The 72089-nt window shown below is 39.5% G+C and overlaps 2 protein-coding genes across 2 annotated transcripts; one reads left to right on the top strand and one right to left on the bottom strand.

The window, feature by feature from the left end:
- The first annotated feature begins 42979 nt into the window (after positions 1 to 42979).
- Positions 42980 to 51427, top strand: LOC103024678 (tripartite motif-containing protein 16-like). The gene is made up of 6 exons (XM_049470184.1): positions 42980 to 43359; positions 44919 to 45014; positions 46259 to 46492; positions 46650 to 46809; positions 47734 to 47787; positions 50469 to 51427. The coding sequence occupies exons 1-6, from the start codon at positions 43024 to 43026 to the stop codon at positions 51053 to 51055; spliced, it is 1467 nt and encodes a 488-aa protein (XP_049326141.1). The 5' UTR covers positions 42980 to 43023; the 3' UTR covers positions 51056 to 51427.
- A 12187-nt stretch (positions 51428 to 63614) lies between these two features.
- Positions 63615 to 66314, bottom strand: LOC111193561 (E3 ubiquitin/ISG15 ligase TRIM25-like). The gene is made up of 2 exons (XM_022674925.2): positions 66008 to 66314; positions 63615 to 64381 (listed from the first exon to the last, which is right to left on the bottom strand). Exons 1-2 carry the CDS (start codon positions 66258 to 66260, stop codon positions 64098 to 64100), a joined length of 537 nt encoding a protein of 178 aa, XP_022530646.2. The 5' UTR covers positions 66261 to 66314; the 3' UTR covers positions 63615 to 64097.
- Between the last annotated feature and the right edge of the window lie 5775 nt (positions 66315 to 72089).

Raw genomic sequence — 72089 nt, 5'->3', positions numbered from 1 at the left:
TGCATCAAAGTCTGGAGCTGTAACTGGAATAGGGGATGCTGCTACATGCACCCAGCGACCCTGTGATGGAAAAAAAAAACATTAATAAACCATTGCTAAAATGCCGTAAAGTGATCAAGGGCCTGATAAAGTGATTTTTCTTGTGATAAATTATGATTTTGTGCTCTCTTAATCAAAAAATTGTGATATGTCTTAATAATTGCCCATCTGTGAGTGCTTTAATGGCCTTTCCAACACTTTTGCCCCTCCTAAACTGACTGACGGCAGAAGAGCAGAGCTTCACATGAAGTTTTGGTTTCGTTTTCGTTAGGATGGCTGCTGGGAGCTCCTAGCATGCTGCTGTATACTCAGCGCTGCAACAGTATAGCTGTGAAAAGAGTTACTGTACCAAAATGTGTATCGTGTCAGCAAATGCGTATCTACTACTTTACTCCACACATACCACTTTGTGCCCCTGTTACTACCCTATACTCCCTACAATATCTAAAACACCAATACTACCACATACAATACTGTACCCACTATACTAACCAATACTTACATTACTTCCTTATAATCAAATACTACAGTACACAACCCAAAACCCCCTACAGTACCCTATACTCCCAATATTACCTTATACAACCCTGTACTTCCTATACCACCCTATACTTCCAAAATTACACTATACAACCCTATACCTCATATACTACCCTATACTACCCTATACCTCCTATACTACCCTATACCTCCTATACTACACTGTACAACCCTATACCTCATATACTTCCCTCTACAATCCTATACTACCCTATACCTCCTATACAACCCTATACCTCATATACTTCCCTCTACAATCCTATACTACCCTATACCTCCTATACTCCCCTATACAATCCTATACTACCCTATACATCTTACACAACCCTATAGGATCCTATACTACCCTATATAACCCTATACCTCATACACTACCCTATACAATCCTATATTACCCTATACCTCATATACTACCCTATACGATCCTATACTACCCTATACCATCCTATACTACCCTATACAATCCTATACTACCCTATACCTCATATACTACCAATACAACCCTATACCTCATATACTACCCTATACCTTATATACTACCCTATACCCTATATACTACCTATACTACCATATACCTCATATACTACCTATACAACCCTATACCTCCTATACTACCCTATACAATCCTATACTACCCCATACCTCATATACTACCAATACAACCCTATACCTTATATACTACCCTATACCTTATATACTACCTATACTACCATATACCTCATATACTACCTATACAACCCTATACCTCATATACTTCCCTCTACAATCCTATACTACCCTATACAACCCTATACCTCATATACTACCCTATACTACCATATACCTCCTATACTACCCTATACAATCCTATACAACCCTATATCTCATATACTACCCTATACAACCCTATATTACCCTATACAATCCTATACTACCCTATACCTCATATACTACCCTATACAATCCTATACTACCCTATACCTCCTATACCTCCCTATACCTCATATACTTCCCTCTACAATCCTATACTACCATATACCTCCTATACTACCCTATACAATCCTACACAACCCTATATCTCATATACTACCCTATACAACCCTATACTACCCTATACCTCCTATACTACCCTATATGCCCCTGTACATTCTAAACTAGCCTATAATCTGAATACTACCCTATACTCCCAACACTACCCTATATTTCCTATACTCTTAATACTACCCTATACTTCCTTTACTACTCTATACTGCAACACTACCACATGCCACCCAATACCTCCTACACTACCCTATACTCCCCAAACTACCCTTTACAATCCTATACCTCCTAAACTACCCTATACTCCCAATATTACCCTATACACCTATACCTCCTATAGTACCCTATACTTCTAATTTTACCATACACAACCTTATACCCCAATACTACCATATACAAACCTGTACCTCCCAATACTACCCTATACTACACAATGCTCCTCTATACTCCCCATACTATCCAATACTACCCTATACTTCCAATACTACCCTATACAACCCTATACGTCCTATACAACTCTACATTCCCTATATTTCCAATACTACTATTTACTGTTCGATTCCCCTAAACTGCCCCGCACCCCACTGCTCGTGTGCTGATCACTCCTGTGGTGTAATTTCTCGGTGGGATTGATCTCCAGTCGTGTCCCGCTGTGTTTCAGCAGGTGGTGAACAGAGCAGGTGTTCAGGTGGAGGATATTAGCTGTTATTAGCACGCTAACGTAGCTGATTAGCTTGATCATGCAGGTCTGCTGTGTGTGAGGCTGGAAGAGACTCAGCTTTTATCTGGATTTCTGAGCAGATTAAATATCAGAGAGTGATCGAGTGCCAGAGCTGTAAACGTCTCCTGATGCCAGTAAATTAGCATTTAGCGTTGGGGCTAATATTGAATCGTTGAACAGCAGAGCTGGTGGACCAGAGGACTTAGTAACATCGCTGCAGAACAACGACCCACAATGCACTGCTTGGGGTATTTTAGTGATTGTGGTGATGTTTGTGATTATGTTGATGTGATGGTGGTTGTGGTGATGTTTGTGATAGTAAAGTGGCGATGATGGTGATTGGTCGAGGTAAATCAGTAGAGAAGTGCTGATGCTGTAACTCGTGTGTGGTGATGTTTATTGGTAATTATGGTGATTTGGGTGATGTAATAGTGATTGTGATAGTAAGGTGGTAGCGATGGTGATTGGTAAGTGATGTAAGTGATGTTTGTGGTGATGTTTATTGGTAATTCTGGTAATTGTGGTGATGTTTGGTGATTGTGGTGATGCTTGTGATTATGTTGATGGTGACTGTGGCAATGTTTGTGATAGTAATGTAATGATGGTAATTGGAGTGATGTAATAGTAATGTGACTGCGATAGTAAAGTGGTGATAATGGTGATGGGTGGAGGTAACTGTAAGTGTTGTTTGTGGTGATGTTTATTGGTAATTCTGGGGATTGTGGTGATGTTTGGTGATTGTGGTGATGTTTGTGATTATGTTAATGATGATTGGGGTAATGTGATGGTGATAGTAAAGTGGTGGATGATGGTGATTTGTGGAAATGAATCAGTAGTGATGTGCTGATGCTGTAACTGATGTTTGGGTGATGTTTATTGGTAATTTTGGTGATTGGAGTGATGTAATAGTAATAGTGATAGTAAAGTGGTGATGATGGTGATTGGTGGATGTAACTGTAAGTGATGTTTGAAATGATGTTTATTGGTAATTATGGTGATTGGAGTGATGTAATAGTGATAGTGATAGTAAAGTGGTGATGATGATGATTAATTATGGTGATTGGGGTGATGTAATCGTGATAGTAAAGTGGTGATGATGGTGATTGGTGGATGTAACTGTAAGTGATGTTTGAAATTATGTTTATTGGTAATTATGGTGATTGGAGTGATGTAATAGTGATAGTAAAGTGGTGATGGTGGTGATTGTTGGAGGTAACCGTAACTGATGTTTGAGGTGATGTTTATTGGTAATTATGGTGATTGGGGTAATGTAATGGTGATAGTAAAGTGGTGATGATGGTGATTGGTGGAGGTAAATCAGTAGTGATGTGCTGATGCTGTAAGTGATGTTTGAGGGGATGTTTATTGGTAATCGTGGTGATTGGAGTGATGGAATAGTGATAGTAAAGTGGTGATGATTGTGATTGGTGGAGGTAACTGTAAGTGATGTTTATTGGTAATTATAGTGATTGGAGTGATGGAATAGTGATAGTAAAGTGGTGATCATGGTGATTGGTGGAGGTAACTGTAAGTGATGTTTGAGGTGATATTTATTGGTAATTTTGGTGATTGGGGTGAAGTAATAGTGATAGTGACAGTGAAGTGGTGATGTTGGTGATTGGTGGAGGTAACTGTAAGTGATGTTTGATGTGATGTTTATTGGTAATTATAGTGATTGGAGTGATGTAATAGTGATAGTAAAGTGGTGATGATGGTGATTGGTGGATGTAACTGTAAGTGATGTTTGAGGGGATGTTTATTGGTAATTATAGTGATTGGAGTGATGTAATAGTGATAGTAAAGTGGTGATGATGGTGATTGGTGGAGGTAACTGTAAGTGATGTTTGAGGGGATGTTTATTGGTAATTATAGTGATTGGAGTGATGTAATAGTGATAGTGAAGTGGTGATGATTGTGATTGGTGGAGGTAACTGTAAGTGATGCTTGGATTGGTTTGTGTTTTGTTACAGAAGCGTTGGAATGATGATCTCAGAAATTGTAACTCACCCAAACTAAACACCCCCGAGCTTCTCCACACGCCAGCTTCCATTAGCGTTAGCGTGAGCGTCTGGAGGCCGTGAGTAAACATGCGTGAGGAGCTCCAGAGAGAGCTGAACCCTCAGATTCTGGGCTTCCTGTCTCCAACGCTGCAGTGGATGCTGGGATAGACGTTTCTGTTTGTTTATATTTGGGACGGGGTCACGTGACCTTCAGCGGAGTGAAGACGCTGAGTCATGATTTAATCTGACTGGACTTTTCCTTCAGGAGCTTCAGAGAGAAAAGTAGAAGAGCTTTAATATCACTAAAAGATCAAACGTATAAAACTGTAAATAACAACAACAGATAATTACACTTCATTAGTATGCAGGAAGAGAACCGCCTACAAACGCCTCTCCACCAATCAGAGGAGCCTTTAAACCATTTAATAGTGAATCATTTACTTTCACTTAAGAGTTCAGCTGCATTTAATAGACAATTAATTAATTAATAGACATTAATAGACAATTAATTCAAATACAGTTGTGCATCCATCCAAGTAAAGTAAAACCAAATATTAATTTCTATTTAGCATTTTGCAAAGTGGTTGCTAAGGTATTGTGTGGTTGTTGTTGCGGTGTTGACATGGTACAGGTATTGGTGGATGAGGTGTTGATAAGATGTTGCTAGGCTATAAGAGTCATTACTAAGGCATTGCTAGGTCATTGCCACAGTGTTGCTAGGTGGTTGCTAAGGTGTTGCTATTATATTGGAGTCAGTTACTAAGGTGTTTTTAGCTTGATGCTAGGGTGTTGCCAAGTGGTTGCTATGATGTAGCTATGGTAGAGATGGCAGAGGAGTCCGTTGCTAAGGTACTGTGTGGTTATTGTTAAGGTGTTGTTATGGTATAGCTATCGGTTGTCGAGGTGTTGCAAATATGTTGCTATGATATATGAGTCATTACTAAGGGATTGCTAGGTCATTGGTGTTAGTTACAGTGTTACTAAGCTGCTGCAATTGTATTGTAGTTAGAAACTAAGATATTTTTGTTTTTTTGAATTTGCTAAGAGGTTGATAAGGTATTGCTATGGAAGAGATGGCAGATGAGAAGGTTGCTAACGTGTTGCGAGGTTGTTATTATGGTACAGGTATTGGGGATTAGATGTTGCTATGACATATGAGTCATTACTAAGCCATTGCTAGGTGATTGCCACGGTGTTGCTAGGTAGTTGCTATAGTTTAAGTGTTGGTTGCTAAGGTGTTGCTATGGTAGAGATGGCAGAGGAGTCAGTTGCTACGGTGTTTTGAGGTTGTGGATAAGGTGTTGTTATAATATTTTGGTCAGTACTAGGGCATTGCTAAGTCCTTGCCACAGCATTACTAAGTGGTTGCTAAGGTGTTGCTAAAGTTTAATAATTGGTTGCTCAGGTTTTGCTGTGGTAGAGATAGCAGAGGAATAAGTTGCTAACGTGTTGCCAGGTTGTTGTTATGGTACAGGTATTGGTGGGTGAGATATTGGTTGCTATGATATAACAGTCTTTACTAAGACATTTCTAGGTCATTGGTACAGTGCTGCTAAGTCGTTGCTAAGGTGTTGCTATGGTATTGGCGTCTGTTACTAAGGTGTTTTTAGGTTGCTGCTATGGTGTTGCTAAGTGGTTGCTAAGGTGTAGCTATGGTGGAAATGGCAGGGGAATCAGTTGCTAAAGTGTTGCCAGGTTGTTGTCATGATACAGGCATATAAGATATGCAAGTCATTGCTAAGCCGTTGCTAGGTCATTGCCATGGTGTTGCTAGGTGGTTGCTGAGGTGTTGCTATGGCATTGGAGTTTGATGTGTAAGTGTGAACACCCAGCTAATCAGACCTGAATCACAGCATCTGCTCATCTTCTCTTTTACGCTGCTCATCCTCGCTTTGATCCAGAGATAAGGAGATAGTAACTACAGATAAGATCTGAGTTAAAAACACACAGTCGGTTAAAAGTGAAACCGCTGGTGAAACCGTGCGAGCGCTGAGAAGCTGAGCTGCTGAAGCTCTCAGATCTTCTTATTCATCTTTAATAGATTTAAGAGTCTCTCCGGCTTCTGCTGGGTTTCTTAAATCCGGCCCGAGGCGCCGCGACTACACACCGCCGCCACCACAGCAGCCACCGCCGCTATGCTACGCTCTCCAGCATGGAGGAGCCTCCAGAGGGAAGAGTGTGTGAGGCTTAGCTAAAGCTAATTTGCTGAGTAAAGCTGCAGCGCCGGGCCAGCCGGGTTCTCCGGTTCTAATCAGGTTCTGTTGGTAAATAATCAGGTTTATTCCGGACGCTAATCGTGTGACGTGTTTCTGCTCAGGAAACTCAGCAGCTGCTGGTTGAGGAGAAGCTCTAAACAGGCTTTGATCCCCTGTAGACCTGCTGCATTCGCTACGCTAGCTGTGTGTTTCTGAGCTCTCAGGTCTTAGCGCTTAGCTTAGCTTAGCTTCACACAGGACCAGGTGCAGTGATGTTTTACTTTTTACTGCTCATATTTTTAAAGATGTGAAAACCTGATCTGGATCAATCGTAAAACCAAGAGTAGAGTTTTACAGTTTTCCCTATGGGAACAAATGACAGCTGTCTAAGGTGTTTTTATGTTGGTGCTAGGGTTTTGCTAAGTGGTTGCTAAGGTTGCCATGGCATTGGAGTTTGACGTACCAGTGTAAACCCCCTTTATGAACTGATTCAATTTTCTGTAAAATGATCATACGTTTAGTCCCCCATGGGAAAAAATGGCAGCTTACTTAGGTGTTTTTATGTGTGCTAGGGTTTTGTAAGTGGTTGCTAAGGTTGCTATGGTAGAGGTGGCAGAGGAGTAAGTTGCTAAGGTGTTGCGAGGTTGCTGTTATGCTAACAGTACTAGTGAGTTAGATGTTGCTATGATATATGAGTCATTACTAAGCCATTGCCAGGTCATTGCCACAGTGTTGCTAAGTGGTTGCTAAGGTGTTGCTATGGCATTGGAGTTTGATGTGTCAGTGTAAAAACCCTTTATGAACTGATATACTTTTCGGTTAAATCATGGTACGTTTAATTTTGCAATAGAAGCAAATGGCAGCTTCTATGGCATAGCAGTCATTAGTAAGGCAAGGTGTTGCTAAGGTACAGACTGTCGAGGAGTCAGTTGCTAAGGTTGATATGGTGCAGATATTGGTGGGTGAAGTGTTTCTAGGATATAAGAGTCATTTCTAAAGCATTGCTAGGTGTTGCATTTTCACAGTGTTGCTAAGTGGTTGCTACAGTGTTTCTGTTGAGTATTTGTTGGTTGCTAAGATGTTGCTATGGCAGGGATGGCAGAGGAGTTGCGAGGTTGATGTTAAGATTTTGCTAAGATATACAAATCATTACTAAGGCATTTCCAGGTAATTTCCTTGCTGTTGCTAAGTGATTGCTAAGTAGTAGCTATGGTATTGGAGTCCATTGCTAAGCTATTGATAGGTCATTGTCATGGTGTTGCTAGATGGTTGCTAAGATTTTGCTATAGTATAGGAGTGGTTGTTAAGGTGTTGCTATATTAGAGATGGCAGAAATGTCAGTTGCTATTGTGTTGCGAGGTTGTTGTTGAGGTGTTGATATAGTATATGTACTGGTTGGTGAGGTGTTTCTAAGATGCTGCCATGATATCATTGAAGTCATTGCCACGGTGTTACTAAGTGCTGAACTGTTGCTGTGGTGTTGGAGTCAGTTGTGAAGTTGTGGATAGGTCATTGCCATGGCAATGAGGCAAAGTGTTGGTTGCTAAGGTGTTGCTAATGATATAAGTCATTACTAAGGCACTGCTAGGTCATTGCCATGGCGTTGCTAAGGTGGAGCCATTATATTGGAGTCAGTTGCAAGGTTGTTTTTAAGGTGGTGTTATGTTATAAGTATTGGTTGGTGAGGTGTTGCTAAGATGTTGCTAATGATATAATGCAGGTAATTACTAAGGCACTGCTAGATCATTGCCATGGTGTTGCTATGATATTCAGTTACAGAGTCAGTTACTAAGGTTTATATTGGTTGCTGCTAGGGTTTTGCTAAGTGGTTGCAAGGGCATTGCTGTAGTTTGAGTGTTGGTTAATTGGTCATTGCCAAGGTGTTGCTGTGGTATTAGAGTCAGTTGATAAGGTGTTGTGAGGACGTTTGTTGATTGGTTTGTTGATGGACGTTGTTACATCAGTTCTAGTTGAGTTTCTGTTTTGGTTTATTGTTTTGTTTTTCATTTTTCTGTTCGTAAGGAAACAGGGAACACCTGGGGAAAGGTAACAAGGGGGCGGAGCTACAGATGAAACACAGGTATAGGCACTAGACAGGGGCGGAGACATGGACAAACACAAAGCAGAGCACATGGAAGAGATAAACAAGTAGGAGGGCAGTAAAAACAAACAAAGACAGAACAGAACAGACACAGAACAGGACCAGGAAGTAACACATCGGTTTGTATTTTGGATCTGGACCTTTATAAATGTGAATTAATAAAAATAAAGTTAGTAAAATATATGTTATTCAGCATTGTGTGTTCAGGATTGAGGGATTTGATCTGTAACTGGTCTCAGAGCTCCAGACTGTGTTTAACAGAAGATATAGAGTCATATATTTAAACACACTTAGCATTCTGCCCCTTCCCTCTTCTAATGGGAGATATATCATGGTAAGTGTGTGTGTGTATATAAATCTGTATGTGTGTGTGTGTGTGTGTGTAAACACATGCTAAACAGGGTTTTTATGGTCTATCCGTCTCCAGGCTGGTAATAAAATAAACACACAGCACTTTTACAGGCTGTGAGATGTGAGAGTGCTCCTCAGCTCCGGCTGAAGAGTTCCAGAACATCCGTCACTCTGACCTTTTACAACACACTTTACCCCCCACCCCCTCCACTAACACCACCACAACCCCCTGGTTGCTAAGGTGTTGCTATGGTAGAGATGGCAGGGGAGATAGTTAGTGTTGATGGGGTTTAGTTATCAGTTGTTGAGCTGTTGCTAAGATGTTGCTATGACATACTGTATAAGTCCTTACTAAGGCATTGCAAGCTCATTGCCACAGTGTTGCTAAGGTGTTGCTGTAGTGTAGGAATTGATTGCTAAGGTGTTGCTATGGTAGAGGTACCGGTTGTTGAGGTGTTGCTAAGATGTTGCTATGACATACTGTATGAGTCCTTACTAAGGCATTGCAAGGTCATTGCCACAGTGTTGCTAAGGTGTTGCTGTAGTGTAGGAATTGATTGCTACGGTGTTGCTATGGTAGAGGTATCGGTTGTTGGGATGTTGCTAAGATGCTGCTATGATATACTGTATGAGTCCTTACTAAGGCATTGCAAGGTCATTGCCACGGTGTTGCTAAGGTGTTGCTGTAGTGTAGGAATTGATTGCTAAGGTGTTGCTATGGTAAAGGTATCGGTTGTTGAGCTGTTGCTAAGATGTTGCTATGATATACTGTATAAGTCCTTACTAAGGCATTGCTAGGTCATTGGCACAGTGTTTTAAGTGGTTTCTATGGTGTTGCTATGGTATTGGAATCAGTTCCTAAAGTGTTTCTACGTTGGGTTAGACTAGGGTGTTGCCAAGATGTTGCTATGATATATGAGTCTTAACTAAGGCATTGCAAGCTCATTGCTACAGTGTTGCTAAGTAGTTCCTAGGGTATTGCATGGGTATTGGAGTCATTTACTCAGGTGCTATGGATTTACAAAGTGGTTGTGAATGTATTGCATTGTATGTAGGAATTGGTTGCTAAGGTGATGGCACTGTACAGATGGTTGCTAAGGTGTTGCAAGGTTGATCTTAGAGTGTTGTTATGGTAAAGTTATTAGTTAGTGAAGTGAAATGTTGCTAAGATGTTGCTATGACATACTGTATGAGTCCTTACTAAGGCATTGCAAGGTCATTGCCACGGTGTTGCTAAGGTGTTGCTGTAGTGTAGGAATTGATTGCTAAGGTGCTGCTATGGTAGAGGTATCGGTTGTTGAGCTGTTGCTAAGATGTTGCTATGATATACTGTATGAGTCCTTACTAAGGCATTGCAAGGTCATTGCCACGGTGTTGCTAAGGTGTTGCTGTAGTGTAGGAATTGATTGCTAAGGTGTTGCTATGGTAGAGGTATCGGTTGTTGAGCTGTTGCTAAGATGTTGCTATGATATACTGTATGAGTCCTTACTAAGGCAATGCTAGGTCATTTCCACAGTGTTTTAAGTGGTTTCTATGGTGTTGCTATGGTATTGGAATCAGTTACTAAGGTGTTTCTAGGTTGGGTTAGACTAGGGTGTTGCTAAGATGTTGCTGACATATATGAGTCTTCATCAAGGCATTGCAAGGTCATTGCTACAGTGTTGCTAAGTGGTTGCTAGAGTATTGCATGAGTATTGAAGTCATTTACTAAGGTGCTATGGTTTTACAAAGTGGTTGTGCAGGTATTGCAATTGTGTAGGAATTGGTTGCTAAGGTGATGGCACTGTACAGATGGTTGCTAAGGTGTTGCAAGGTTGTTCTTACAGTTCTTACAGTGTTATTGTTATGGTAAAGTTATTAGTTAGTGAATTGTTGCTAAGATGTTGCTATGATATAAGAGTATTTGCTAAGACTAAGGCATTGCTAGGTCATTGCCACAGTGGCTAATGTTTTGCTAAGTGGTTGCAAAGGTTGCTATGGTGTTGCTATGGTAGGGATGGCAGATCCCAGAAAGATTTTAACAGATTTTAAAATGTGTGCAGCATCACATTCCATCAGTTATAGACTTAAGGACCTATCTTACACCATGTGCAAGATGTGCATCGTGAAGCTCATTACTATCTCACTCCCCACCAACAGTCTATTTTTACACATTCTACCTGCATATAAACTATGTGGGCAGTTTGTGTAGCGGTCGAATCGATTGAAGGAGAGATGTTCATGTTCATTCACGTCTATAGTGGCCGTATGAATGGGTCTCGCTCTGAAAGGTTTTGAGTCGTCTTTAAGTGTACAGTATTTCTATGAAGAGAAAATGTCTTTATATACTGCTGTATAAATCTGTGGAGAAGTTCCTCATCTCCAGGAGAAAGAAGCGAGGCGTGGAATGGGTTTACCGCAGAGCTGCTGTCTGCTGTCGTCATGCCAAAGCCAGTCTGAGAAACAGCCGTTCAGAAAAAAAGAAGAATCGGCTTCTATACTTCTGTTTTTGTGACGAAAGACAAGATACAGAACAATGGAGATCTTCTCCAGCGCTTCGGAGAGCCAGACGGGAAACATGGACAAGAAACAATGGACAACGAGAAAACGGGAAGACTCAACACACTGGTAACAATGAAAAACACAACGACAAAATACAAAAGAACATCAGAATTATATTACAGAACAATAGATGAATTAAACTGTTAATTATATATATATATAATATACCATATCATTCTCCACTCATGATCTTCTACAGTAGAGGTGGGCGATACTGGGAAATTTTGGTATTGATCCAATAACAAGTAAATGCAGGGCCAGTATTGCCTATACCAATACTTTTAAATATTTAAGCTTCATAGATCCAAAGTTTCCAAAAGACCTAGGATAGAATTTCGCCAAATATTGTTCGTGACAACAAAATACTTTATCACAATCAAAATGTTTGTTTAGAAACAACATTAGGAAATTGCCTTAACATTAGGAAAATTAATATTTTCTAAGGGAGAAAAGCAGAAACCGTAATTCAAAAATAAAATAAAAATTCTCCCCTCACTAGAATTTTTTTCTAGTTCTTTCTTTCATTGATTCTTTTTTTCAAATAGAATTGTTATTAGGAAAAACTATAAAACAATAAGGAATTTTCTTTCTTTCAGTCCAATGCTGTTTTTTCTTAAATAAACAGAGTGTAAAAAGTATTGAGTATCGTATATTTTTTACACGAGTATAGCTCAATACCAATACCAGCGTTGGTATCGATATTATCGATATTTGGATCGCTCGGCCCACCTCTACTCTACAGCCTATCTAAGAGCTGTACAGAGTATTTAAATACACTGTAATCACATGCTGCTGTACTGATTGAATCATAATAGCGGGTAATGCTAACAAATTATCAATAGTTAACTATAATTACAGCTCAAAAGGCCACTTAAAAATTATGATTATCTTTTAATTTTACCAAATTAAAAACCTCTGGAATATAATCAAGAGGAAGATGGATGATCACAAGCCATCAAACCAAACTGAACTACTTGAATTTTTGCACCAGGAGTAAAGCAGCAAAAAGTTATCCAAAAGCAGTGTGTAAGACTGGTGGAGGAGAACATGATGCCAAGATGAATAAAAAACAGGGTTATTGCATCAAATATTGATTTCTGAACTCTTAAAACTACTTTATGAATAAAACAACAATGTTCATTTTACTCAAACATAAACCTACAAATAGCAAAATCAGAGAAACTGATTCAGAAACTGAAGAGCTTTCTTCATTTTTTACAGAGCTGTATAATGAGAAAAGTGCTGTAATGTAGTTCCCTCTGGTTGCTATGGTGTTGCTATGTGGTTGCTATTGTCTTGGTAGGTGGTTTCTATGTTATCCTTATCGGTTGCTATGGCATTGCTAAGTGGTTGCTATGTAGCTGGATCAAGTATGGCTATGGTGTTGCTAGTTGGTTGTTATGGTATCCAAGGTGGTTGATATAATGTTACCAATTGATGTTGCGGAAAAGTTTCTAGGTGACATTTACCCCACCCACTCACCGGAGCTCCCCCATCTCTAATAATACCCTTGACACTAGGATGGCTTCCTCCGATACATTTGAAGTCAGACTCTGCCTCTTTTTCAAATGCTACTTTCTCAGACTCCGGCTGCTGAAGGAGAAACAGCATGACCTACTGTACTCTCTCTCTCTCTCTCTCTCTCTCTCTCAGACTCCGGCTGCTGAAGGAGAAACAGCATGACCTACTGTACTCTCTCTCTCTCTCTCTCTCTCTCTCTCTCTCTCTCAGACTCCGGCTGCTGAAGGAGAAACAGCATGACCTACTGTATTCTCTCTCTCTCTCTCTCTCTCAGACTCTGGCTGCTGATGAAGAAACAGCATGACCTACTGTACTCTCTCTTTCTCAGACTCTAGCTGTTCAGGTGCAGTTTAATGGGATTTATTACCCAGGTAATAAAAACTACAATTTTTAACCAATACAAGTCTGTTTCCTTGTGTGAAACCAAACCAAGGGGGCAAACACTCCAAATTAACTAATTCTTTAACAGATTCAGACCAGAAAAAAACAAACACAGGTGTGAAAACAACTTAAACGAGGGTGAATGGTGACAACTAAGATGAATAACTGGAGACCCTGATGGTCAAGCTTCCATCGCCCTGAAGAACGAAGAAGGTGAGCATTCAGTAAAGTAGAAAATGAATAAACTAAACACTTATCTCTCAGGCAGACTCTACTCTATACTGTTCTGGGAGGAATATAAATAAAAATTTCATTTCTGCCGAGAAGCTTCTGAGAAACCTTCCCTCTTTCATCTGCGAGGAGATCAGCACCTCGTGAATAGATCTGCATGAGATGTGTGTTTCTGTCAGATATGCTTCAAAGGTGGTCTTTCTTTCCAGGAGGAGATAAAGGAGAGAATACCCCGTATCAAACAGATTTATGGAGGAGCATCAGCGGGAGGAGCACTTCCTCTCCAGGCAGGAAGTCCAGCGGCTCTGCTCCAGGCTCATTTATACTCCTTTATGTAGGAAAATGAATAAATCCGCCGCCTTTTTGTTGTGTCTGTGTGGAAATGATTAGATCTCGCCTTAACTAATGGAGTACAGCGCCCCCCACCATTTCCAGTGGTACTGCACTGTTCTGTCCATACCGTCCGTAAGCCTTCAGAGAAACAAGGTTCCAAATAAAATGGTCCCCCAGAACCAGCACTCTCATCACCTCTGGACCACAGCAACCCTGGACCTCACCATCCACCACACCATCTGAAATCATAAACTTAAACTGTGCCTCATCAGCAGTTTAGCTCAATTAAAAATCAGTGAACACAGCACAGACCATGCTCTTATAGTGTAAACAGCATGGAGCAGCAGAAACAGTGTTTGTTCATAGCAATGTATTATCTGGTTAATATATCAGATATCAGATTAAACTGCAACTTATCAGCAGTTTAGCTCATCTAAAAAGAAGTGAACAGTGAAGCAGTGAACACAGCACAGACCACGCTCTAAGAGTGTAAACAGCATTGAGCAGCAGAGACAGCATTTGTTCATAGCTGTAGTAATTAGCGTTATCTGGCTAATATATCAGATTAAACTGCACCTTATCAGCAGTTTAGCTCAATTAAACTGAGTTATACTTGATAGCTGAGTCGGATTAAGACAAGAAAAAAGCACTCCAGAAAAAATGAAAAAAAAAAAAAAATAATAATAATAATACACGATTCCAAATTAATCGTATGCGTTAACGCTTTAACGTTGACAGCCCAAATTTTATGTACTTAAGTTGTGAATCGAATAGATTTTAATTTATGGATATTTAGTTTATTGCATTTGTTATTTTGAATTTTTTTCACAAGAAATTGAAAAATATATAACAAAAAAAATATTAAAATGAAATAAAATGTTAAACCACTGCATTACAGACAATCTGTATATCTATATAAGTTATAGTTAAATAAACATAAAATTGTGTATTCTGGGATAACAGGAAGTAATAATTGCTCAGCATAAGCCAAAAAAAAAATCCCATAGTTTGTTAATGTTTTTGGTGGAGACTTCCATTTAAGCAGAATGAGAATGAACAATGGTAAAAATTCATATATTTGAATTACGCCATGCAAAATTTCAACTTAATTTGATTTAAATAAAAAAAAATGCAGATTAAAAAACCTTATGCCAGTATGTGTTAAACTCTGTATACAGTTAAACTGTAGACCTCATCATCTCCTGATCTGGACTCCATCGTCCTCCACCGGAGAGGACACCACAGCGACCGCAGCTCAGTCCCTCATTAACCATCCTGTCTGGCTCCGCCCAGGAGAAATGATGAACGTCCCTCCATCAGACCCCTGATATATAATCTCACTCAGAGACCCCCAACTAGAGGATCCAGCGTTATATAATCCCGCAGACTCAACTGATAATGACGCTATACCTCCACTATTCACTCTACTATTAGAGACAGAGGTTCTCATCGTATCTTCCTTTCCCTACATCAGTGTAAAAAGAATTATGAAGTGATCTAGACTATGAATAAATGATGTAATAACTAGGGCTTGGTTTACGATCAAACTTTGGTCCAAATATTTCAAACATTTAAAAACTAATCTCCTAATACCAGATTCACCATCGTCTGTTCAAACCAGCAGCAGAAATCAAATTAAAATTTAATCTACCGTTTTTTTCAGACTTTAAGCTGCACTTAAAATCCTTTAAATTTACCAAAAATCATCAGTGCTCCTTATGTATGAATTCTATCAGTCAGGTATTAAGGAGCAGTAAAGCCACTCCACTGAAGTACAGAGTATAAGGGAGTTAACGCTGCTAACTGTGGCTAGCGCTTACTCTTGGACAAAAAACTGGAAATCTAAGCTTACTTAAAATAAACGGAAGCGCTCACCAAAATAAACAGTTCTCTGAAAAGAAATCTGTGTAGATTAACGTCCAGTACTCGTTTGACTTTACAAGAATTACAGTTTTGTTTACTTAGGCACTTCCACCATGGCAACACCCATGCTTACTTCAATGTAGTCATCCTTAATAGCGTCGCTTAACATGCCTTATAATCCAGTCTGCCTTATGTATAAAAAAAGGCCAGAAAATAGACATTTATTGATAGTGCGCCTAATAATTCTGTGCTCCTTATAGTCTGAAAACTACGGTAACCAGTTTGTGAATCTTCTACACTTTTCTCCACAGTTTTCCTCCAGATCCAGCAGGTGAATCTCTCGGCCGAGTCGTCCTTCAGAGAAAGAGGAGAATAAAGACAGACTCAGGTGAAGAGAAAAAGAAAAGCTTTGGCTCGGCCCGATTCTCTCCTCAGCTCCTCTTTAACAGCCTGTAAAACCGACCGCCTCGCTCTGACTGGCCAAAACACAGCCAACGCATGGCTGCCCAGATAAGAGCCGTCCCTCCACTGTGTTCATATTCAAACCAAACCAGCCGAGAAACAGAGAGAAGAGAGAGAAAGGAGGAGAGAAAGAGCCACGTCTCGCTTTTCTCTCTCTATCTGCTTCTGTTTCCAGCAGAAAACTGAAAACCAGTGAATGAAGGCGTTTCTGTCAAAACCTCAAACAGATCCAGCAGATTCTTCACTCCAAACCCACTGCAGCAGAACCTCGAGAACCTGCAGATAAAACCATTAAATCCAGTGACCTGCAGCTCCACCACCGACCTGCAGAACCAACACCGACCTACAGCTCCAACACTGACCTGCATTAACTACTCTAACATACTGATACCCAACGATACCGACTTACTACAACCCAGAGAAACGAACACGATACCGAACTTCTACAACTCTACTCATGTTCTACTCTGAGATGTAGAAGTTCAGTATCGTGTTCCTTTCTCTGAGTTGTAGAAGTTTGGTATTGTGTTTGTTTCTTTGAGTTGTAGAAGTTCAGTATTGTTTCTCTGAGTTGTAGAAGTTCGGTATCATGTTCGTTTCTTTAAATTGGAGAAGTTCGGTATCGTATTCGTTTCTATGAGTTGTAGAAGTTTGGTATCATGTTCGTTTCTCTGAGTTGTAGAAGTTCAGTATTGTTTCTTTGAGTTGCAGAAGTTCAGTATTGTTTCTCTGAGTTGTAGAAGTTCGGTATCATGTTTGTTTCTTTAAATTGTAGAAGTTCGGTATCGTGTTCGTTTCTATGAGTTGTAGAAGTTTGGTATCATCTTCGTTTCTCTGAGTTGTAGAAGTTCGGTATCATGTTCGTTTCTCTGAGGTTCTACACTACAGGTACAGACAAAATAGTTATTCTACAGCTCAGAGTAATGGGGAGTGTCACTGATCTACAAGACAAAGAAGAAAAAATTATATTTCTAAACCCTGATCATAAAAGTTAAAATCCTGCCTAGGGGGATAGAATTTACCTCAGGAGCCTGTACACCTGTACTCCTGCACTCCTGTACTCCTGAACTACCGCACTCTTGAGCTGGTAAAAGCTGGTACAATACCTTTTAGAAGGTTTCTCCCTTTAGGTAACATGGAATTCCCATCTCCTTTCAACCCCTGATCTGCGTGATCTCTGCCCTCTAAATCTAAATCACACAAAAGTGCATCTCCTGAAAGCTTTCTAAAGTCTGCGATGGGCTGGACTCCCTACAATCCCCACAAAAACACCACCTGAGGCTCATCGAAGCCCAGAACCAGAGGAGCTCCCGCACTGCGGAGTCTCATCTCCACCCAACAAACAAAAAATAGCTTTAGTGTCTTTTATAGACGGACAGATTTCTCCTCAGTGGCCTTTCTTCTTTCAGACGTGACCAGGAAAGGTCATCTGGAAAAAGCGAGATGGACAGAATGAGCCGTTCCTCCTGAGGACGCTTCTTAAGAAATCCAGACGCCTGCGGACTCTTTATTGTGGAAATGTGAGTCTGAGGCCGGTCTGGGATCAGTCTTTACCCAGGAGCTCCGTTATTAACCTGAATAGCGATACAAACTATAATAAACGATACGAGGTTTGGACGTCGCGGTTATTCCGCCTCGGCGAGGGCAGAGATAATGTTGGGTGATCAGAGCCGGGACGCTGCTGATGTTGTGATAACAGTACTGGGGGAATGTGATCCCGCCTTTATGAGTGTTTATGTTCATGTTTCCAATTTATATGTAGATGAAGCAATATGGCCGCCTGTGTTAAATGTTAATGTGGGACTCGTTTTATCCTCCGGCGAGAAACTGGAGGTCAAATCACGCTAAAACAGAGAAACCAGACAGAGAATAACGACTTCCTAAAGTTCTCTTCTTCTGTTCTTCAGAGAAAGAGAAGTTGTACGATATACAGCAGATCAAAGCTTTAAATAAATACTTTTATATTTATATAAATCTTACGGTACCACTTTAAACTAAGACTAACTTTATAAAGGGGTTAGGAATGGTTCATAAAGGAGATTTTTTTATTGGTTATTAAGTAGGCTGCAAATACTTTAAACGATGTGGGTTTGAGCTCTGCAGTAGAACCTCCAGAAGAACCTGCAGGAGAACATTCAGTAGAACATTCAGTAGAACATTCAGAAGAACCTGCAGTAGAACCTTCAGTAGAACCTTCAGTAGAACCTTCATTAGAACCTGCAGTAGAACCTGCAGCAGAACCTTCAGAAGAACCTGCAGTAGAATCTTTAGTAGAACCTGCAGAAGAACCTTCAGAAGAACCTTCATTAGAACCTGCAGTAGAACCTTCAGAAGAACCTGCATTAGAACCTTCAGAAGAACCTGCAGTAGAACCTTTAGTAGTACCTTCAGAAAAACCTGCAGTAGAATCTGCAGAAGGACCTTCAGTAGAACCTGCAGTATAACCTTCAGAAAAACCTTCACAAGAACATGCAGGAAAACCTTCAGATGAACCTGGATTAGAACTTTCAGTAGAACCTACAGTAGAACCTTCAGTAGAACTTTCAGTAGAACCTGCAGTAGAACCTCCCGTAGAATTTTTAGCAGAACTTTCAGTAAAACCTGCAGTAAAACATTCAGTAGAACCTTTAGTAGAACCTGCAGTAGAACCTTCAGCAGAACCTGCAGTAGAACCTAAAGCTAACTGAAGTCTGAACCTCTCCAGGATAAAACAGTATCAATATGATATTAATAATGAACAGAATAATTCTCTTTTTTCCTTTCTTTCTTTCTTTCGTCTTTGGGTTTTGTATTTAAATGTTTTTCTGTGTTGTAAATTTAAAATTTCTCAAAATCAATAAAGATGATGTTGGAGCAGAAAATAAATAAATAAGTAAAGATTGATTTGTGTGTTTGGTAGGCATTAGAAGGTTAGTGTGTATTAATGACTCTAACAGTCGTAGCTGGCGTTGGTGTTAGCATTAGCGCTGGAGGTGGTGAAGCTGGTGAGTGACAGGCTACTGGGAGGGGAACTGGTCTCCCTGGACTCTGGGAATTAGCCTTTAGCAAACAGCCATTAGCCTGATTTTGGGCGGATTGATTTTTTATCCATTCAGAATTTCAGCGGCGGTCTCTCCTCGGAGCGTCCGGATCGATAGCGCTGCTGAATGAGCTACAAGGTGTGTTTTTGTCTGCAGCTGAAGAGCAGAGCGCTGTAATTGGCCTCCAGCAACCGCTAATGGATCCGTCCAGCTAGCAGCTCTGAAGCTAACAGAGCTCAAAAGCCTCCAAACAATGGAATAAAGTCACAATGTTTATGGATGAACAGTGAAACAGAAACCGCTGCTTCTTTCCTTCCCTCGCTTTTCTATGTTTGGATTGATTGAGAGTCGTTTTGGGTCACTTTGAAGCCCTGCTAATGTGCTAATCGCTAATTAGCCCGTGTGGAAAGCTTAACAGGTGTTTCTTTGTTTCCTTCAGTATCGTGTTTGTTTCTCTGAGCTGTAGAAGTTTAGAATCATGTTAATTAAATAAAATAAAGCTCATATACATCATATATTTATTTCTTTATTTATATCTATATAAACACATTAGCGTGGCCACTGTTTAGCTTTGTCAGAGATGCTAATGAAGCTACATCCCTGTCTTTTTCCAGAGCTCATTAACATTCATAAGTAAATAAAGGGTCAGATTAGGACTTTAAGTTTTTAAAACACTGTTCTCCTCTAAAATCTGAAACTGGCGACAGTGTGATCCTGTTTTAGCAGATTGGATGGTAAGGGAGGTTAGCTAATGTGCAGCACAGCGGGTGCTGATTATCCTTTTCTGAATAAAGTTAGTTTGAGTGTGTTCTAATTACACTCTGATGGCGTTTACTGGAATTAGCCCATTATCTAAATGGAGAACAGGTCAGAACTGGGATTGAATGCCTGTAGGCCGGCCGACGGAGCTGTTAGCGGAAGCTAGCATTGTTTTTTTCTTCTCTAATTACTGATCTGATGTGTTGTTTTACAGTAGCTTTATATATATATATATATATATATATATATATATATATATATATATATATATATATATGATCCTGGATGAAGCTGTTAATAACCTGCTGTTGTAGAACTCCTGTCTGTGCTCCTCGTAACATTTACTACAGGCTAATTTAGCAATGCTAAACCTTTAATGCTAATTCAAAGCCTCTGTTTCACCATTATACTCAAAAATGCTAACATGGCTAACAACAATGAGTGAAATCCTGCAGTTAGCATGCTAGCACAATAGCAAAATCTCATCAGCCCTCAGCAACTCCAGCTAATTCATTTATATTCATGACTCGTGATGTTAGCATTGATGTTAGCATTGAAGTTAGATTTTTTACATTAGCGTCCGATTTGAGCTAAATTAGCCCAAACGATGCTCCGCAAGGTGTAGCTGAAGCCCCCAGCAGCTCCGCCTCTTTCAATCTAATTTCACAGCAAGTTTTACAAGAGCTTCTGCTCAGAATGAAGCTTTTAACCTTTTCCTCGTCTTTTCCTGTTAAAAGCTGGATTTCCTGCTGTTTCACTTCCTTTGATCCCAAATTCAATCAGAGGAGTTGAGGAAGAGCCTCAGTCTGATTACAGCTTTATTATGGTTATGGATTTAAAAGCAATTCACACCTTAAATTCTCTGTTTTTCCATGATTTGAAAAAGTCCTGTATTGATCAATACTAAACTCATTCAAACTATAAAATTATTTAATAAACAAAACAGTGTTAAATAAATCAGAATACCTTTATGTTTTAGATTCTTCAAAGTAGCTCCTCTTGTTTAGATGATCAGTTTTGAACATCTCTGCTGGATTTTCTCAGTCAGCTTTATGATGTAGAGTCACTTGGAATTCAGGCTTTCAGTTAACAGCTGTGCTGAACTCATCAAGAGTTAATTACTTGAATTTCTTGTCTCTTAATGTAAAGTTTGAGAACATCAGTTGTAAAATAGTGAAGAGGTAGAGTTACAGGTATACAGTGAATAGTGAATATTTGAGTAATGTTCTAATCCCGATTGGATAGCATAGCATCCCACTATCATGCAATTAGCAACATCTAAGCAACGCCCTAGGATACCACATCAACCAACTTGATTACATGGCCACCACCTATTTCCACCTTATAACTTCATACCAACCACTACGGATACTACACTCTAAAAAACAGAGGTACGATATGAGTACTTTTTTGTACTCGAAGGTACACTCTTTATAATTGTACCCTCAAAGGTACAATATTGGTCTTTACGGGGTCAGATTTGTTCCCTCTGAAGTACAAAGTCATTTCTAACAGCAATAAGTACAGATTTGTACCATTTAACCAGCCAAAGGGTACATTCAGTATTCTGCATCACTGCACTAATAAACAATATATATTTAAATTGCACATTTTTTATTTGAAAGCCAGACAATTTTGTATCATCAAGTTTTTGAGCCATATTTAGTTGATGATAATGTTTATAATCTTTATGATCTTTACTGCCACAAAAACCATGGGTACAAAAAAGGACTTTCACTGAAAGGTACTTTTTTGTGCCTCAATATAAGGTACAGCCCCAGCGACAAGCTTTGTACTCTTTTAAGTACAAATCTGTACTTATATTTCTTAGAGTGTATATGCACGCCTTGTCAGCAACAGAGCAACCATACGAGATACTTAGCAACTGCCTGGCAGCAACCTTACAACCACTTAACAACACCTGTGCAACCACCTGGAATACTACAACAACCAGTTACTTATAAAAGCTGCAAACAATCTGGATACCATAGCAACGTATGAAAGCAGCAAACAATTTAGACACCATAGCATCCCCCTCACATCTAATTAACATCACATAAATCATTTGCAAAACCACAGCAACCACCTGGAATATGACTCAGTGGTAATATGATTCATCTAGCAACAGCAGCAACCAGAAAAAAAACAACAACACAGCAGCCACTTAGCAACACTACACCAACCATAACCAATAACACTGACTTAGCTATACCATTGCATCTACCTTTAACCATTTTTACCATAGCAACCATCCAGCAAGAAAACAGGAACCACATCTTTTTTTCAGCAACACCGTAGGAACCACCTGAGAAGCCATAGAAACCATCTAGCAACAGAACAGAAACCATCTTCCAGACATAATAATAGCAATGTCATAGCATCTACCTTTAACATTTTTTAGCAACACCGTAGGAACCACCTGTGAAACCATAGCAACCATCCAGCAACAAAACAGGAACCACATCTTGCAGCCATAACAGTAGGAATACCATAGCACCTACCTTTTAACCACATAGCAACATCGTAGGAACCACCTGAGAAACCATAGCAACCATCCAGCAACAAAACAGGCACCACCTTGCCACCATAACAATAGCAATACTATATCTTATATACTATATTAACCACTCAGTGTCAGTATTGCCGGACATGATACCACCCACACCTAGAGCCTGCGGCTAACAGCTCTAAGCTAGTCTGTCTGTTTATTTATATACAGGTCAAAGGTCATCGACCTCCCGCCCACTGAACTCTCTCGGCTCTGAATGAAATATATTCACCCTGCAGTGTTTATATTACATCAATATAAAACACAAAAGGGCTTAACAAGGGCTCTGAAGATCTCATCTCAGTACCGTAGAGCATCCAGAATACTGCTGGATATCACAACAAAGTTCAACTGACTTTATTTTACATTCTAATAATTAATTCTTTACCATAAATAGACACAAAACAAAACAATGACAAAACAAAAGTTTCCATAAAAATAAAAATCATCAGTAAAACATCTGGTTCAGAAGGTGCTTCTATTCCTCCGGCACCTCTCCGGACTACATTTCCCAGAATGCACCACACACGAGGGATGGCACTTATTCACTCCCGCATAAGATGAAATGACTGATCACATGACATCTTCCAGACCACAATCACCTGAGTATTAATTTCACCTGTTAAAACACTATGTATCATCGCTGTTCAATGAAAAACACTTCTCTAAAACAGCAACTTTACAGGAGCATACCTGTCAAGTCTCCCGTTTTGGCCGGGAAGCTACCGTATTTTACTCCTCTTTCCCGCCGTCCTCCCGTATTAGTATTTTCCCGTAAATTTCCCGTATTCTATTAAAATAAAAAAATATATATTATTGACTGAGACAGGGCACTGACCGCTCTGTGTCTCTTAACCAATCGTGCAGCCGGTTCAAGGAGAAAGTCCCGCCTTTCAGGAGAAACAGCCAATCAGCCCCCCCCCTCCCCCCACCCCCGTTGCTGTGAGTTCAGGCAGCTAGTCGGAGCTGCTGATGTTAAAACATATCTGGATATTCAGCGATTTTTCTAAAAGAAAGGTAACGGTAGGCTAATCATGTAAACTGTGATGATATTTTTCTGATAGCTGCTTAAAAATACTCGTCTCCAAAATAAAACACACAGATTAAACCTTTTAAAATAAAAAAATACAGCTTGTGACTCAGTTTAAGCAGAAATGTGGAGAGGACCGAAATTAACTGAACTAATCAGGGGTGGAGTGATCAAAAGGAAGAAGTATTAATTAAAATTTATTGTGCAGGCCCCTTAGGACTAATTTTTACTGATGAAACATATCTGGTCCATGTCCTTTTAGTAAAAGCTCATAATACCATTTTTAGGTCACCAACAGTAATTTTGCAGAATTTGTGCACTCTTTGTTCAATTTTAAATCCATTAAATAAATAAAAAATATATCATATAAAAGAGTGCATTTATTACAAAAAAGACATGAAATCTTAATTTTTAAAAAAATATATAGAAAAGGGTTTTTAATTTGGCTGTATTAAAAGAATGACATATGTAGGAATGTCCACTACATTTCAGATTCTGATAATCTAATTGTAGTGTGTAAGTGGTTCACTTGTGGTTATTTTAGATTTTTTGTAAACCTGTCTTAAAATGTAAGGGATACTGAACCTTCGTTGGGCTGGTGGGACGGCTTTAAGCGTACAGAGGAAAATATCCCTTATTTTTAAATCTAAAACTTGACAGGTATGCAGGAGAGAGAAAAAAACTTGTAAACTTTCAATAGAAGTCAATGTAAAAAGAGTTTGTTTCAGTTCATTTTGAAGTATTTCTATTGGTCCGTTCATCAAGAAATTTTGGCACAGTGCAAGGGACATTTTGTCTGTTCAAACTATGTAGTAAACTAAAAATTGACAAAAATAAAGATAAGTATTTTTCATAGGAGAGCAACGATATATACCCCTGCACTTCACTCAGTCACTGCCGAGTATTAGATATGGTTCGGTTCATCACTTACAAAGTGTTTCTCTCACCCCATGTTTTACGACTGTCTCACCTTTCTTGATTTGCTTACTGCCTTTCGTTTTTGCCTTTTGATATAGTGATATACTGTAATACCGTTATACCACCAACCCTAAAAGTGTCTCTCACTGCTTGTTAAACACTTAATAATTATTATAAGTAATATTTCATATCTCCTTGAGTTTATGGATCATGGTTTATGCAGGTTATGCAGAATTTGAGGGGTTTTATTTCTGTAGATCTGCAGCAGATCCGTACGATCCGTTAGGAAAGTTTGTACGATGCTGTTCTCAGGTCATGAATACAGTAAAAGGAGGTGAAGTGATAAAAGCTGCTGTATAATTCACGCCCACACTGCCGCCGCCCACCCCGACCCTCCACCAACCCAACCAGAGACCTGCATGGAGCCCGGAGTCTTCCTCCCTTCCAGATGAAGAAAAGCCCTCCGGCTTCCTGATTCTGATTCAGATTCGGTCCACATTTCCATCTCAAACCTTTCCTTCTGCAGCCTCGTTATTCCACACCTAAAAATACCCCGGTGTTCGACAGCAGGAACCGCCTCACATCTACAGATAATGGGACCAGACTGGAAAGGCCTGCAGACTCGGCTCAAACCATCTCTGACTGGAGAGTAAACTCTGTCTGGTCTGTTAAAGTCTGGTGTTTAGACTGATAAGGCATGGTACTTAATGTGGGAATATTTAGTGTTTAGTCTGGTAAGGCCTGGTGTTAAAAAATGTAAAATCATTGTGTTTGGCTAATTAAAGCCTTGCATTTGATTTGGTATGGTCTGTTGTTTGGCCTTGGAAAGTTGAGTGTTTTGTCTGGTAAAGTTTAGTGTTTGGGCTGGGAGAGTTTAATGTTTGGGCTGGGGCGGTTTGGTGTTTGGTCTGGAAGAGTTTAGTGTTTGGGCTTGATAGTTTGGTATTTGGGCTGGTAAAGTTGAGTGTTTAGGTTGTGAAAGTTTAGTGTTTAGTCTGTTAAAGTTTAGTGTTTGGGCTGGGAGAGTTTAGTGTTTTGTCTAGTAAAGTTAAGTGTTTTGTCTGGTAAAGCTGAGTGTTTAGGTTGTAAAAGTTTAGTGTTTGGTCTGTTAAAGTTTAGTGTTTGGGCTGGGAGAGTTTAGTGTTTGGGCTGGGAGAGTTAAGTGTTTGGGCTGGGAGAGTTAAGTGTTTGGGCTGGAAGAGTTTAGTGTTTGGGCTGGGAAAGTTGAATGTTTGGGCTGGTAAAGTTGAGTGTTTTGTTTGGTAAAGTTTAATGTTTTGTCTGGGAAAGGTTGAGTGTTTTGTCTGGTAAAGTTTAGTGTTTGGGCTGGTAAAGCTTGACTGTGTTTGTTCCAATAAGGCCCAGCGTTTTGTTCGTGTACCAGAATGAGAATGTTGTTTTCGAGCTCCAGCAGCAGAGAGTGCAGAGATTAAACCTTACTGTTTATAGACTGTTTATAGAAAGAGAGAGAGAGAGAGGAAGAGAGAGAGAGATGTAGAAAGAGAGGAATAGATGGATGTAGAGACAGAGGGGAGACAGAGGGATAAGATTTATATATATATATATATATATATATATATATATATATATATATATAGGGAGGAATAGAGGGATATAAAAGAGAGAGAGAGAGAGAGAGAGAGAGCGAGATGGAGGGGTGTAGAGAGAGAGGGTTAAGTGAGGTTGGTGTTTAATAAAACTGAACAGATAAATCCTCTAAATGAAAAATGGCCTGAGGGGTAAAATTCTGATTAGTGAACAGAGTCTGATAGACCTTCAGTTCAGACCAGAGTTACGGCTTCAATCAAACACACATTAATCTTTTTATTATTACTAATATTTTATCATGTTACTTTAATAATAAGTATTGCTATATTCTATATACAGTAAGGGCTGGTGCACAGGAAATTTGGCAGTGTTAAATCAACATTGTTAGTGTTAAATCAACATTGTTAGTGTTAAATTAACACTGAGAGTGTAAAGTTTAACACTAATAAGTGTTGATTTAACACTGCCAAATTTCTTGTGTGGAGTTATCTAATCACTGCTGCTCTGTCTCGGGCAGTTGTGTTAACGATTACAGGCGTGTTCTGATTAGACACTGGGTCTCACCACCTCAAGAGAGCATAATAGTGCTGGGCAGTGTACCTCCTGGTGAGAGACTGTCGACTGCTAGACGTGCCTCTACAGTGTGCTGGAACTGAGTTTGGACAGTTGGCAGATTTAACAGGAGACGCATAATTTTTATATATGGATCAAATTGGTGGTTATATATGGTTAAATGATCGTGTAAACCCGCGCTAATGGTTTCATATGGTAAAATGGTAAATCTGGTGGATAAGTAGAAAGGGGTTTGACTTCGATGAAGGGTCCGGCTCGTTGTGGAAGATCTTGATTGTTGTGGAGGGTCTGGTTCCTGACAGCTGGTTAATAAGTCGTGAATAATTTGATTTATCAGGTCCTGTGGTGATGATGGGCTCCTCATCTGCAGGAGTAATTGCTTGTGAATTCTGTGTTAAATTAAAAGTTAATTTAAAGGTGATAAAAAAGCATGAATAAACTGGTTTTATATGGTTAAATGGTAAATCTGGTGTTCACTAGTGGGTAAGGGTATAAAGGTTTAAATTCGTTGGAGGGACGGGTTTTTTGTGGAGGATCTGGCTCTTTGTGGAGGTTTTGGCACTTTCTGGAGGTTCTGGTTCTTTGTGGAGGTTTTTATTATTTGTGCAGGGTGTGGCTCTTTGTGGAGGTTTTGGTTCTTTGTGGAGGTTTTGGTTCTTTCTGGAGGTTTTGGCTCTTTGTGAAGGTTTTGGCTCTTTCTGGAGGTTTTGGCTCTTTGTGGAGGGTCTGGTTCTTTGTGGAGGTTTTGGTTCTTTGTGGAGGGTCTGCTTCTTTGAGAAGTTTTTGGCTCTTTCTGGAGGTTCTGGTTCTTTGTGGAGGTTTTGGTTCTTTGTGGAGGGTCTGCTTCTGTGTGGAGTTTTTGGCTCTTTGTGGAGTTTTTGGCTCTTTCTGGAGGTTTTGGTTCTTTCTGGAGGTTTTGGCTCTTTGTGGAGGTTTTGGCTCTTTCTGGAGGTTTTGGTTCTTTCTGGAGGTTTTGGCTCTTTCTGGAGGTTTTGATTATTTGTGGAGGTTTTGGCTCTTTCTGGAGGTTTTGGCTCTTTCTGGAGGTTTTGATTATTTGTGGAGGTTTTGGCTCTTTGTAAAGGTTTTGGCTCTTTCTAGAGGTTTTGGTTCTTTCTGGAGGTTTTGGCTCTTTATGGAGGTTTTGGCTCTTTGTGGAGGTTTTGGCTCTTTCTGGAGGTTTTGGCTCTTTCTGGAGGTTTTGGTTCTTTCTGGAGGTTTTGTCTCTTTGTGGAGGTTTTGGTTCTTTCTGAAGGTTTTGGTTCTTTCTAGAGGTTTTTTGCTCTTTCTGGAGGTTTTGGCTCTTTCTGGAGGTTTTGGCTCTTTCTGGAGTTTTTGGCTTTTTGTGGAGGTTTTGGCTCTTTATGGAAAGTCTGGTTCTTTGTGGAGGTTCAGGCTCTTCGTGGAGGTTTTGGCTCTTTATGGAAAGTCTGGTTCTTTGTGGAGGTTTTGGCTCTTTATGGAAGGTCTGGTTCTTTGTGGAGGTTCAGGCTCTTCGTGGAGGTTTTGGCTCTTTATGGAAGGTCTGGTTCTTAGGGGAGGGTCTGTTTTTTTTGTGGAGGTTTTGGCTCTTTATGGAAGGTCTGGTTCTTTGTGGAGGGTCTGGTTTTTTGTAGGGGTTCGGCTCTTTATGGAAGGTCTGGTTCTTTGTGGAGGGTCCGGTTCTTAGTGGAGGGTCCTGTCGGCTGGTGACAGCTGGTTAATAAAGTGTGAATAAGCCGGTGTTTATCACGTCCTGTGGTGATGATGGGCTCCTCGTCTGCAGGAGTAATTGCTTGAGCGTTCAGAAGTGTTAAATTAAAGGTTAATTAAAAGGCGATATCGGCCACAGGGCTCTGTGAGGACGGCTGTGATGTTTCAGACGCTGCTCTGTTTAAAGCTCTCAGCTCGGCAGCAGGACACTCTCACACTGCACTGGGTTTTATATGGGAATAAATAAAAGATTAATCTGGTTTGCTTATGAAACACAGACCTGTGGGCGCTGGATGTCTGTTGGACAAAAAACGCGCATGTCCATTTTTGCCATCTTTTACTTCTAGTTTCTTTATAATGTTTCAGATTTTGTCGATGAATGGACCAATAGAAAAACTCCAACATAGAATCTTTTTACCTTGACTTCCATTAATCCTTAAGAAGGTTTTCTCTATTTCCTCTGAAGAACAAGTGGCTGTTGTAGAGATACAAAGTTTTTGCATCACAGCAACGACTTGCTAAGCTAATGCAGTTGTTGTGCTATTCGAAGTGGTTGCTATGTTGTTGCTAAGCACTTGCAATTATATCCTATGAGGTTGCTATGATACCACACATACGGTAGATGATGGTTGATGTGGAGTTGCCAGTATGTTGACCAAACTGGTTTCCAAACTGGTCTTAAGTCAAGCTTTTCAGGAGTTTTATCAGAACTGAGTAAAAATGGCAGAAGAAAAAATACGTCAGTTTTAGCACTTAGAGTGCTGTGTAAATAATACAGAAATATTAAATATTATAATGTTTCAATATTGAAGTGTATAAAGTGTTTTTATTCTTCAAATATAAAGTATTTATAATGTTTCTACTGAACAGTTCATCTAGAGGTTCTTCTGTTCTTTTAAATTCTTATCTCTCTCTCTCTCTATCTCTTCACCTCTCTCTCTCTCTCTCTCGCTCGCCCGATCTCAGCTCCAGCAAGACAAATTGAATTTAATCTCCAAACGTCTGAACAAAGCAGTGTTTTGTCTTCCCGTAAGAAAGATAGAAAGAACGCTGGGAGAAATGAGGGTCTGGAAATGAAAACAGCTGGAGGGTCTTCTCCACTGCTTCCTTTCAGAGCAGAGGGTTTAATTAACTCCAGCTCAGAGTGGCGGAACCACCATTATCTGGACCCACCCGACAATCACTGGATCTCTGGTGGTCCGGTGGAGAGTTCTGGGGCACTGATTCGACCTCTGTTGTGAAGTGAAAAGGAACAGAGTCTACAGAGACAGAAAAGTTCAGTTCAGAAAGCAGGAATACCATAGCTACCACCTTAAATTCCAAACAACACTTTCTAATACAGCATAGCTACTGCCATCCATCTAACATCCATCCAGCTACTGCTTGGGAAACACATCGTAAACATCTGTCACAGCATAGCAACCACCTGGGATACCACAGCAACTTTGAAGCACCAACATAGCAAACACTTTTTGTAACAAACATTTTATAACCACCGTTATAACCACCAATCGAAAGGATAACCGTAACAAGTGCATAGGAAGCACAACAAAGCCACTACTTAAAAGCATAAAAGCATAGCAACCACCTGGGATACCACAGCAACTTTAAAGCAAGAACACAGCAACCACTTTTTGTAACAAACGTTTTGTAACCAGGGAGCACAACAAAGCCACTACTTAAAACCATGAAAGCATAGCAACCACCTGGGATACCACAGCAACTTTAAAGCAAGAACACAGCAACCACTTTTTGTTACAAACGTTTTGTAACCACCGTTATAACCACCAATCAAAAGGATAATCACAACAAGTGCATAGGAAGCACAACAAAGCCACTACTTAAAACCATGACAAGCAGCTGTGAGCACTGAATGCAGCACAGACCACGTGTGTAAACAGCATGGAGCAGCGTTTGTTCATAGCTGTGGTAATTAGCGTTTTCTGGCTAATATATCAATTTTGAACTGCGCCTTATCAGCAGTTTAGCTAAGAAAAAATGGACTATATTTGATATCTGGGTCGGATCGAGACAAAAGTGAACCAGCGCCCCAGAGTTCGTTTGGGACCAAACCGAGATCACCTCCTCTAGCTGCTCTCGATCCGGTTCTTATGATCCGAACCCAAGTGCGATTACTGTTTTCACACCTGGTCAGTTGAACCTCACTAAACAGTGCTGGTATAAAAACACCCTAAAGCAAGAACACAGCAACCACTATTTGTAACAAACCTTTTGTAACCACCGTTATAACCACCAATCAAAAGGATAACCATAATAAGTGCATAGGAAGCGCATAATAAACCTTAATGACGAATTTACAATAAATTCCACTTTAAATATCAGATTAATAGTCTTTTCTCTGTGTTCTTGGTACTGAGATCCTCCGATTTTCCTGTGAAAGTTCAGGAGAACGTGTTCAGACAGAAGAAGCCGTGCAGGAAACCTCATTTCCTCCCCCTGCAGGAAGTGGGATCTTCATCCAGAGAGACAGAGCTCTTCATCTCAGCGCTGTCAGAGTGATCTATGAGCTGCTCTGAGTGTAATTAACACACACACACACACACCGCTGTATACAGCTGCACACACACACTACACTACACTATACACACACAATACACACTACACACACTCTATACACACTCTACACACACTCTATCACACTGACAGTCCTTTAAAGAAACACTATCAACACACAGCTTCACTCAACCCCTAATACAGCACTTATTTATCTATTTATTTATTTAATTTTTTTTATTTAATAGACATTTTAATATAGCGCCGATGTTGCTGATGCCTGTGAATTTATTTATTCATGCATCTATACATTATTTTTACATTATAACACACAGCAAGCACACTTATGCTGTAATCTCATGCTGTGACATTTACAGATATAGGGGTTCTATATTACATCCTGTACAAGGAGTTTCATAATGCTCATTGCTATCTTACACCCCATCAACAGTAAAATAACAACAGTGCTTCTGAATATATTCTGAATATGCTGTATATCATTTTCTGTAAGAAAGGTTTGCTACAGCGGTTTCTAATGTACAGTATCTCAGGTGGTTGCTGTGGTATATCAACTAGTATCAATATATCATGTGCAACATAGTGTAATATCTTTGTAATATGGCAGCGTATCATGATAGTATCGTATTGTAGGCAAATTATTGTAAAAAAAAACTTAATCATGGGCAATATCTCATGATAAAATCATGATCGCAGGCCACTTATCGCAATGATATCATCGTTATCATGGGAAACATATTGTTCTGATATCATCAGATAATATTGTATTGTGATATTTTTAATACAGGCAAGGTATCGTGATATCATCGCTGTCGTGAGAAACATATTGTGATGATATTGTCATTATTGCAGGCCACTTATCATGATGATATTTCCATGATCAAAAGAAACATATCGTTATCAGGGACTACGTTACTTTATTGCGATAATATTTTATCATGGTCTTATTGCAATGTACTGCAATAAGACAGTATTGCGAGCAACGTATCATAATATTGTTGTCGCATGCAATATATGGTTATAACAACCTTTATTAAGGGCAACGTATTGTGATAATACTGTATTGTTTACTGTGGGCAAATTATTGTGATATCGTTATAATAGGCAACGCATTGTGATAATATCACTGTTATGACAGACAACGTATCGTGATGATATTATTGTAATGATATAATTGCTGTCATGTTCAATGTACTGTGATAATTTCACTGTTATCACGAGCAAAGTATCGTAATAATGTCATGTTGTGGGAAACGCATTGTAAAAAATTATCACATAATAATATCATCATTATCGCGAGCAATATATCGTTATCGAGGGCAACATATTGTGTCGTATTGTTATTGTGGGCAACATTTCATGATGATGTCATCGTTGCCGTGGGTAACATATTAAGATAATATCGTATCGTGAGATGTCCTGTGATTGCCCGTCTCGGCGCCCCCCCCACCCCCACCCCCCCTCGTTTTCCAGTGCCCCTGAGTTCTGCACCTGCTGTTTACTCCTGTTCTCTCCTGCTGTGACATTTCAGAACATCTCACTCCAACACAGTTTACATGATTAGCGTTAGCGGCGCCGCGGAGACGCAGCGGACGGGTCGAGTGTAAACAGATCTTCTGCTGAATAAATAAATCAGAATAAATGAATAAATCACAGCGCGATCGGGACCGATCTCCACCGACCCCCTGATCTCAGAGCGACCCCTCCGGTGGTGTTTGATGTTGGTGGAGGTTCAAGCTGCGTTCACTCTCTTTGAACACACACACACATATACACACACACACACACACATACTTATACATACACACTCATACATACACAAAACTGGAGTTAAAACACTGGAGATCAGAGGAGGGAGCTCATCCCACTTCTGTAAAGGTCAGTCCAGTACACGTACAAGTTCTATATCTGCAGTCGCGCCTTTGTAATCATAATGTGTGCAGCATGAGGTTTAGCATTGTCTTGCTGAAAATGCATGAACGTCCCTGTAAAAGGCAATTAATGAAAACCTAAAGCCCAAAAAGTCCAAAACCTAGCTTTTGGAATTTTTGTTTTGGTTGCAGAGCTCACAGCATCTATTTCTTCTTGAATAAAAGGTAGATCTTTAACACTGATCAATCTGAGCACAGTACTCCAATGCACCAAAAAAAAATATGGCTGGTGAAAAATCATCAAAGTTTGAGTGTGCATCTAAACTGAGTATTATGAGCCATCAACCGTGCACTATGCAGCTTAATTTAGGGCCATGTCACTGTGTCTTTGCTATCGTAATGACAGGAAAAGTACACCTTGCGCAACTCGAAACACAAAGTATGGGTATGGGTGTGGATCATTCCCATTAAGAGTAGAACCAGGTGATCTCTGACTTTGGCGGATTGCTATTTTAACGGTGCAGCTACCTGGACGTGTCCAACAAACGCTTCAAGCAGAGGAAACTGAGCTGCTGGTTGATGCTGTGAAGGAGCTCCAGCAGCTCATTTATTACAGGAACAGCAATGTTATATTATTTACTATTCTGTTTGTTTATTGTTGATGTAAAAGTTGCCGAGATAGCGATGAAGGTCTGACTGTTGCCGTCTGTCTAGGTTGTATTCAGTCAGTGGAGCTCCTGTGTTTTCTGTTCTCCAAGATAAACAAGCAAAACTCCAGAAATGTACCTGAACACACTCATTTCATAACCAGAACACCACGCCCATCAGTGTAGATATATTCAGAAGCTCTGCTGCTATTTAAACCAGGCAGGAGGAAGGAGTGAAAATAGGCTGTTGGTGGGGTGTAAGATAGCAGTGATCATTAAATACACTTTTTCTTTTCTTCTTTATGCACTTACATGAAAACAGGTGGGATTAAAAGTCGTTGTACAGTTTTTAACCACTTACAGGAATTTTCTAAGCTGTTAAAATGTGGTTGCTGTGGTATTCCAGGTGTTTTTCAGGTTGTTTGTTTGTAGTTGTTTGCTATGGTGTTGCTATGGCATTTCTATGATTTCTTAGGTGGTTGCAATGATATTGGTAGTGGTTCCTTAAAATTTTCAAAAGTATTCAGTGTTTAATGTCTTTTAGCTACATGGTTACTATGGTATTGCAGATAGTTTCACTTTTTTAACACTTATTATCCAATCTACTATTAAATACACTATACAGAGGTGAGGCAGTGGAAACGTGCAACTGTAAATGTATTATTTGGGATTATGAGCTGCAGAGCTGGAGTTTATTGGTGCAGGATGTTGGAGATGATGGATCTTTTGGTCTGAGACCAAAGAAGGTCTCAATAAAGAACATTTACATTTAGCGTTTAGCGACTGGAGCGTAACCGTCGCTACTGTGGCCTTAAACTCAGTACTTTAGCGCTTCGTTCTTCATCAGAGAAGAAAAGAAAGACCTTCATAAAGGAAAAGTCTTACTGGAAATTCTCCGTATGGCTCATTGTTTGAGGTGAATTGGTGTGAATCGGTTCACTGTAGAGAAAGTCAGGCTTCTTTACAGCGGTGATGAATGGACCTAGGTGTCGGTTGGCATGACAACAACAAAAATGTTTTATTCACTGAACATTTATACAAACATACCTGTGATTCTGTGATTCTACACTATTCTTATATATTTTATATAGAATCACAATGGTGAGAAAATAATAGAAAATCTGAACTGTCCTATAAAAACTGTCCAATCAGAATTGTCAAATAATGACGATACTTCCCTCGAAACTGGCCACAGTGATGGAATCTTACGGTCAGGTGTTTCTAATAAAGTGGCTGAAGTGAGTGTTTCTGATAAAGTGGCCCCAGTGAGTGTTTCTGATAAAGTGGCCGCAGTGAGTGTTTCTAATAAAGTGGCCACAGTGAGTGAGTGTTTCTGATAAAGTGGCCACAGTAAATGTTTCTAATAAAGTGGCCACAGAGAGTGTTTCTAAAAAAGTGGCCACAGTGAGTGAGTGTTTCTGATAAAGTGGCCACAGTAAATGTTTCTAATAAAGTGGCCACAGAGAGTGTTTCTGATAAAGTGGCCGCAGTGAGTGTTTCTAATAAAGTGGCCACAGTGAGTGTTTCTGATAAAGTGGCTGCAGTGAGTGTTTCTAATAAAGTGTCCACAGTGAGTGTTTCTGATAAAGTGGCTGCAGTGAGTGTTTCTGATAAAGTGTCCACAGTGAGTGTTTCTGATAAAGTGGCTGCAGTGAGTGTTTCTAATAAAGTGGCCACAGTGAGTGTTTCTAATAAAGTGGCCGCAGTGAGTGTTTCTGATAAAGTGGCTGCAGTGAGTGTTTCTGATAAAGTGTCCACAGTGAGTGTTTCTAATGAAGTGTCCACAGTGAGTGTTTCTAATAAAGTGTCCACAGTGAGTGTTTCTGATAAAGTGGCTGCAGTGAGTGTTTCTAATAAAGTGGCCACAGTAAATGTTTCTAATAAAGTGGCCACAGTGAGTGTTTCTAATAAAGTGGCCACAGTAAATGTTTCTAATAAAGTGGCCACAGTGAGTGTTTCTAATAAAGTGGCCGCAGTGAGTGTTTCTGATAAAGTGGCCGCAGTGAGTGTTTCTGATAAAGTGGCCGCAGTGAGTGTTTCTAATAAAGTGTCCACAGTGAGTGTTTCTAATAAAGTGGCCACAGCGAGTGTTTCTAAAAAAGTGTCCACAGTGAGTGTTTCTAATAAAGTGTCCAGAGTGAGTGTTTCTAATAAAGTGTCCAGAGTGAGTGTTTCTAATAAAGTGTCCACAGTGGATGTTTCTAATAAAGTGGTAGCAGTGAGTGTTTCTGATAAAGTGGCCGCAGTGAGTGTTTCTAATAAAGTGTCCACAGTGAGTGTTTCTAATAAAGTGGCCACAGCGAGTGTTTCTAAAAGTGTCCACAGTGAGTGTTTCTAATAAAGTGTCCAGAGTGAGTGTTTCTAATAAAGTGTCCACAGTGGATGTTTCTAATAAAGTGGTAGCAGTGAGTGTTTCTGATAAAGTGGCCGCAGTGAGTGTTTCTAATAAAGTAGCCGCAGTGAGTGTTTCTAATAATGTGGCTACAGTGAGTGAGTGTTTTTAATAAAGTGGCCGCAGTGAGTGTTTCTAATAAAGTGTCCACAGTGAGTGTTTCTTATAAAGTGGCCGCAGTGAGTGTTTCTAATAAAGTGGCCACAGTGAGTTTGTTCTTCAGTAGGAGGCGGTTTGACCTGAGATTTGCGTATTAAAACGTTAAATCCGTGAATAAGAATGAAGCTGAATTTGGCTCTATAATACGGTAAAAGCCCTCGGGGACGGTGTGACACCACTTTACCGCGCTAAGCTTAAACTTTAGTGAGTCTGAAAGGTGCATTAACCTACAAGCAGAAATTAGCATATATGCTAATGCATTACGGATATCGCTACGCCCGGCTTCATCGTGAGAAAATAACGGAACTGCTAAATCAGGAAGAGAGGAAATGAAAGTCAGCGCTGGGTAAACGTTTCTCCGCCGCTGATAAAACAACATTAGCGTGGTTTTAAGTTCTACAGAGGGAAAGGAAAGCTGTGGTGTTTCTGAAGCTCTCAGATTAGCGTTAACGTTAGCATTAGTGCTGTGAGGTAAAAGCAGCTGAAAGTGAGGCTGCTGAAAGTGTGGTGTGTTTTATTCAACTCCACTTCAGTGGACTCAGATAATGACCGGACCGGCTGCTTCTGATGATCAAACAGGTTTAAGGAGAGTGTGTGATGATATAAGTTAGCATCATGCTAATTGGGGGAATATAAGCTATGACTGAGTTGTTGCTGCACCTTTTTTATTATTATATTCTGCAGATTGAACAAGAACAGCACTGGTCAGAGAAGTGACCAAGAGGCCCATGGTCACTCTGGAGGAGCTGTGGAGATCCAGAAGTCTAGGGAGCAAGGTAATGTCTGAATATGCAAATCCAATAACAATCAAAATCAGATCTCAAAAGATCTGATTTGAGAAACAAATCCAGTTTATCCACCACATCCAATCTACACCAGAAAACATCTTCTACACTGAGATTATTCTCCAGTTGATCCAGATGATGGAGATCAGTCTATAAATGGTGTTTGTAAATCCAGGTTTATCTGAGATCTGTTTGCAGGTTGAGTTATTGATCAGGGGTTAAATCTCCACAGCGTAGAGAACACGACCCGCTCGCCGCTTTACAGCCTTAAATCCAATTCCTGATTTAGAAAATCTCTGAAGTGTAAATATCAGAAAGATCACAGTAGGAAAGTCCAGTCCAAACAAACCTGCAAAGCTGAAACAGAACGCTAATGCTAATGCTAACATTAACGCTAAAATGCATCATCGCTTTCAGTGCCAATCAAAAGTATTTTCCTCTATTTATCGTGGGAATCTGTGCAGTGTAGCAGCTGTGAAGCGAGAGGAGCACTAAAGTGTAAACACAGATTGAATACAGCAATTAGCGACAGCGCGGCGTCTCCAGCCCGCTAAAAACCCGCTCGTTAGCATGTCCGCGGCTACGGGGGTGAGGACTGAACCGCCGCTCAGAGTGAGACGCAGACTTGCAGTTGTTTAATCATCGTCTGCCGGACTCGGCCGGCGCCGGCGTCGCTCGCCTGCAGATACGGACCTTTAGCGAGAAGCGTAGCGTGGGAGGAAACAGTGCTAGCTGCTAGCGCTAACAAAGCTTTTCAGCTTTCATTCTGAACGCTCTGCAGCCCACAGGAGGACATGTCCAGCGTGGATTCTCCCGCAGCAGAAGACTGGCAGATGAGGGCAGAACAAAGCGAGACATGAATTAGCAAAGATAGCTAATGCTACCTGTCAACTCTAATAATGCTAAACATCTGTTTAAAAATGAGCCACTATTAGCATTAGCATGAGCACGGTCATGTTTATATAATGATAATGTGCCCCACATGTATTGTACAGTGCTTCTGTTATTCACCATCCATCCACTCCTCCATCTGTTCATCACTCTAGCTCTCTCAGTTCTCCCAGTTCATCTTATCTGAGTTTTACTACAACATGATTAATATGAAATTATAATAATGATGGATATAAATGGACTAATTTTAAAAATGCTAGTCCATGATTCTTTGGGTGGATGCTAAATGTATTACATATAGCTTCAATGGTATACCAGGTTGGCATGCTGTCCTCCACCAGTTTTACACACTGCTTTTGGGTGATATACTGTATAATATAGTGGTCTCTTATTGTTTCTTATTTTTTTCCAGAGTTGTATATATATATATATATATATATATATATATATATATATATATATATATATATATATATATATATATGATTTTACCCTACTTTAATTTAAACTACTGCATTTATTTACAGAAAATGAGAAATGATCAAAATTATATCATTATAAATATATCTATCGACATACCCATCCATCCACCTACCTATCTACATACCTAACCTCCCATCCACCCATCCACCCATCTATCTATCTATCTATCTATCTATCTATCTATCTATCTATCTATCTATCTATCTATCTACCTTCCCACCCATCCATCCATTTATCCGTCCGTCCGTCCGTCCGTCCATCCATCCATCCATCATCCATCCATCCATCCATTTATCCATCCATCCATTTATCCATCCATCCATCCATCAGCATTTTTTAAAAGGGGTTAACCTATTATTTGGCCAGTGGGCCTAGACATACATGAAGACTCTTTTTTCAAACAGGCCAACACTGAACAGTCCAGATATATTTTAACACACAGGCAACCACCTAGAAACACCATAGCTACAATTACTCAATTCCATAGCGACCACCTATCCAGACAAATCACGCTATTACTGTAAATCTAACAGGGTTAGCTGATATTCTACATTTACAGTCATTTATTGTTCCTGCTAACTTTTATCTTTGCTTCTGAATAGAATTACAATCCCACACTTCCTTCTGGGTGCAGATATGTTGTGATGATGAGTTTATATTACAGATTCTTTATCTTATTATTCCAGTCAGGAGTGATGCCTCCAGGACCCGGGCTGAGAAACACTACAGAGCAGCCAGAGCAGCCAGAGCCAGCGCTGAGCACCATCTGTAAATAAAGGAGTGGGATGAGCCCTTCAGCTGATCCCTAGTGTGCTTTCTCTCAGAGTGTGTGTGTGTGTGTGTGTATAGTGTGTGTGTGTGTGTGTTTGTGTGTGTGTGTGTGTGTGTAGTGTGTGTGTGTTAGCAGGTGGTGGACTTGTTTAGCAGATGGTTAACCTGCCTGTTTGGGTTGGGAACCTTTCAGGTCAGAACACACACACACACACACACACACTCATACGTGATTATAATCCTGCTTTGGTTTAAGCCATGTCGCAATGTTCATCACTATCTTACCCTCCACCCTCAGTCTATTTTCACTCCTTCCTCCTGCCTGGTTTAAATAGCAGCAGAGCTTCTGAATATTTCTACACTGATGGGCGTGGTGTTCTGATTATGAAATGAGGTGTGTTCAGGTACATTTCTGGAGTTTTGCTTGTTTATCTTGGTAACAGAAAACACAGGAGCTCCACTGACTGAATACAACCTAGACAGACATGAACAGTCAGACGTTCATCGCTATCTTGGTAACACAGGCGCGCCGAGCCGAGCGTACACCCCCACTTATTACACACACATGAACACACAGCAGCACAAACCCAACTTTTACATCAACAATAAACAGAATAGTAAATAAAATAACATTGCTGTTCCCGTAATAAATGAGCTGCTGGAGCTCCTTCACAGCGTCATCCAGCAGCTCAGTTTCCTCTGCTGAGAAGCGTTTGTTGGACACGTCCAGGTAGCTGCACCGTTAAAATAGCAATCCACCAAAGTCAGAGTGCACCTGATCTACTCTTAAAGGGAACGATGAGCGACAGAGTGACTCTCTGATTGGTTTATTTTTCACGTTACGCCCAAAATGAATTAAATACACCCATGATTAATTAAAATAATTAGTACATGCCTTTTTTGAGATGAGCAAGGTGTACTTTTCCCGATGTTACGATAGCGAAGACACACTGACCTAAACACCCTAAAACAAGCTGCACGGTGCAGAATGGTTAACGGCTCACCTATAGATCGATAAAGTAACCCTAAGCAAATTACAAGTTTATAAACAAGCACTTAGCAAATCACACTGCACCATCTCTCATCCACACACTGAGCGCTAACCGCTAGCACTGCCTGCAATGCTCAACACCTTCTGCTTCAGCTTCATCTCCTGCATTTCCCCTTTCAGGGAGAAAGTTCTGGCGCCGGCACCGCAGTCAGACGGGCTTTATCTGAGGAATGAAGAGGAGCTTCTCCAGCCCGTGGGTTCTGCTGAGGCTCAGGGGGACCCAGAAGCTCTGGAAAATCAACATTAGCATAGCCGTGGTAGCTCACAGCGAGCGCAGCGCCTGGCCCGGGCTGCGGCAGCACTTAAGGAACGAGTTTGCTCAAAGAGACGAGAGCTCAAGGGTGTAAATGCTGAAATAATCACCAAGCTTCGCTTTACTGGCAGAGCTAGCCTAGCGTGCTAATTCGCTGATTGCTTAATTATAATGGTTTCTTGGCTGCGTGCTTCCAAAACAGCCCAACAGGCCCCGGTGGAAGCAGAGCGCATACACTCGGCTGCACCAGTCTGGATAGCTGAGCGTTTCTGGCAGATTGGTGTGAGTGGTTAGCGCTAACAGTTGTGCTAACTCATGTTATTATGCATCGTCAGGCATCATAAATTATGTGTTTTTTTTTCTAAAAGTTGCTCGAAGAGAAGGTTCCACCACCAAAATAAAGGGCAGTATGTTCACCACCAGTGCTGTAGCTTAGCATTGGTCGCTATCAGAGGCTCATACCTTTCTGTTATATACAGTATATATACAGCGTTCTATAGTGTATATCACTGTCATGTCATCTTTATGTCAAACATGTGACTGTATTAACTTATTTTATTCTGTCTCTTATTATTTTGAGTTTTATTGTTCCTACATTTTATTTATTTATTTATTTTTATTCTTATGATCTTAGTTCAATATTATCCATTTTATTATTTCTTATCATTTTATTTTATCATTTACGTTTACCATTTTTTTCTTTATTTTATATTTTATAAATGTTTTATTTTTTATGGTCATTTTATTTAGATTTTCCTAATCAAGAGGAAGATGGATGATCACAATGTTCATTTTAATTAAACATAAACCTATAAATAGCAAAATCAGAGAAACCGATTCAGAAACTGAAGTGCTCTCTTCATTTTTCCAGAGCTGTATATATTATTAATTTATAATAAATGTATTTATTTAAAATTAGCATTTCTTTTATGTATTATTATTTTATTTCTTTATTATTTTATTTGTTATCTAATGTTTTAAATCCCTTTTATAATGTAAATGTTCGACTGCATTGTGAATGATGGTCGACCTCAGTGTATTCCCGAGTTAAAATAAAGGTTGAATGATTTATATATACAGTGGCTTGCAAAAGTATTCATACCCTTTATGCCTTTCCACATTGTATCATCTTACAACCACAAACTTAAATCTATTTTATTGAGATTTTAGGTGATAGACTAATTCAAAGCATCTCACAATCAAAAGTGAACTGGAATAAAAATGATACATGGTTTAAAAAAAAACTTTAATCAAATAAAAATCAGAAAATCTTAATCTTAAAAATTAATCTGAAACCCTGAATAAAATACAGTGCAATCAATCAATCCCTTTCATTAATCTTAATTTATTGAGTTAACAGAGTTAATCCAGCTGTGTGTAATTTAGTGTCAGTATAAATACAGCTGTTCTGTGAAGACCTCAGTGGTTTGTTAGTGAACACTACTGAACAAACAGCATCATGAAGACCAAAAAAAGAAACTCACCAGACAGGTCAGAGATAAAGTTGTGGAGATAAAGAAGTTTAAAGCAGGGTTAGATTATAAAAACACATCCTAAACTTTGATCATCCCAATCAGCTCTGTTCCATCAATCCATCATCCAAAAACCAATAAATCTGAAAAAGTTATTCTACTAAAACTGTTTCTACAAACCTACCAAGACATGAACCAACCATCCACCCAAACTGACAGATCCAGCAAGAAGAGCCGAGAGACCCATGATCACTCTGGAGGAGCTGCAGAGATCCACAGATCAGGTGGATCAGGAGAATCTGTCCACAGGACAACTATAAGTCCTGCTCTCCACAAATCTGATCTAGATTGTAGAATCTGTGATACTGAACTTTAGTGAAACGATTACTCGAGTAATTCTCGAGTTACTCGATTTAAAAAAAATTGATAGATTAATTTTCTGTGCCTCAAGGAATCGTTGAATTCATTTTAAAACACAGAGCACGGAATTTAGCGCAGACTTTTAATGTGAAACAACGCTTTTAGCGTTACGTCACCCACGAACAGGAAGCAGGAAGTGGAGGAGGCGGTGAGCAGGTAAACTTAACTTATAATAGATCGATGAGATTAACATTAATGTAGCTTAATAACAGAACGACAGCGCTGTGGAGTGCTGATTATTATTAATACTTTATAACAGTTAATGTGTGTGAGATTAGTTTATTACAACGGAGACAATTTCTAGACTTAATACAGGCTTTATATAATCAGTAAACACAGCACTGTGGAGTTTATAAATAAATGCATGTTAAAGTTAGCTGGCCATATACTTCCTGTATTATTGTCATTTAGCTAAGATGCACAAAATAATAAAACCAATGTTTATGCCTTTATTATTGATTAATGCCCTATATTTAATACTTACACGAAATCCGAATTTGAAATAATGTAACTTAATTTATTAAATAATTATTATTAAATTATTACTTGTGGTATTTATGTCTGTTTTGTGTTTTATTTATTTCTATTTGTGTTCGCAGTGTGGAAATGCATGTTGTGAATTAAAAAATGAAACCAGTTGGTCGTTCATTATTAAGTGAAATTTCTTATTTAATGAAATCTCTTATTTTATGTTTTATCCAATTACTCAAATAATCGATTAATCAAATCGATTTTTCAGTAGAGTACTCGATTACTAAAATAATCGATAGCTGCAGCCCCACTGAACTTTAGCCTGAGCAGTTGTTCACTCTTTTTTTATGATGCTCTGCTCAGCAGAAAAACAAGAGGTCATTCAGACTTTTAGTTCAGAGAAAGAGAAACTGTCTCACAGTGTTAAAGAACCCAACGATGGCAGAAGCTCAGGCTGATTCCTCTGCTGGATCCAGAGACGTGGAGTGTGATTTCTGCACCGGGAGAAAACTCAAAGCTGTAAAATCCTGTCTGACATGTCTGGTCTCCTTTTGTGAAGCTCACCTCTCGCCTCACTACCAGGTTCCTGCTCTGAAAATCCACAAACTGATCCAACCGTCCAAAAAGCTGCAGGAGAAGATCTGCTCCAAACACGACGAAGTGATGAAGATCTACTGCCGTACTGACAGAACCTGCGTCTGCTCTTTATGCACCATAGATGAACACAAAGGCCACGATGCAGTTTCAGCTGCAGCAGAAAGAGCTGAGAAACAGGTGAGAAATAAAGCTTTAGTTACCTGTATCAGACGTGATTTTAAAGAATGATCTCAGGTGAGGAAGTGTTCATTGTGATAAATCATAGGTGCAGTTTCACAGACAAGGGTTAATCCTACACTGAGATTTTCATTTTAAACTAAATATATATTCTACAGCTCTGGAAAAAAAAATAAGAGATCACGTAAAAATTTGATTTTACCAAATTGAAAACCTCTGGAATATAATCAAGAGGAAGATGGATGATCACAAGCCATCAAACCACCAAGCTGAACTGCTTGAATTGATTTTTGCACCAGGAGTAAAGCAGCATAAAGTTATCCAAAAGCAGTGTGTAAGACTGGTGGAGGAAGAGAATATGATGCCATAATCCTTAATCCGCTCTGGGAAACTGACCCATAACATGTTTTTTACAACAGTATAGTCTTTAATAAAATCCTATAAAAGTAAGAGCAGTCTATTAATGATTTACCAGATGAAACCATCTATCTTATAGTTTTATAGTGCTCATATGTCTATCCAGAGTCTCTGTAGAACAGCAGTGACATTGACCTTACTGGATGCTATTAATGCACAGATTTGTAAATAATAAATTAGAAATTAAATTAAATATGTTTATTATTGTACAGTGGCTTTTTCGCATTTTGTCTCCTTACAACCACATACTTAAATGTATTTTATTGTCACGTCTGGTGCTGTAGGAGCTTCCTTTCCTCTCACACTTAACTCCAACGGAGGTTCTCAGCCAGATAACTACAATACCCAGAATGCACCACACGCTGACATCACGCACACCCACGCACGTGACACCTCACCTGCTCCGCCAGGAAGCCCGGAGTATTGATTACCCCAGTGTATTTAAGGACGCTTCACGAGTTCTCTGGTGCCGCATATTGCCTGGTTTCACCCACATTACAAAGCGTTTATTTCTGTGTTTGTTTTCTCGTGTATGACCTTTTTTTTTTTCGACCTCGATTTTTGCCTTCGCCTACTCTGTGGATTTTCTGTGTATTACCTGGACTGTTTATCGTTTCTGTGTTTGGATCACCTATGATACTGTTTGCCTCGTGTATGACCACTGGACTGCCTCACTACCCTGTTATGGTCTTTGCCTCCCGCTATCTGTTTGCTGGTGTTATTTACGCATTGCTGTTATCTCTGTTTTTACCCTGTGGGTTTTCAATAAAATCCTTAACTGGTTCTGCGAGTGCCTGTATTCTGTACATGACATTTATTGAGATTTTACGTGATAGGCAAACACAAAATAGAACATAATTGTAAAGTGGAACAAAAAGAATCGGAGAAGTTTGATGTGCCAAAGTATATTCAAGTTTATCAATACTTAGTAGAACCAGTATTTTTATGCCTTTCTTTCAACAATGTTTGTCTTCTTCCACTTTTCCATAAAGATCAGATTTGTGGAGAGCACGACTTATAGTTGTCCTGTGGACAGATTCTCCTGATCCACCTGATCCAGCTGTGGATCTCTGCAGCTCCTCCACAGTGACCATGGGTTATTTGGCTGCTTCTCTGACCGCTGTGTTGTGCTGTGTTGACAGAATGAGATAAAGGAGATTCAGAGAAAATTCCAGGAGAAAATCCAGGAGAAACAGGAGGAGCTTCAGGAGCTGAAAGAGAAGATGAACATTCTTAAGGTGAGATATCTCGATATTTCCTACTGTAGATCCACAGGGAGGAGGAGCTTAGTGATGTTCTCCTCATTCTCATCTCAAATGCAGTCACTCAGCCAATAGATGTACCATCGAGCAATCTCTAATCTGTATACTCTTTACATCAGACAGTTTATGAGAAAGTTTTCTATAAACACATACTAAAGTACAGAGTGGAGCTCAAAACTGTATTTTGTTTAATGGTTAATGATTATACCACCTGTCGCATCATCATACCATCATCATAATTCCTGATGATCCTTGATTTTAGTTCAATATTAAACGTAAAAGAAAATACAGGGGAAAATGTTTTATTTTAGGAGAGCGACATATAGTGGTGGGAAAAAAGGATCACTTTTTTTGCACTATAAGATGCACTTAAAATCCTATAATTTTCCCAAAAAATCATCAGTGCTCCTTATATATGAATTCTACCAGTCAGGTTTTGAGGAGCAGTAAAGCCACTCCGCTGACGTACAGAGTTATACAGGAGTTTCAGTGAAGTTCTACAGCACCGAGACACTGCAGCAGTATTAGCATTTGCCGCTAACCGTGCTAAGCGCTAGCTCTTTCACAGTTCAAAGGTGAGTATTGTCGGCCTGTGGATTGCTGCTAACCCCGGCTAGCACTGCTGGAGCAGCATTAGCATTGACTGCTAACTTTTAGAGCTCCTGGTGACGGATCAGTGGTGATGTATGAAGGGTTTCCCAATTCTTAGAGGAAGGATTTTACCCCTTTAACTTACCCTCTAACTCTGTTCTAAGGGGAAGAGTTACACTCGAAAACAAGGGGTAGGGGTAAGTGTTAGGGCCAAGGGATCAGGATTGGGCAGAAGGTCCAGAGGGACCAGCTTAGGAAAAACATTTAGTTTTAAACAAATAATGTTCACTTTCTGAATCATATATCTGTTGTTGCCTGATGATTAATAAAGAATAGTTTTCCCAGCATTGATTTCTAGAGAAAATAATAAGTCTTTCTTATTAAGTATCATTTATTTCTCCCAGGCAGATTAAACTTGTTTGAGACCAATGAGATATTAAAGTTTTATTTTTTTTAAATCCTAAACCAACGACTTTATCAGAAATCGGTGGTGAGATCTTCTTTAGAGATTTCTCCTCAGAAAACTGTAAAACTGCAAAAGTTAAGCTTCAAATTTCAAACTTCACTGATGGACTATGCTTCTGCTGTAAATAAAGTTGTATATTCTTGTATTTTTGGTGTTCTATCAGCTCTCTGCTCAAACAGCAGTGAAGGACAGTGAGAAGATCTTCACTCAGCTGATCCGATCCATCGAGGAAAAGCGTCATGAGATAACGGCACTGATCCAATCTCAGGAGAAGACCGAACTGAGTGCAGCTGAAGATCTCCTGAAGGAACTGGAGCATCAGATTTCTGATCTAAAGAGGAGAAACGCTGAGCTGGAGAAGCTTTCGCTCACAGAGGATCACATCCATTTCCTCCAGGTAACACTTCCTCACCTGCAGAGGAACCTGCTCATCTTCTACATCATCAAACTCCTCAGAGTTTAATGCAGAAGCTGATAAATGTAGAAGTATATTCAGTCTGTCTGATCTGCTCTGAGCTTCCTTCATTTCTTTCCTTCTCCTTCATCTATTGTAGAGCTTCCAGTCTCTCCGTGTCTCTCCGGAAATAGAGGAACCGTCCGGCATCACTGTCCATCGCCGTCCTGATTTTGATGGAGTGAAGACATCTCTCTCTGAGCTGAAACAGAAACTGGAGGAGTTCAGCACTAAGGAGTTTGTAAAAATTGATTTACGGGGTAAGAGATGCTGAGCGAGACATATATCGTCCCTGTCCTATAAAAAAAACAATTATCTTCATTTTTGTGGATTTTTAGTTTACTACATAATTTAAACTGACAGACTGTGCCTTACACTGTGCCAAAATATTTTGATGAACGAACCAATAGAAATACTTCAAAATGGCCTGAAATAAATTATTTTTACATTGACTTACATTGAAAGTTTACAAGGTTTTTTCTCTCTCCTGCAAAGTTGCTGTTTTGGAGATAAGTGTTTTTCATTGGACAGCGACAATATAAATAGTTAATCATGATTGTTAAAAATGATAATTGGGTTTATTTAAATTATTTATCAAATTCACACAATTTAATTTTCCATTTTTCATCAAATGCTTGTCTCTTTGACCAATGAACCAGCCATATCTTCCTATCTCTGATCTAAATCATTATAGCTTCACTGTAGCTCTGGCTGTATGTTTAGGGTCATCGCCTTGCTGGAAGGTCTCAAGTCTTTTACAGCCTCCAACAGCTTTTCTTCTTCCAGGATTGTTCTGTATTTATTTATCTCCATCCGTCTTCCATCCATCAACTCTGACCAGCTTCCTAAATCTGTCCCTGCTGAAGAAAGAAAAGCATCTTCATCCTCACAGCATGATGTAATGCTGCCACCACCATGTTTCACAGCAGGTTTCAGAGATTTTTCCCCATCTAGCTTCATACATTTACTAGGGTTTACTTTATAACTGTATACCACACTCCTCCTCCGATACATGTGAAGTCAGACTCTGCCTCTTTTTCAACCTTTTTGCCGAGTAGCATTACAGCGCTAATGCTCGGAGGAAAGCGCAGCGACTGTACTCACCCAAGACTGGGATTTGATCATATTTTCTGAACACATTCTACTTTATTCAGTTTATTCCTGTATTTATTTTGTCTCCACAGCTGCAAAAGTTCAGATCCCCCCAAAACTGAAGACCAGAGAAGATTTCCTGCAGTGTAAGTATTTCTCACCCACATACACTATTTGTGTTGTTATACCTGTCTGATGTTTTGGAGATGTTCTGACCCAATAGTTAGTAGCCAGTACTCAAGATTTATAGTCCAGATGGAAACAGGGCTCCACAAATTAGACCCAAATATTTCAGTAGAATGGTTATTTTTTATGTTTTTAACACACTTTGACTTTGCATTTTTCCCATTATGCTAAAATCTTATGTGCTGATTATAATATTTTTTTTAGTTTTTAGATTTTTCTTTGTTCTGAAAGAGCTAAAAAAAGAAATTGGCATAGCTTTTTAAGTTAACAACCAACAGAGATAAATAAGCACACAATGTTGACCAAAGGAATCCATAAGAATGATTACTGTTATGTTTCACATTTTGACGATTCTGGGACAAAAATATTTTACAAATTAGCTGAAAATTGTAAGATCTGTATATTTTAAAGAAGCAGCAGAGCCGCAGAGATCCGGACAACTACAAGTCTGCGGCAAAAATATAAAAAATAGCTGAAAACTGAAAAATTGACTGTATATTTTAAAGTGGACACTTCACGGATTAAGACTTCAAGTTAAAATGTGATAAAAATCTAAAAAATAACCTTAAGACTATTATGTCCCAACTCAGTCCTAGCTCTTGAAGAGACACATTATTATTTATCCCTCCTTTTACATTCAAATTTACTAACATCTTTCATCCTTGGGATCAGATATGACCCCAGCAAATATAACCTCCAGAAAATAATTATATAGTAATTTAAATGATTGTAAGTTAATGTCACATGCTGTAAATGTTTCATTAGATGTTTTTTTAATTGAGAAAGAGCAGAAAGAGATCATTTTATAACACTTTTTGTGTAAACTATCAATATCTTTGCAGGAACTACATTTTTCTCTACAGTATCTGAAGGTCTTGTGAGAATTAAGTTCTCCCCCGCCCTTTTTATAAAGATTATAAAATTGCATGAAACTGTGTAAAATGCTGATTTTTTAAAAATATGTTTATACAGTTAAAACAGCCTGGGGTCAAGTTGACCCCAAAGAACAGTATGTCATGTTTATTTTATGTTTTCCCAGCTGCCCCCATTAAATAAGATAAAGGCATTAAACATTTATTTAAAGGCATTAAATGTCTCATTCCAAATGTCTAGTTGTCTCTCTAGTATGAATGAATGCAGTGTGAGCTGTTTTTAGTGGTCTGTGAAGAAAGACAGGTTTTCGGCTCTTGCTCATGAATATTCATACATGCAAACATATCGTCTCTGATTGGCTAACGGCACTGCAGCAGAGAACGCCTACCTGCTGCCCCCCCCCCCCACAATCAATTTTACAGCTCTAAAACTCAAAGGATAAAATGTTTTCAGAGATACAGGATTAGTTACAACGATATAACACTGAGTTCTAGATAAATTTAACCCTTAACTTCGCTAATAACCCCTGCGGCTGCGATGCCACTGTCACTGCAGCAGCGAAGTCACTCAACTTAAAGCTAACGCTACTAAACTCTTACCTCAGACTTGGTGATTCAGTGTTTGGGCAGTTTCACTACATTGAAGCTCCAGATTCCGCTCTATACCGGTGTTCTGTCAAATTAAGCTGCCTTGTAAAATTGTGCTTCCCCCCTATAAAGACTTGTGCTCTTTAGACCTTATGCTAAAAATCTTGGCGTAATAATGGACTGTGATTTTAAGTTAGATAAACAGATAAACTCTGTTGTTAAATCCAGTTTCTTTCAGTTGAGGCTTTTGACTAAGGTCAAGCCATTCTTGTGCTTTAATGATTTTGAGAGGGTTATACATGCTTTTATCTCATCTAGACTTGATTAGTGTAATGGGCTCTATGCCGGTGCTGGTTAGGCCTTAATCTCACGGCTACAGTTGGTTCAAAATGCTGCTGCCCGTCTTTTAACTGCCAGTCTGATTTAGGATTGATTTTAAGATCTTGCTTCTTGTTTATAAGTCATTAAATGGTTCAGCTTCAGCTTATATCTCTGAGCTCTTGCAGCCATATGTTCCATCAAGATCACTCAGATCTGCTGATCAGCTCCTTCTGGTGGTCCCTAAATCTAGGCTGAAGCATAGGGGAGATCATGCTTTTGCAGTCTTAGCCCCTAAATTATGGAATGAGTTGCCACTGTCTGTTAGGTTAGCCCCTTCACTGTCAGCTTTTAAATCCCGTTTAAAATCTCATTTTTATTCGATGGCTTTTAATTGTAGTTGATAGTTGAGGGTTTTAATTCGCTCTATTTTATCTTGTTATATTATACTTTGCTTATTTCTCTGTACAGCACTTTGGTCAACATTTGTTGTTAGAAATGTGCTTTAGAAATAAAATTGACATTGACATTGACATTCCCTAGTGTATATTATTTAAAGTCTCAGTAAAACGCAGAATCCACCGGAGATCCGATTTAAACCTATGGTTACTGCTTACACAAGATAGCTAACGCCTTTTCCTGATCGACTCGTTTTTCTGAATATTGCCTTTTACTAGCTGCTGCAGACAATGAGGAAGAGGTTGAGGAAGAGTTTCATCATGTGCAGCATCATAAACAACTCAGAGAGACCTACTGTATTTCAGAAACAACAAGAACAAGAAAAAGAGGATTTTAGAGAAGGGAGAGCTTTAAACATAAAATGGGGTAAAATTGAAAACTCTAACATACTGTTTGGTTTTTAGATTTCTGTCAGCTGACTCTGGATCTCAACTCTGCACAAAATCACCTCTCGATATCTAGGAACAACAGGATGGTGGTGCGATGTGCTTTACCGCAGGGTTACCCTAATCATCCAGAGAGATTTGACTGGTGGGCTCAGGTCCTCAGTAAGGAGGGGATGACTGGACGTTGTTACTGGGAAGCTCAGTGGAGTGGAGAAAACTTGTCCATAGCCGTCTCATATAAAGACATCAGCAGAAAAGGACAAGTACGACGAAGTGGGTTTGGTTGCGGAAATCGGTCGTCCTGGAATCTCCAGTGTTCTTCTCCTCCCTATATGGCCCATAATGAAGTTCATACTACAATTCCAGTTCCTGTAACCTCCAAAATAGGAGTGTATATGGATCACACTGAAGGAATTCTGTCCTTCTACAACGTCTCAGACAGAATGACCCACCTACACACCGTCCACACCACCTTTACTCAGCCCGTCCACGCCGGCTTCAGACTGTGGTCTCCTTCATCTGTAATGCTGTGTGATAAAAGTCAGGAGGATAATACTGTATTTACCAGGGCAAAGAAGATATCTGCTATTTTTTTTACAAGCTAACAGTGGATACTCAAGATTTTAATCACAGTTTTTTTCATGCATCTTGGCATCAAGTTCTCCTCCACCAGTCTTACACACTGCTTTTGGATAACTTTATGCTGCTTTACTCCTGGTGCAAAAATTCAAGCAGTTCAATTTGGTTTGATGGCTTGTGATCATCCATCTTCCTCTTGATTATATTCCAGAGGTTTTCAATTTGGTAAAATCAAAGAAACTTTTGATAACCTTATAATAATTCGCTTATTATCAGAAGTGTTAGGTAGCTATGAACAAAGACTTTGTTACCTTACATAAGTAGAAATGTTGGTTATCTATGCATGAGTATATACTTGAGTAATTATTTTTATTACATTTTTGAAGAGCATGTATCATTTTTTTTCCACTTCACAATTATGAGTTACTTTGTGTTGGTCTATCAATTCAAATCTCAATAAAATACAATTTAAGTTTTTGTGGTTGTAAGGAGACAAGATGTGAAAAAGCTTAGGGGGTATGAATACTTTTGCAAGCCAGCCACTGCAGGTGCCACAGCTCGTCAGGTCCTGTGGTTCTCTCAGATCCAGTCCTGGTTACAGTATGAAGATTAAAGGTCATAAAATCCACAGCAGATCTTTACTGTACAGTAATTTAAAGACTGGGTCAGTGCAGTTTAAGGTACCGAGCTCACAGGTTCTGAACGTTCCTCTGTTCGGTTCTGTTGAGCTGCTGAAAGTAACAGGTGGTTCTGAACAGGTGGTCCAGCTTCATTAATCAGTCAGACGTTCTCCAATGAGTGATCAATCACTAATGACACCATGACCCACCGCTGCCCGTCCTCAGCACTAAAATAAGCGTACACACACCTTCACTTCCGTACGCAACATTTACTCTTTAAAGGGGATTTAGTACACTTTGCATCTCACAAAACTAAAATTGGCCCCTTTTAACGTAAATATCTATAATAACTGTGTAATTACACATTAATAATCATGTAATAATAGTGTAATTACTAGTGAACTACGCAATCCGTTTTTTGAAATCAGGTTTTTATTAAAAGTTTTATTGATAACAGTTGCAGAAGTACAGTACAATAATAGTTTTACTATCCCTGCCCACATAAGCCACACCCACCCTGCCCACATAAGCCATACCCGCCATGCCCACAAAAACCACACCCACCCGCCCACATCCACACCCACCCGCCCACATCCACACCCATCCCACCCAGCCCACATACACACCCATCCCACTCTGCCCCAGAAACCGCACCCCCCGCCCACATAAAACCACACCCACCTGCCCACATACACACCCGCCCCGCCCACAACCACACTTACCCCACCCCGCCCACATAAACCACACAAACCCCGCCCACAACCACCCTGCCCATGTAAGCCACACCCACCCACATCCATCCCACTCCACCCACATAAATCACACCCACCCACCCACATCCACACCCATCCCACCCCGCCCACAAAAACCACACCTACCATGCCCAAATCTATTCATATTTAAATGATTTTACTAATTGCACTATATATTAATGCTGATATTAATGTATACATTTTGACCATGCACCACCCAGTACTGTCTGTATGCACCTATTGATTTATACTTCATTTTACTTAAATTGTACTTTAAATATTTCAGTTTAACTTATTCTTTTGTGTCTTACTCTAATAAAAGTTAAAAATTTGGCTACATATAGGAAATAAACCTCTGAAACACACACTGTTTAATAGCGCCCCCTACAGGAACCAGAGCCCTTATAATCTCTCTAAACCCCTCAAACACACACTGTTTGGGTATAATAGTGATTAATTATGAATATAAATGCCATCACTCCATCAGATACTGACATAAACACACAGTAAATGTTATTCAGCTCAGATGATTAAAGCAGACGAGCTGTAATCGATCATCTCTCACTGATTAATTACATCATTAATCTAAATAATGGGTAGTTCATAAAGAGAGCGAGAGATAAAGAGTGGTGTTTTTGTGGGTCAGAAACTGAATTGTGGTAAAAACAGTAAATATTAAACTAAAATTATAATAAATAAATACATAAATAAAATGTATTGTAGGTAGTTAAAATTGTTTTTACTTTTAGATCAGAACCTCCTACAGAGCTGAACATCATCAATTTAAAAAATAATATTTTAGAACCGTACCAATCAGGGACCAGCCTTCTCAAATCCAATTGTTGGAACTGTACCAGCCAGGAATCGGCTGTAAATCCCTCTGGTGGGCTGAACTTGTGAGAAAGTTAAAAACCTGTATTTTTATTTCCATCACGTTCGATCTGAGTGAAGCGCCTAAAGAGACACAGCTGAAGGAGTTTTAGTGAATTACAGGACTCAGGTCACCTTCATCCTCCGACTCGTCACTTCATCATCCTCCTCTTTAAAGAGCTCTTCATCAGTTCCACACTCTTCCTCAAACACTCAGTACATCACAGAGACCCGCTGTCCCTCTAATGGAGCGGTAATGGACACCTATTACTGCCACCGCCGGGTCAGGAGAACATCCGTCCCACACTCGTCCAGCAGAAGTGACTCTGCAGTATGATTAGCATGCTAACGCTCCTGCTGTGATGATTAGCATGCTAATGTGCGCAGAATCAGTCTCGTTCTGTAAACTTCAATCCTGCAGGATCACTGGGGGTAGAACCAGGGGGGTAACTGGGATCTTGTAACATGCAATGCTCAACTTGACCACCAGAGGTCATTTCGAAAACATCTGTTACCCTAGCAACGGTGCTATCAAACACATGCACACTTAGCAACACTACAATGAGTCTAAATCCGATATTCGTATCTGACCTAATCAGATTTGGGAAATGATGTGTGGTCATATTCTAATACTACTTCTATTTGGATTCATTAACATTAGAAGCCTCATAAATTAAATATGTTTATTACATATAAATATACAGGGGTTGGAGAATGAAACTGAAACACCTGGTTTTAAAGCACAATAATTTATTGTGGTGACGGACAGTTCTGGTGGAAACTGGAGAGTTGAGGTGCACATTGAATTCTGCCGTCATATGATCAGCCGTGGTTTTCTGTTTTTTGGAAACAATCCGGGTTAGCACCCGAACATCCCTTTCAGACAGCTTCCTCTTGCATCCACAGTTAATCCTGTTGGATGTGGTTGGTCCTTCTTGGTGGTAAGCTGACATTACCCTGGATATCGTGGCTCTTGATGCATCACAAAGACTTGCTGTCTTGGTCACAGATGCTACAGCAAGACGTGCACCAACAATTTGTCCTCTTTTAAACTCTGGTATGTCACCCATAATGTTGTGTGCATTGCAATATTTCGAGCAGAACTGTGCTCTTACCCTGCTAATTGAACCTTCACACTCTGCTCTTACTGGTGCAATGTGCAATTAATGAAGATTGGACACCAGGCGGATCCAATTTAGCCATGGAACCTAAAATCCCACACTAAAGTGTTTTAATGCACTATAACACAGATTTGGTATTTTTTTGTATAATGCATTATAGTATGCAGCTATGATTTTAATTGTTGTTGTTTTTAATTGTTGAGTGAATTTTATTCAACTTCACAATTATGTATCTCAATAAAAACTTTCTATGAATGTCATCTCTATAAGACTCTATAAACATACTAATAACACATTATAATGCATTCATAAGGCATTATAAACATGGCTATACATATTTATAAAAATGTATAATTCATCATAGCCATGTTTATTATGCATCATGAACTGTGATTCTAAATCATTAATAGCTGTGTTTATAACATGTTATATGTCAATACCCTCAATAATCCTAAAATATATATTTTTATATACTCATTAATTATTCTTGTCTTGAATATAATATTAGTTATAGTCAATTATAATGTATTATAACAGGTCTTTGTGCGCTCTAAGTAAAGTGCCAGACTTTCATTGTGGGACTATATTATTAACGATAGTTATATACTATTTTAACATATATATTATAAACACAGCTTATAATGTATTATGATCACAAGTCATAATGCTTAATAAACATGGCTATAATGGGTTATGCATTTTTATAAATATTTATAGCCATGTTTATAATGCCTTATTATAATATGTTATGAATGTGGTTAGAGAGTCTAATAGAGATGACATTCATAGAAAGTGTTACCGCCACTGTTTTACTTGTATAATTATTATAATTATTATTGTTCCTAATGATAATCACGGGTTGCTATTTAGTTTTATTGTAAATATTTAACGTTTTTAATAATTTAATAAGAATATGGTCACTCTATTAAAGGCCATTGTTCACCAGTTCTTTCACCTTCACCTGTCAAACTGATCTCAGGTTAAAGGTGAAGTTCTGTTTTTTTTAGTCTGTTTTGTTGTGAAAAATCTACCTGACATTTACAACAAAGCAGATTTAAATATCAGTTAATTGAGATGCTAATTTTAGCTCCTATAAATGCTAAAGTGTAAACGGACAGTGATTCACCTTTATCTGGGTCACTGAGGATCACTGTGGGATGTAAATTTATTTAAGCTGCTTTCTCACCTTGTTTGTACGGACTTTTGAGAATCTCAGTCATTACCTGCATTAACGGCATCTGTTTGAATTTGTTACCTGTATAAAAGACGCCTGTAAACACCAAATCGCATTCCAACCTCTCCACCAATAACTACTGCACTGTATAGAAGGAAGGATGGGTGGAGTCATTTTTTGCGAGATTCTGGGCAGTAAGAGCTGGGTCTTCCATCATGACAATGACCCAAAACACACAGTGTAACAAAACAAAATCTAAAAAAGTTCTAAAATAAATATGACTTTATTCTCAAAATATTATAAGGAAAAAGAACTTACAATTCAAAATAAATATGGCCAAACTTATAGATTTTTAAATAATATTTTTCTAGAAGAATTGAATCCATAAAACGTTATGATTTTATCCTCAAATAGGACAATTTGGGAAAAAAAATCTACTTTACCATTAAAAGTAATGTGATTATTTCTGAAATTGTGCTAATTATTAAAAAAGACATAATTTTTAATGAAATCTGATTCTGAAAATAATAAATATATTTTTATTAAATTAAAATATTACAATTTACAACAAATATTATTATTGACTATTAAATATCTTAAAATTTTTTAAATATTATGTTCAGAAAAAAACTTTGTCAATTTTACTTTATTTTTTAATTGATATAAATATGTTTTAAAACAATATTCCTTCCTTGAAATATTATGAGTCAGAATGCCGTATTGTATGAGTTTGTATGTTAAAATATTATTTATTGAACACCACTACAGAAATTCACTAAATGTCATTTTAAAGTATTTTTATTTTGGTGTGTAATTAGAGGAGTGCCGGTGCATCTGTCAACATCTGCAGCTCTATTAGAGCCCTAATGACACCATTACCCATAATCCCTCACTGTGCTGTTTGAGCTGGGTAAACAGAGCTGAATAGAAATAATGATGAGCAGCTCAGGCTGTATTAATGCTTCAGTATTCACAGCTGTACTTTAGCTTCAGCGCTAACTCTCATTAGCTTCAGCATCTGTACATAGTAAAACATTACAAAAATGGTCTTAAAGAGATAGAGATGCGCCTTTTTTTACTTTTGAAGCTGCCAATGTTTTTTAATGTAATTTTAACATAATTTTAATATTGTTTTAACATAGTTTAGTCTGTGTATGATTCTCTAAATCGCATGTTCTTTAATTTTCCTGATCTTTCTTCAACAAGTGTAAATGGAACCACAACATGCTTTTTAAATTCATCCTTTAGTAGAAAGACAAACTAAATTTCTTTAATATGTATGCAATTGTTTCTTAAAAGATGCATACATTTCAATTTCAATTTCCACACACAATTTCAACCCTGTCACACCATTCAATGTATCCTCTATAAAATTAACATGGACTGGATTAAAACTGGCATGTTTATTAAAGAACAGGCTGTAAATAATAGCAAATGTCATTTTTTTAACCTTAATTCAAACCGTCACATTCAACCCTGTCACACCCAACCCTGTTACACTTAACCCTGTTACACGTAACCCTGTTCGTCTTAACCCTGTTACACTTAACTCTGTAACCCTCACCCAACCCTGACAAATTCAAACCTGTCACATTCAATCCTGTCACACTCAACCCTGCCACATTCAATCCTGCCACATTCAACCCTGATACAATCAACCCTGCCACACTCAACTTTTATACACTTAACCCTGTCCCACTCAAGCCTGCCACACTCAACCCTGAGACATTCAACCCTGTCACACTCAACCCTGATACAACCCTGCCACATTTAACCCTGTCACATTCAACCCTGCCACACTCAACTCTGAGACATTCAACCCTGTCACACTCAACCCTGCCACATTTAACCCTGTCACACTCAATCCTGCCACATTCAACTCTGCCACACTCAACCCTGATACATTCAACCCTGTCACACTCAAGCCTGATACATTTAATCTGCCACATTCAACCTCGTTACATTCAACCTCGTCACACTCAACCCTGTCACACTTAACCCCGTTCACCTCAATCCCGTCACACTCAACCCCGTCACACTCAACTCTGTCACACTCAACCCCGTTACACTCAACCTTGTCGTACTAAACCACATCTTAGAGAACCCCCTTTCTGTGTTTATCTGTGTTAGCGTTTTGTTCAGGTTAGCATAGTGATTATTAGCGCGGGGGTTGCTGAGCTGAACCCCTGCAGTAAAGAGCAGAAAGAGAAGAGGGAGATATACAATAATAATAATGGAGGAGAAGGGTCTGGAAGCTCCTTTAGCGTGAGGAGGTAATTAGCTGTCAGTATGCGACGTTAGCGTACGGAGGAGAGTCCTGACACCCGGCTGGAGCTGCAGCTTCTCTCCGTTCAGCTTTTATCTCCCAGATCAGAGTCTTTTGTCCCTTTCTGTCGTCCCTCTGTCCTCGCCGTGTCCCGGAGAGAGATAGCGATGAGCTAATCAGGGATTAAAGCAGGAGACGGATCTTCAGTGATCAGTCAGGAGGGTCCGGAACAGCTCATCCCTTATAGAAACTGCAGTTACAGATTATAAAAGAGGAGTGTTTTATTAATGTAGAGGTTTTTATGCTGTAATGTGAACAGTTTTTGCAAAACAACAATATAAAAATTCATAAATTCACTGTATTTGTATTTAGGTCCATCGTGCAGCTTGATTAAGGGCGTGTCAGTGTGTCTTTGCTATCATAACAACGGGAAAAGTACACATTTTGCAGCACGAAACATGAAAAAGGCATGTACCAATTTTCTTAATTAATCATGGGTGTGGTTCATTTTGGGCATAACTTGAAATAAACCAATCAGAGTGTCTCTTGCTCATCATTCCCTTTAACAATCAGGTGAGCTCTGACTTTGGCAGATTGCTAAGTGATTGATATAGCATCCCAGGTGGTTGTTAGGTGTTGCAAAGTTGTTGGTAGGTGGTTGGTATGATGTTGTTTTGTGGTTGCTATGGTTTTGCTATGTTACTGCTAAGTGTTTGTTATGATACACTGGGTAGCTGCTATGGTGTTTCTAGGTGATTCTTGGTAGGTGGTTGTTATGATGTTTTGTGGCTGCTATGGTTTTGCTATGTTACTGCTAAGTGTTCGTTATGGTACACTGGGTAGCAGCTATGGTGTTGCCAGATGGTTGTTGGTAGGTGGTTGCTATGGTTTTGCCATGTTACTGCTAAGTGTCTGTTATGGTATACTGGTTAGCTGCTATGGTGTTTCTAGGTGGTTCTTGGTAGGTGGTTGTTAAGATGTTGTTTTGTGGTTGTTATGGTTTTGCTACATCACTGCTAAGTGTTTGTTATGGTACACTGGGTAGCTGCTTTGGTGTTGCGAGGTGGTTGCTATGATGTTTTGTGGTTGTTATGGTTTTGCAACGTCACTGCTAAGTGTTTGTTATGGTATACTGGGCAGCTGCTATGGTGTTGCGAGGTGGTTGCTATGTTCTGGCAAATTGATTGCTATGCTATTTAACATTGTTAACACTGTTAAACAATGATATTGCTTAGCGCTTGGTAGAGTTTTGTGTGGTATCCCAGGTTGGTGGCTAATGTGCCTTGCGTGGTTGCTCAGGTGTTGCCATGTAGTTGTTTTGTTCCTTCATGTTGATGGCTTGTGTGTTTCTTTTCGATAGGACATTTGTAACTCATTCATTTCTATGGAAAAAAATTGTGACAATATTCAATATTTAAAACTTAGTGTAGTGCAAACTAACTATAAAGTAAAATGTGCAAGTAAAAAAAAAAAAAAAAACTATATAAAGTAGTGCGCACACCATACCTAGCTTTAGTTTGAGTAAAGCAGTTAGTTTCACACCTTTTTTGTCTGTGGACACTTTTGAGTCTTTATTTACTGATATTATTTGGTTTGAAACATCATATACTGTAAATATGTTTGAAGCACTAAAGGTAAGTAATATTGGTTGGGGAAGGAGATTTTTCACTTTTTTAGGTGTTTTTCTCAATGGGTTTCTTGTAGATTTAGCTTTACCGCACTGGGATGTCTTTGCTATTTTTAGAAAAAATAAGTTCCGTTCTTTCTAATCATACATGGTTTATGTTGATGTGTGAAGGGATTCCTGAGTAACACAAGGTGTTAGAAACCGTAGGGTTCTAAGGGTTAAACCAGCGCTTAGACAGTCAGGCCACTCGGCATCCTGTTCCGAGTGAACCGGAATGTTATTAAGTGTCCAGTATGAATCTCCAGCGTGAGGAGAGTGTGGAAGCTGCAGTGCAGATGGTGATGTGATAATGAGAAATGCAGATCACATCCAGCCTCGTTAACTAATTCTGAGGGTTAATAGCAGTTTAATGCGGCTGCGTGTTCGATTAGCATCATTATCACAGCGCCCATTACTGTAACATCACCCATCACGCCGCGGTGAACCGGCGCCGGGGAGCAGGCTGATTAAACATCGGTTTTATAACCGACACCAGAACTGAGTTTTATCCATCAGAACCCTGAAAATTACTGAGAATTACTGATACTGAGAACAGAGATACTCATCTGTACAGATTTACAATATTACCAAGGCTCCTGATTGGCTCAGACACTTTAACGAGGTCACGACTTCAGTTAACAAACTGTTAACGAGGATCACACAGTAATTAAGATAATGACTGAGCTTTTAAATGTCCACTCTATTTACAACATCAATAGCTATTAAATCACATCAAATAAACTAAATGTATATATAAATCAGATATGGTAAATCATGTTCGGAATTAAGCAGATACTGTAAGTTGTTGCTGTGGTGTTGCTTGGTGAACACTGTGTTCCTCCGGGTAGTTGATATGGTGTTGCTAAGTGGTTGCTAGGATATCCAATGTGGTTGCTATGCTGTTCCCTGTGGTTGGATGGTTTCTGTGGTATCTCAGCTGGTTGCTATGGTGTTGTTAAGTGGTTGCTGAGGTATCCCATATGGTTGGTTTTATGTTGATAATGATGTTGATAAATGGTTTTGCTATGGTTTTGCCAAGTGGTTGCTATTATGGTGTTGTGGTGTTACTAAGTGGTTGCTAGGTGGACACTGTGGTATCTGAGGTGGTAGCTACTGTGTTGATATGGTTATGCTAAGTGGGTGCAATTATATTTATATTGTCTTGCTAAATGGTTGCTGGGCGGTTACTCTAGTATCTCAGGTGGTTGTTATGGTGTTGATAAGTGCTTGCTATTATGGTGTTGTGGTGTTACTAAGTGGTTGCTAGGTGGACACTGTGGTATCTGAGGTGGTAGCTACTATGTTGATATGGTTATGCTAAGTGGGTGCAATTATATTTATATTGTCTTGCTAAATGGTTGCTGGGCGGTTACTCTAGTATCTCAGGTGGTTGTTATGGTGTTGATAAGTGCTTGCTATTATGGTGTTATGGTGTTATTAAGTGGTTGCTAGGTGGTTACTGTGGTTTTGCTCAGTGGTTGCTATTATGTTGATATGGTGACATCAAATGGTTGCTGTGCTGTCTCAAGTGGTTGATATGGGTTTGCTAAGTATGAACTTGTTTTCTTTGCATTATTTGAGGTCTGAAAGCTCTGCCTCTTTTTTGTTATTTCACCTATTCCTCATTTTCTGCAAATAAATGCTCTAAATGACAATATTTTTATTTGGAATTTGGGGGAAATGTTGTCTGTAGTTTATAGAATAAAACAACAATGTTCATTTTACTCAAACATAAACCTATAAATAGCAAAATCAGAGAAACTGATTCAGAAACTGAAGTGCTCTATTCATTTTTTTCCAGAGCTGTATATATATATATATATATATATATATATATATATATATCAGATATTCTAATGATGATTTATTGTAGGATACGATATACAAAGCGTCCAATTATTACCATCAATTTTGTGGTAATTTAATAAGAAATCACACGAAATAACAAACAAATAAACTCCCATACTGAATTCAGCTCTGATCTGAAGTTCAGTCCATGTTTAACCTCATCAGCAGGTCTGATAAACGGGTCATTAGAGTGGTAAACGCATTATAATGAGGGGGCGGAGCAAAGCCATCAGTCTTCATCAGCTGCATCAAAAAGAACAGCAGGGTGGGCGGAGTCAGGAGATGAATAAATAAATAAATAAATGCATCTGCAGTGGACTGTAAGAGACTGACACTTTCACATCTGAACACAAACAGATGAATAAATAAACAATAAAACACAATATCATTAATTAACATTCACAGAATAATGTTCATTATCTGAGTAAACTCTTATATAAATATTCATTGTATAAATAGTGTGGCCGAGGTAAACGTATTATAATGAGGGGAGGAGCAAAGCCATCGCTCTTCATCAGGTGTGCTGGAAAGAACAGCAGGGAGGGCGGAGTCAGAACTGAAAAAAAATAAAAAAATAATAAACTATGAAAAGAAAAAGCTTATTATTTCTTGTTTAAAAAACAATAATCTATGGTGTTGCTTTGGGGTTGCAGTGATGGTAAAAGTGCTTGTTAAAATGTTTCTAGATGGTTACTGTGGCATCCCAGGAGCTTGATGGGGGTTGCTATAGCAATTGACTGCCAGAGATACCACATTAACTTCCTATAGGAAGTTCGGATCATGGTATCCTCCCTCCAGTGTTCGGACTAACAGAACCCCTTGCGGTTCTGAGGGTTTGGGTCAGTAGAGCTCGGTGGTTCTGCTGGACTCAGGGGAGGTACTTGAGGTTGTTGAGTTTGAAGCGTAAAAGCATCTGCTCTACAGGTTCACCTCCGGTCGTTCTGGAGTGGGGAGCGTGACGCCGGCTCCAGCCGTTGCCCGTAGCAACCGGAGCGGTTGGGCTGGTTCTGAGAGGGAAAATAGGTCACAGTGTGAGATTCAGATTTCACAGCTAAACTGACCTCCTTCATGCAGCGCAATTCAGAAAAAAAGGGGAGGGGCTTAGTGATGTCACTAGAGGGTTTCACAATCTAATGCTGGAGTCAGATCACACTTCGATTCAGGTTCTGGAAGAGCAAATACAGTTTTATGGTGAAGGTAGGGTTATGTATTATTATAAAAGACCAGGGGTGCCAAAACTTTTGCAACTCATGGCCCAGTTAACCACGAAGATCTGTTGAGATGTGCATGGTTATCTAAAATGGATCAGATCAGATATGCGTATACATACATCAAAAGTGTATCTGTATGGGTTGTTGTGGTATATGTATGGGTTAATGTGGTATATGTGTGGGTTGCTGTGGTCTCTGTGTGGGTTACTGTGGTATCTGTAGTATGGGTTGCTGTGGTATCTGTGGGTGGCTGTGGTATCTGTGTGGGTTGCTGTGGTATTTGTATGGGTTAATGTGGTATCTGTGTGGGTTGCTGTGGTATTTGTATGGGTTAATGTGGTATCTGTGTGGGTTGCTGGGGTCTCTGTGTGGGTTACTGTGGTATTTGTATGGGTTGATGTGGTATATGTATGGGTTGATGTGGTATTTGTATGGGTTGATGTGGTATCTATACGGGTTGCTGTGTATATGTATGGGTTGATGTGGTATATGTATGGGTTGATGTGGTATATGTATGGGTTGATGTGGTATATGTATGGGTTGATGTGGTATCTATACGGGTTGCTGTGTATATGTATGGGTTGATGTGGTATCTATACGGGTTGGTGTGGTATATGTATAGGTTGCTGTGGTATCTATACGGGTTGCTGTGGTATCTATACGGGTTGCTGTGGTGTCTATACGAGTTGCAGTGGTATCTATACGGGTTGCTGTATATATGTATGGGTTGCTGTGGTATCTATACGGGTTGCTGTGGTATCTATACGAGTTGCTGTTGTATCTATACGGGTTGCTGTATATATGTGTGGGTTGCTATGGTATCTGAATGGGTTGATGTGGTATCTGAATGGGTTGATGTGGTATCTGTATGGGTTGATGTGGTATCTATAGGAGTTGCTGTGGTATCTATGTGGGTTGCTGTAGTATTTGTCTGGGTTGATGTGATATCTATATGGGTTAGTGTGGTATCTATGTGGGTTGGAAACCATTGAAAAAGAAAATGTGAAATGTGTTATTTTTAATCCAGAATATCCAGAATGACTTTATTCAGATTTATTTAATTATAAATCAATAAACAGTCTGTTTTCCTGATAAAGAATAAATAAGTTACAGCTGTTTTTAGTCTACAGCTGAAATAGTATAACCTTTACTGTTACAATATGAGACTGTATAACACACAGAATACAACATTTAGTAAAACAGAACAAACACAGTAGAATTGAAAACAGTGATCAAAGGCTGACCTGGCAAGTTGGTGACTAGGCCCAATCCCTTTTAACCCCTTGCCCCTACCATTAAACCCTACCCTCCTTGTGTCAGGCATTGGGTTACTAGTCATAGGAGTGGATAGGAGACCTGAGGAGTGGATTGGGTAATTGGGGAGATCAGAAAACTAGAAATAATAAAAAATATATATATTGTGATATTTATGATATATTGCTTAGCCCTAGTAGGAGCCGCTCTTATTCAAACAGCCTGATTCCACCACTGACAGTAATGAAGTGACTAGACGACAGAACGACTAGCTTTAATATTTCTCTCAGAACAAAAAACTTTCTGTCATCTTCAGGTTCTCCACCATGTCAGCTATAAATGAGTTTTTACATAGAAAAGGCCTCGGGATGAAAGTCTGGTTGCACTGGGGGCAGCTGTAGACCCCCCTGTAATCCTCCTGATCCCAGCACCTATTAATACACCTCATACACAGAGTGTGTCCACAGGAAATGGTGACTGGATCTGTTGGTAGATCCAGACAGACGATACAGCGGAACTCTTTCAAATCTGCTGAAACTTCGACTGTTGCTGTTCCCGTGTTCTGGTGGACTGGAAGAGAGAAAGAGAGAAAGTGAGCAGTACTCTGAGATCAGCTTTTAGGTTTTCTCAATTACAGAAGGGTGGAGCCATGACTGACATCCCCCTACTGCATTTTTCAGTTCTTTATTTTCTGATTGCATGTTTGTTTTGGCTCATCTAACCGGTTCTAGTTTTAATGTTTCAAGTTTAACGGGTGGCTTGGGGACATGTCAGGACATGAAATGTATAAAATGCTTGTGGAGAGTCTCAGGTAAACAACTCAACAGCAGAGTAGCATTGTGTGTTTCACACTATAAGACGCACTTAAAATCATTTAAATTTCCCAAAAATCATCAGAGCTCCTTATAATCCGGTGCCCCTTATGGTCAGGTTGTATGGAGCAGTAAAGCCACTCCACTGAAGTACAGAGTTATACAGGAGTTTCAGTTTAGTTCTCCAGCACTGAGACTGGAGCAGTATTAGCATTAGCCTCTAACCCCACTAGCTCTTTTGTCGCTCTTTTGGTTAGCCACTAATGCTAATGCTCCAACCTAGTGCTGGAACTTTATTTTAAAGTGACATTAAACCCAACTTTCACAAATCAGAACCACCTTTTAGTGCAGCAATATATATGTATCAAATTAATACAGATGAGGTAGATGCAGTAGCTAATTTTTTTTTTTCAAAATTATACAGGTATTTAAATTGAGTTATCAAAATAAACTCAATTTTTTTTTTTAAGTGCCCGTCAAATAACATAAAGCAGCGTCATGTTGCAAAACCACATCATGAAGCTTTTTTTGGTGAAGATTATTTTATTATCACTTGAATAAACCGAGTTTATGCAAAGTGACCACGCCAATACATTTCATCGTAGCCTACTTTATATATTTGCATGAATAATTGATGAAATTACTGTAGAAACGATAGGAACGATGGAAGGTAAGTAGCAGGATAGACACTTTTCTATCGTCCCCACGATATTTATTGTCATATTGCACAGCACTACTCCAGCCTTAGTGCTGGAGAAATTAGTTTTTAACCTTCTAGTGTCATGCATTGGATACCTAGTGATGGGGGAGTCCAAATGAGTGGAATGTGTAATTGCAGAGAAAATAGAATGAGCTTAATAAATTCTATATTAGTACATATATAAATAACATATGGAAATGTACAATGTATTGCTGAGCCCAAGTGGGTGCCTGTTATTCAAACAGCCCAATTACACCACTGACAGTAATAGCAACTAGGCTTCTGGTCTTTTCTTGCAGTGGGTCAAGAAACACACTGGTTAATTTATTTATTTTTAAAGGACTTTTTGGCCATACGCCACCATGCATCACACAACTGCTTATTCATAATAACAACACAACTTACCGCCAGTGACTTGATCTCCCTTCAGTACTGAGAGTTTTTAGTGAACTGTTCAATTATTTTATCTTTTAGCTACAGTGCACCAGCCAGTGAGCTGGAATTCACTACAGGAACACTAAATCTCAGCTCACTGGTGTCGCAAAATAAATTTTGGGCCACCCTCAATGTACTCAGAGTTTAAATTAAGGTTGATTGATTGACTGATTGAATGAACTAGACAACAGAATGGGTACCTTTAATATTTCTCTCAGAGCAGAAATCACACTCCAGATCCAGACTTACCTTCTCTCATCTTCAGGTTCTCCAATATTGTGGCTAAAAATAAGTTGGTGTTTAGATCAGGCTTCTGGCTGAAGGTTCGTCTGCAATAGGGGCAGCTGTAGATCCCCCTCTGATTCTGGTCAACCCAAAATACATTAATACACCCCTTACAGATATTGTGTCCACAGGGAGTGGTCACTGGATCTGTTGTTAGATCCAGACAAAGGGAACAATTAAATTCATCCAGATAGATCGGAAGTCCTGCTGAGGCCATTCCCGTGTTCTGGTGGATGTGAGAGAGTGAGCAGTTCTCTGAGATCAGTTTGGTTTGTCTGAGTTGAGATGAATCTGCTACTGGCCTGAGGGCTTTCAGAAGATCTCAATGCTTTGCAAAAGCAACCAGTTGTGGGTTGTCATCTAACCGGTTTTAGTTTTAATGGTTCAAAATTTTTGGTGTTTTGCCAACATTTCAGGACATTCAATAAATGATTGAAATGTTTGTGGAGAGACTCAGGTAAACTACTCAACAGCAGAGTAGTAATAATATGCAGAATTATACTGTAGATACTCAACATATAGAAACAAGAAGGTTAGAATTAAAATAAATCTCTACTATCTGTAAACATTCACTCATTCACTGCGGTTGATAATAATTGTGAGTGTCTCTCTTCTGCTCATCATTCCCTTTCAGAATGTGCGCCAGGTTCGCTCTGCCTTTTTATAGGCAGATTGCTATTTTAACGGTGCAGCTACCTGGACGTGTTCAACAAACGATTCTCAGCAGAGGAAACTGAGCTGCTGGTTGACGCTGTGAAGGAGCTCCAGCAGCTCATTTACGGGAACAGCAATGTTATTTTATTTACTATTCTGTTCTATTATTGTTTATTGATGTATAAGTTGGGTTTGTGCACTACGTCGCCAAGATAGCGATGAACGTCTGAACGACTGTTGGCGTCTGTCTAGGTTGTATTCAGTCAGTGGAGCTCCTGTGTTTTCTGTTACCAAGATAAACAAGCAAAACTCCAGAAATGTACCTGAACACACCTCATTTCATAGCCAGAACACCACGCCCATCAGTGTAGATATATTCAGAAGCTCTGCTGCTATTTAAACCAGGCAGGAGGAAGGAGTGAAAATAGACTTTTGATGGGGTGTAAGATAGTGATGAACATTGTGACACTTCTTGCATAGAGTATCAGTGTTTTAAATGCTAGTTATACTGTATCAGTAAAGCTGAAAATATGAATGAATGAATAAATGAAGTTCAACTTATATAGCGCCTTTCTAGAAACCCAAGGACGCTTTACAATTTACACAGTTTACACACAACCATTCATACTCAACACTCATCCACACACCAGAGAGAAGCGGCAGCCAATAGCACACAGCATACTCTCAACCGGAAACAACCGTCCACATGGAAGAGGACTGAATACGGCACTACAGCATTTACCCGGAAGAGAGTGCCGATCCGTATCTGGGCACAGTCATACATATATTTACACACACAAACCTACATACATACTACACACTTTATACATATATACACACCAGATAAATTTAGAGTATTCAATTTGGCAGATATATTTCGAATATCCAATTTACCAGATCAATTTAGAGTATTCTATTTTTCTGGGAAATTTAGAGTATTCAATTTACCTGATTTCCATGTTTTTGGACTGTGGGAGGAAACCCACTTAGACACGGGGAGAACATGGAAACTCCACCCAGATAGGGACTTGAACCCAAGACCCCAGTGCTGGGAGGCAAACGTGCTAATCACTAAACCACCATGCTGCCACGGTGTACAATGGGTGTAGAAATGAAAGGAGTATCTTCAGGTTCACTGTTGGAAATGTGTTGCAGCCTCAGGCCAGAGTTAGCTTATGCTAACAGGCTAACAGATAACAGGCTAACAGTCCACCAAGAGTCCACCTATCAGTTTTAATGTAGCCGAGAGTTCAGCGCCGACGTTCTGCAGCAGTCAGAGAGTTTTCCGACGCCTCCAGCGCTGTCAGTGCCGCTGAGTGGTACCGACAGAACGGCGGAGGAACCCGGTCTGAAGTTCCCTCGCTAACGGAACTCCAACAGCCTGAGAAATCCCACGCCGACCGCAATCCCCAAATAACTGCCGAATTACAATCCCCGCGAGGCATCTGAGTGACGGCCCCAGTCACTGCGGATTATCCACCTCCCCGAAGACCTGCTGGATGCTGGGGAGAAGAAGAAGAAGAGGAGGAGGAAAATGCACTCAGTCCGTTGTGGGGTTCAGACTTCACACGACATTACCGAGCACTCCGATTCTACCGGAGACGACAGGCTGTTTAGTCAGACAGAGAGAGAGAGAGAGGGAGAGGAATGGAGGTCAGTGGAGGACGAGGTAAATGGAGCTAGAAGGGTTCAGCTGTCTCGGCGTGGGGTTCTGTAATGATGAACCGAGCTCACGGATCACCGCGTCGCTCTCGGCTCCTGGAAGACGAACTGCTGACTGCTCTGAACTGGAGTAACAGGGTGGAGTTTCACCTTCTGTTTACCAACACCATACTGTACAGTATATAAACCCATCCAGCAAAACATTAGGACCACCTCCATGTCTCCACATGACTTACATTTATCCATCCAACTCTACTGATCAAACAGTGGTTAAATTAGATACAGCATTGCTGCTGGAGTTTTTGAACACTGTTGTGTTTAATCTCTCACTGTCCTCCTTTTTGTTGGGGGCCAGAAGGAGAAATATATGTGCAGTCACATGCCACAGATTCTGTAATGAAACAAATAATGAAATATACTATTTATAATAATATTACTATCATTTACGCACCATTTTTACAAATACTTCAGTCACTATCTTTATCTATCTTTGACAGTGTTGTGTAAACTAAGATTTTTCAAATTGATATTTCATTTTATAATGTCTATTACTATTAGTATTATTACTCTTTCATTACAGCAACTGATTCCTGACATATTCCTAACATAAAACAAACTTCCCTCCGAACTCATTTTCTGTCTTTTTTCATTTCTTTAGAGTTGTCATGTTCTTTTAAGTAGCAGTCTTATTTAGTATTATTTAGTTTCTAAACTGAAAGCAGAAGCATTTCTGAGTGGAGAGGAATATGGATAAAATATTGTGTTTAATGGTACCTGTGTTCTGAACCACCATCCCTGCTAAGCCTAATATATTAATTCTAAATAATTCTTAGTATTAATTCACGCCACGTGTCTTTACGTACTTACGTCACGCGTACAGCCTGTAAAAGAGGGTCCGGCTGTTTTACTGTGAGCGCACTCTCGCCCCTTTTAGATTCTTTGGCCCGTTTTCTGCACTACAACTGTACGCTCACACAGCTTTTTAACTGTTTTAAAAAAGTAAACCAGCCGCAAATGGCCTGCGGGCCTTAGTTTAGACACCCCTGCTCTAGTCCTTTATCAGTGGGAGCAGGACACTACCTACAGGACCCTGCCCACAGGACACTACCTACAGAATGTTGTTCCACTTAAAGGACCCTAGAGGATGCTGCCCAGTAGATGATGCCTATAAGGACAATGCCCACAGGATCTTGTTCTACAAGACACTTATCTACAGGATTCTGCCCAGAGGATGATGCCTGTAAAGATAACAAGATAACACCTCACAACTTACACAGGTGTGGACAACCTGTGTTTAATGAAGTGTTTAATGTAAAGAATGAGAGAGAGAGGTGAAGGAATGGATGGATGAAGTTTCAGATACAGTGAATGAATGGTTACTCATACATGCATATAGAATGTATAGAATAATCACTGATGAATGGATGGAAAAGAGTCAGAAATGGACAGATTGCTGGAGGGAGTAAGAGATGGAGAGATTGATGGAAGAACAGATATAGAGAATGATAGAGAGATGACAGGTCCCAAGCAGTCCCATGAAGATACGTTTAGATACAGGTAAATAGTCCTATTAAACAACATCTATGCATAATGATTTTAACCCCAAGCAAATCTACCAACTGTATTTATCTTACAATTTATACATCAAACAACAACTAAAAAACTTAATAAAGTTAATAAAGTTATTAAAGGGGTTTTCTTGGCTGCACTGTAAGCGTGAGTGTTGTTCTGGTGGCGGTGTTGTAATTCTGAAGGACTCTTATAATGAGTCCTTCCTTCATTACCATGCTGCCGAGAGCCTCGCAGGCTTTGAACTACGATTCGCTTGTTTTCTTCAGCTTGACCCCGAAATGCTAATCAGCATTTCAGAGGATCTCTCTCGCCGTGACCTTCGCTCTCCCCCCCGTATGAGGACGCATTAATATCTAATATGCTTCCTAACAAGGTCAGAACGCAGAAACCAGCCGCACTAATTACACCTCGCCGTTTAGCTTTAGAAGAAGCGCTGAATGAAGTCGCTGGCGATGGCGAGGCTACGGGTTGGAGATGCTAATTTACGAGCGGTGTTTATTATTTAATCATGAATTATGCAGCGGACATTAAATCAGCCTTTTCATGTTTCTGAGAGTCGAATGAGTGGACCGAGTGGACCGACCGGTTTGTTTTCTTGCTTTTGTGTTGTTTTTGAAACAGGAAACATCACCTTGAATCTCGAGTTACACTGATTCTGCATCAGCAGCTGGAGTCTGAGAGAGAGAAAAAGTACAGTAGATCATGCTGCTTCTACATCAGCAGCTGGAGTCTGAGAGAGAGAGAGAGAGTACAGTAGATCATGCTGCTTCTCCATCAGCAGCCGGAGTCTGAGAGAGAGAGAGAGAAAAAGTACAGTTGATCATGCTGCTGTTTCTGCATCAGCAGCTGGAGTCTGAGAGAGAGAAAAAGTACAGTAGGTCATGCTGCTTCTGCATCAGCAGCCAGAGTCTGAGAGAGAGAGAGAGAGAGAGAGAGAGTACAGTAGATCATGCTGTTTCTCCATCAGCAGCCGGAGTCTGAGAGAGTGAGAAAGATTACCATAAGTAAGTCATGCTGTTTCTCCATCAGCAGCCCAAGTCTGAGAGAGAGAGAGAGAGAGAGAGAGAGTACAGTAGGTCATGTTGCTGTTTCTCCATCAGCAGCTGGAGTCTGAGAGAGAGAGAGTACAGTAGGTCATGTTGCTGTTTCTCCATCAGCAGCCGGAGTCTGAGAGAGAGAGGGAGAGAGAGAGTACAGTAGGTCATGTTGCTGTTTCTCCATCAGCAGCCGGAGTCTGAGAGAGAGAGAGAGAGTACAGTAGGTCATGTTGCTGTTTCTCCATCAGCAGCCGGAGTCTGAGAGAGAGAGTACATTCAAAAGCTGCTATGGCTGTGGAAGAAGAGGGTAGAGGTACTGGACTGTGATTTTGCAAGAACTTGGCGATACAGGGGTTTTGATTTAATATATTACAAAATATTGTGATTGTTTCAATTAAATTTTAGGAAAACTATCATAGTATTTAAAACACAATATCATAATTATCAAACATGAATAAAAGAAAAGTTATTTTTTTTATCCAATCAGAACGGTGAGATCTAATGACAACACTAACAACACTAGTGAAACAACATTAAATGAACCACTTTTGACACCAATCTTTTGAACTTAACTAACAATTAAACATTAAATGTGCTTTTTAAAAATTTAAACAATGTTGCAAAACTAAATATTGTGAAACAATCCACCCAGTCTTCAGGTTTCAGAGAGAGTGAGTCGGATGTGCTCAGTTAGCACGCTACGCTAGCCCTCCTGCTCTCTGTTGTTATCTGCGTTAGCCGCTGCGGCGTGTTTGTGTTTACGCCTCAGAGTCTGATTCCATTTCCTGATTTTATCTCCATCTCCACCTTTTCATTTCCTGCCGGCGTCTCTCTCTCTCTCTCTCTCAGAAACAGTGTTTAGCCACGGACGCTAACGCTAACGCTATCTCCTCCTCCTCTGATCAGCACTGATAGCTCAGGATACTCAGAGTCTCTCTGAGGAGAAACAGGAGAGAATTCAGAACCTTTTACTCAACAGATTCAGCTTAAAATTCAATTCACCTCTAGTAGAAATGAATTGGGTGAGGGTTTTATAAAAAATCAGTTTATAAACCTTATTCTGCTATATTATACAATTAAAGTGAAGGAATAAAGTGATAAAGTGTTCTCATACATGAATT

Source organism: Astyanax mexicanus, chromosome 21, assembly GCF_023375975.1.
Source record: "Astyanax mexicanus isolate ESR-SI-001 chromosome 21, AstMex3_surface, whole genome shotgun sequence".
NCBI classification, from domain to species: domain Eukaryota; kingdom Metazoa; phylum Chordata; class Actinopteri; order Characiformes; family Acestrorhamphidae; genus Astyanax; species Astyanax mexicanus.
Note: the sequence above shows the minus strand (reverse complement) of the source record. Positions and strands in the feature narration are given on the sequence as shown.

Excerpts from the sequence above, each read along its gene's own strand:
- LOC103024678 (XM_049470184.1), top strand. The coding sequence starts at position 43,024 with ATGGCAGAAGCTCAGGCTGATTCCTCTGCTGGATCCAGAGACGTGGAG. Across the intron at positions 43,360-44,918 it reads CAGAAAGAGCTGAGAAACAG|AATGAGATAAAGGAGATTCA; the intron begins GTGAGAAATAAA and ends CTGTGTTGACAG. Across the intron at positions 46,493-46,649 it reads ATCACATCCATTTCCTCCAG|AGCTTCCAGTCTCTCCGTGT; the intron begins GTAACACTTCCT and ends CATCTATTGTAG.
- LOC111193561 (XM_022674925.2), bottom strand. The coding sequence starts at position 66,260 with ATGGCCTCAGCAGGACTTCCGATCTATCTGGATGAATTTAATTGTTCC. Across the intron at positions 64,382-66,007 it reads GAACCTGAAGATGAGAGAAG|TCCACCAGAACACGGGAACA; the intron begins GTAAGTCTGGAT and ends TCTCTCTTCCAG.